A 72,089-nucleotide genomic window follows, 5' to 3' on the forward strand; every position below is an offset into this window, starting at 1 on the left:
TAGGGCTAACACAATCATAAACCGTGTGTGTGTGTGTTGAATTGATCAATATCATATCTAAATGGGTAACAAGAAAAACCACAAACTATCAAAATATAAAAGTATGAAGATTTAAAAAAAGAGTAGATTTTCCTCTTTAATTCTAAAATAGTTTGTAGGGAATAACCTGATGTTTTTTTCTTTTCAAGTTTAATTAGAAGCCTAGATTCTACAACTAGGATAAATAGTGCAAGTGCAAACTATCATTGTATACCTTCAAGGACTGTTTGCTGACATGAATAGGCAGATGATAAGGATTTAGATTGTATTTCTATAGTATCAAGTGGACACACACTAGATGATTGAAATTATAGGATAAATTCTAAATATTTGAGGCAATACTAGCATAAATCATATTACATATAAGATAGAAAAGAACATTTAAAAGCATTGAAATCACTTATTCTTTAATTCATTCAGTGATTCAGGAACAAAATGTGTATGCTTAGCATGTTCCAATGGAAATACAAAGGTAAACAGTTATTTTCTCAAAAATTGTATAAACTCTTTTAATTAGATTAATGTGTAGGAGAAAATATGGAATCATATACATCATAAAGTATCACTGAAAATTTATTTGCATGCGATTTATAGCATGAGTTTTTAAATCACCCACAATAAATAAAGAAAACACACATGATACATGTCTCAAGACACTAGAGATTTTAAGTATTCTATTTACGGATGCCTAAAAGGTATTTATATGAGATCATGGGTCCTAATTTGTAGTTCACAAAATAGGGTTACTACACTTATAAGAAATGGTTCAGGTAAGTTCTGCTTTCCTACAGTCATCTAGCATGGATTAAATGACATGTATTACAAGAAAGGGCATGCAAAAGGACAAGTAGTTTTCTTTTGTATCCTAAAAATTTCAGTTGTTATCATTTAAAAAATTACCAAGAAACATTACTTCAAACCAACTGCTGATGTACAAACATTATATAGTTTTCGTGATTGACTAGATAGCACTATTCTAAAGAGACTTTGTAAAGATAAAGTTTATAAAAGTAAAAAAAATAAAGTAAAAAAGTACAGAGTTTAAGCCCAAGAGGTCAAGATTAATGAAAATCATAAAAGATTTCAGCTATATCATTAGACAATCATGTGTTTCTTATTATGTTATTAATAGATGAACATTAATACTATTGTCAAATCAGTTTTTAAAATGATTTCTGAAGCAATATAATTATGCATATAAGGAAATTTTAAATTAGGCAAAATATGATTTAATTTTTTTATTTTTAAACTATGACTAAAATAGGTAATTTTCTAGGAAAAGTAATTGATCCAAATATAAAATTAGGATTTCTGTCAAAAACTATTCCCCAAAATAGGCATGGCCTTACATGATTTAGAGAATGGCTCCTTTAATGCTTAAACTTGAGAAAAATGAAAAGTTACTCAATTCATTTGATGACATTTCCAAATCTATAGATTCCAAACCTAACACACATATCCCCTCTCCAATGGATATAGCCAAATCTCACATATAAACACAGATGCCAAAATATTCGTGCCTCAAATTCATCACTATATCACAAGAATATTCTGTAAACAAGTACAGTAAATATAAACATAAAAGATGTTTCAATATTAGAATAATAATTTATTATATTAATAGTCAAAAGTTAAAAAACATGAGATTCTTTCAACAGATTAGTAAGCATTTCTTAATCAAATGTACTGTTTATTCTTCTAATAAGCTTATATATCTTTCTCAAAACTACCAGTTTCATACTTACTTTTAGAGTGAAAAACAGCATTGTCAAACAGCATTCTACACAGCTTCTCTGAGGGCCCTGCTGAGATCTAGCCTGGTTGCCCACAGAGTTGACCAACTCCAGAATGTTCCCTGAAATTGGCTTTTCCTTTAACCCCATTTCCCTCTCAACAGTCTTCTCATTTTCCCTGGATTACTTCCCAAAATAAATTACTACCTGCACAAAACCTTTTTTTCCTGGGACAGTCCAGACTGAGATATTTCTGACACCTAATAGGCCTGAAATATTTTAATTTTCTTTATATTTAAAAGATATTTTTCGCTGTGTAGAAAAGTGAAATTTTTCTCTTTAAATCTTTTCTCTTTAAATCTTTTTGGAAAATTTTTCAAAATGATTTTCAAGCACATTTAATTTGCCCTTCCTTTGTATCCACTCTGCTTAACATATTCCCTGAATGCTTTATTTGAAGAATTATATTTTGTGAATTGATTCTTCTTTTCAAATTCATATTCTAATTGATCCTTTGTCCTAATTATTATTTCTTGTTTCATGCTCGCAGTAATTCCCCTTCTATCTCTGCATATATAGATGCTCTTAGACTTCCAACGGGGTTATGCCTGGATAAACCCATCATAAGTTAAAAATATTCTAACTCAAAACATGTGATGGGTTTATCCGGACATAACCCCACTGGAAATTGAGAAACATACTGAATGCTTATCACTTTCACGCAACCATAAAGTTGAAAAATCATAACCATCATAAGTCAAGGACTATCAGTATTAATTAGGTTTGTTTATTTTATATTTATGGAGTGCAGTGTGATACTTTGACCTATGTATACATGATAAAAAGAGCCAATCAAGTTAATAACATATTCGTTACCTCACCAACTTATCTTTTTTGTGGCAAAGTTAAAAATATATTCCCTTTGAAATTATGAAGTATACAATATACAATATATTATTTTTATATATGTATTTGTTTTAATGTTCCATTTACTCCATTAGTTCTGCTTCCCCTAACTTAAGTTTATTGTCTTAGTCACAATCTTCGATGCAAAAGATAACCCACAATATTTTCCTATGATCTCATCTAATTCACTTTGGTATTATCTGAGTCTCTCCTATTGGGTGCGAATGGGGTAAAATTTCAGCATCATATATGTTAGGATGTACAGAACACACTCATGCAGCTTATGTATGAGTAGTTGAGTATACATGTAGGTCAAACACTTACTTTAGAAGTCTCTGCGTATCTCAACTTGTGGCTCAACTGGATCTGATTATAACTCTGGGCTTGAACTCCCCTAGGACAATAGGGGAGCAGAGAAATTCCAGTAGAATCTTCTATCCCAGATCTGTGCTAGTCTCTCCATCATCTACATAAGACCATATTTTCCTCCCTACATCATGTTGGGGCTCAGCAAACAATGCTTCAAAATATGCCACTTTGGACTCTAGGGAACAGTAAATCCTGGGAAGGGCTTTCTCTGAAGTTCCCCAATGTACCCCAGTGTACCTAATGGCCAAATCCTCCAGAAGATATTCCGTCATTGTGAATTCCTTCCCCAGCTAACTCATCAGCCGGAGGAAACTGATGCACAATGCAGGAGGGAAGACTAGAGTTGACGCTGCACTCAGAGCCCAGATGAGCTTTGTCATAACTATTGTCTATTCTTTGGTCCCATTCATCTGCCTTAAAAATCTTTTTTTTTTTCTTTCTTTAAAATTGCCCGCACTCCCTACTTTCCTTTCTCCTATAAAGAAAGGTATTTAAGCTTCAACTATCTGGTCCTTCTTTGAATTTCACACCTTGTGTGACTCCCATGTGCTTGCACTTTAAGAAATTTGTATACATTTTTTCTTGTTATTGTCAGTTTCTATTATAGATTTGAATTATCCAATCTTCGGGGGTGGAAAGAAAGTTCCTTTCACCCCTACAATCATTACTGTGTCCCAAAGCTCTCTCACACATTTTGTTTTTCTTACAGAGCCCTGTCAAATCCCTTTTCTTTCCTTCAGCATCTTCAAGGTTATGTAAGAAAAATACAGCCATCCTTACAATGAATGCAACTGTCAACAAGGTTATTATTATAATATCAAGCCCTCAGCTAGGGGGACATAGTAGACATTATTTGGTCATTCTGGAAATTAATGAGCAAAAACTAAGAATTCAATGTGAGTGTCAATAAGGGTTCTAAAACAAAAGCTAGACATTTTAGCATAATAGACTGGGACAGAAAGGACAAAAACTGCATAGGATACAAAAGAGAGGTTTCACACCACATTAGCTCAAGGGTAGAACCCAAACGAGCATAAAGAAACCACCAAATTCTTTTTCTTTTTGGCTATATAAAGTTCTATGATAACAAACTCTTTAGGTCAATATTATAGATATATACCTAGATTAGAAGGTGACAAACTGAGAATTGCATTCAAGAAGATTCTGGTGCCCAGAATTGGCAAAGTCAAGAGAACAATTTCTCTTAACAGATTTGGCCTGTGTTTGCTGCATTCTTTTCAGAAGGCTCCTTTGGTTGCAAGAAACTGAAGATCCTTCCAAGTACTTTAAGGAAAGGATAATTTTGTTTGTCTTTCCATAACTTGTATGGACCATGTGGTCCTATTCACATAGCATCTCTGATTCTCCTTGCATACCAAATATTTATTGATTGTTCGTGTACTATGTGTCAGGGCACTCTACTCATTACTAGTTTAGGGCAATGCACAAGATGAAGTCCCTGCTCTCATTCTTCTACCTCATGGAGTCTGGCTCCTCCTAATTTGCCTTGCATTTATCTCACAGTCATTCAGCTGATCAGCCAATATCTCTATATCTTTATTTCAAATTCCCAGTGGAAGACACATGATTCACTGACTCACTCAGGGTTATATTATAAATATTAGTATGGAAATTAGTGATTCTTGGACAAGGTGCAAGGCCATATCAAATAAGTCATGGACAGAAGTAGAGTGAGCCTGGCTACAGAAGGACGTTTCCCGTAGTAGAAGTTGTAGGTGAAACAGGCCCCATGGAAGAGGTTAAATGTAGGTAGGCGGCATAAACATGAATTGCACATCTACATTACAACACATTCTACTCTTAAAAAGTCCCCAAAGACTAAGGACATGACCTAAGTGTTGGGGCTCAGAAACCAATAACCCCAAGATAAATTTCTATGCCATTTCTCCTATTAATCTACCTTTCATCAGTTGATTTTCAGTGAACCTTCACAGAGCAAAGGAAATATTTCCCCTTGACCACTAAAGTTTGGCACTGTGAGAAGGAGAAGGATACCAAAGCTGCTCTTCTGGAAGGCAAAGTCAAGGGTGCCGAGGACCTGACAATGTGGCAGAAGGGTAAAAAATTCTTACCAGTTGGTCTCCCAGACTCTTTTTCTGTGGAATCTGGTCAAGTGGATGGTAAAAAAAAATCACCAATTGTCTTGTCTTTATTTCTAAAATGTGAATTAAGGGGAATAAAAGGACTTGAGTGACTAGTCTTGGGTGTAGTGACTGTTGTGTACTTTTTGTTATGTGTATTTTACTGTCTGATCCTTTTTCTCCCAGAAATATTCTTTTCCTTTGTATTTGTCTTTCTGTGTTGTCTTGTCATAAGGAGGGGTATCATGGGCTAGAACACATGCCTAAAATCCCTATACACCCATTGTTTAAGCTGATCCTACAGACTGGCCAGTTTTGTGGTTCTGACCACACTACCATTTACTTAGACAAATTTTGCTGTGGATGCCCAAAATAAAAACTAAGTGAGGTTCCCTTCTTGTCTTGGTTTATGTCCTTGAGAGCTTGACTTATAACCAACTGTGAGCACTCTTTCCTGGTCTTTGCAGTCTCTGCAATGTTAGGGCAAGATTTTCATCTTTTCTTTCTGAAAAGATTGGGAAGCCCCAGGCACAGAAGATTTGAAATAGCACACCTTTTGTTCTGAACATGTCAACTCTCAGGGGATTAGTTTGTCTTAGTAAGGAGGCCCATCCATAAGAGGCTTTTGTCATCACAATCCAGGTTGCCTGGTTAGGCTTCGGCAAGTCCAATACCAAGAGGGTCTATCCATCATCACAGATTAATGGCTCTGTGACTGATGTCCCACCATAAGTGTGTGGAATATTGGAGGCACCATATACAAAAACACAATCCTTAACCATCTTGGCAACAAGCTTCTTTTGTTAACTTAGGCTATTCCTTGGAGTGAATTTCTCTGGAGGGAAAATCACTGGGACCCCCCTCTTCTATGTCCTCTCTGGGAACTATCTCTTACTTATATGGTAAAAAACATAATTTAAGCCTGGAAAATTTCCTCCTGGGATTCCCATGAAGAGGCTTATTGTATTAAGTCACTATTGGAATAAAGTCAGCATTGGAAATTCTAATCATCAGTGGCCAAAAGATGGATTCTTTAAATTAGAAAGACTCCTAAATTAAAAATTTTTAAAAAATAGATTTTTAAGAGATCTCTCATTCTAAGCAATTGCCTTATTTGTATTTATAGGAAGAACAACTTTTTAAAAAATCACACATAATAGTTTCATGACTAGCCTTAGAAATTCTCTCAGCAAAATTAAGGATAAAAATCTAACTTAAAACAAAGTTAAAATCCTTTGTACACTCAAACTACCTGCTTTGAATTGCCTCCAGAATTTACCAATAAAGACATGTCTAGGATCCCCCAGGTCTGATTTCCAGTAAAGGAGGGGATGAGTCCCTGCAAATGTTACATACTTTAAGAAACACTTGTAAAAATTTGGCTTGATATTTCTATGACTCTTGACTTTGCAGATGGGTACCCATTTGTCATTGATCCTTTTCCCTCCAGGGACAGTTTTGATTTCCTGCCTTTTCCATCTGTGGGTGCACATGGGACTTGGGGTTCTTGGTTTGTAGAAAGCCAGCTGAGAACCTGAGACCCTAGAGAATACGGCTGCACAGAAATATGAGTTGTACCCCGTTTGTGGCTAGTGAAGCTTTCCTTTCTTTGAATTGTCTTTTGAGTGGTTCTGGCTGTTGTGAGGACTTCTTTGCACCTCTGTAAAGATGTTTTGTGTGTCCTTGGTTAATTCATAACCTTGGTTAAGGCTTATTGGTTATGGTGAGTCACTTGGAAAGGTACCTGTGGTTTAAAAGAAAGAAAAAAGTCCAAAAGTCAGAAATATTAGCTGTTTGTCCTGGCTGAAATCTGAAAAGAGATTTTAAAAGATTTTTTTAAAGAGCTCTATGTCAAAAGTCAGTTTAACTAAAAGCTGATATTCAGGATATTATTTTTTTTAAGCTGCCTTTCTGCTTTTCCTCTTTTGGATCCTATTTCTGGGAAGTTTTTTAGTCAACTGAAAATTCTTTTTAACGTTTGGTCCCTCTCTTTTCATCCTTTTTTGTTGACATGATTTTGCTGGGGAAAATGTAAAACTTCATTGGCCTTTTAGAAAGTTTAAAATCTCCCCAAATTGACTCCTATAAGAATCATTCTCCTATTTACTTCTACTCCTCCTTCCTCTTTGCCATTTTCCATACTACACAAAGGGATCTGGAGGGAACTTCTAATGCTCTGAGACCCTTCAAGAACAGAGAAAAAGATGCGACATTACTCCCGCTTGTTGATGCCACATTACTCCCGGGGCCTTCTGTCTTCTTCATAGAGTCTCAAAAGTAGTGAGCAGGTTCTCTTAGGTCTAAAGCTCTGCTCTCTTTTGTATTGCATTACTTGATCTCTTTGGCTTTTAGGGGTACCAGGCATTACTTTGTACTATGAGGGACCACAACCTTTGGGAATACTTTAGGATGTGGGAACATTTGCCACCAAGGGATAAGATTCCCATGAGGGATGGGCTGATCTCAGAATGGGCTGATCAGCATTGGGTAGTCCACCAGCCTCGTGGTAATGTCCTTACAGTGGGGCGCACTGGAGAAGCAGTGTATACCATGGTGCTGTGGTGTTTCCCTCTTTTGGGAGACCTAGGATTCAGCATTAAAAGTGGGATCTTTGATTTGGGGGGACCTAGATGCTCTGCCTTCTAGCTGTTCTTGCTTTTCATGTATTAGATCCTGGAAACTGCACATGCTTTATTGTTGGCTGTATTCATTGTTGGGCTCCATCCTAAGCTCAATGGTCCAGTTGAAAAACATAGACTGCATTAAAAGCTACCTGTTTAAATGAAATTGGTCTCCTTGTAAAGTCCTGTGGTGAATTCCTATGACTTTGTGTTACATTAGCATCCATTTTTAATCTTCCTCTAATACATTCAAACTCCTTCTGAAAAGAACTTAAATTTTCTCTCTGTGCTTTAAAATGTAAGTTTGATACCCTGTTTACTCTAAATCTCAATAAGAGCTTCAGCCATGTGGGACAGATAAACTTATGGCACTGGTTTGCTCAGCTGACAGGCATCCAGACTCTAGAAGGACTAGCTTATAGACTGTTCCAGATATTGACCCATATTTTTCTTCTGTTTCCATAGAGATGCCTTTTATTTAAAATTTTTTTGCTTACATAATATATAGAGGCCTGACTTTAAAAGTCCATCTGCAATATCATCTTCTAAAATGCTAAACAACTGTTTACTTGTACTGACCTATTCCCCAAATAAGAGACTGGTTTGATGCATTCCTTTGTCATTCAGCTATGGGATTGAGTTCTCTCTCCACAGCCACCAACTCAGCTTATTGTGTGTAAAATTTCTAGGGAAGTTTCAGACAGGGGAATATTAGGGCTCAGATAGCAACACCCCAAAATATGGTGCTGAACTGAAGAAGAAGCCTCAAGGCCTCTCCTACCTCCCCTCCCTCTAGTCTTTCAATCCTCTCTTTCTTCCAGAGCACAGGATGAAATTATTCTCCAAAGTTCTCATATCTGCCTGAAGTCTGGACCCACCAAAGAAGAAAACAATTAACTCTGGTCCCTTTGCTAAGTTCTCATTAACTGAACTCATATTTCAGGAAGAAAGATTGAAGTCTGTCAATACACCTTGACAGACTTTTGTCACAAACCACTGTCTGCTCTGCAGGACCAACAGACTTTGCCCCAGGCCATTGTATACTCTTCATCCCCATGGAATTCCCCTAAATACCACTTACTACCCCACTAAACTCACCCACACTTCCCCATCTTCTTTCTCCCTAAGAAGAAGGGTTTATAAGCACCTGTACGCCATTGGGTGATGGGGTAATCACTCTGTGATTTCCTCCCATGAATATTGATAAATTTGTATGCCTTTTCTCCTATTAATCTTCCTTTTGTCAGTTGATTTTCACTGAGCCTTCGGAGGGTGAAAGCAAAGGTTTTTTATTTTCTTTGCCATTACACAAGTATGCTATTTCCCTTAACAAGTGACTAGGGATTCATAACTCATGAATTCATCAACATCCTTGAACACATATATTTTGATTTAATCTAGGAAAACTACCATCACACAAAACAAAAGTGTCATTTTGATCATTTCAGGATTTTGTGATCTGGCCTTGGGAAGAGAGAAAATTAGAATAGTGTGTTCAAATATGTTTCTATGAATCACCACTGTAGAGTGTTTTATTCAAGAAAAATGATTAAAAGCAGAGTTTGCATTGGATTTTAGATCAACCAGTTATCAAGACTCAATATATAAAGAACAGTTTATGTCTATTTGATCAGAGCAGCCAAAAGAGCAAACACTGCTAAACTAATTTTAAAAGATAAGTTTTCTTATGAAGAGAAAGGCGACTTACTTTCCAATTGACTTATAACACAAAACCACCTCCTCTACCTTTTCCCCTTACTGCTATTAGCATACAAAGCCCATTATCAATTTTAAAATCCACATCACAGAGAATGACATGAATAAATAAAAATGCAAACAGCATAACACCATATTTTAAGATATTGCTTGATTTCCTATAAGATCTTCTTAAAAAATATTGTATGTTCATTTTAGAGTTCATCATTTCATTTATTTTTATACTAGGTTAAAATGAGAAAAAGAATGATCAGTTTAATGGTAGAAGAAAAAAATGTAAAGTATGCGTCAATTCATTAAACATTTTTAAGCACAAGCTTTTTATGTGGTTCAGAACTCAAAACTTTGGATCCACAAAGACAAATAAGGTACAGTTTTTCCTCAGATTCTCCTATGAATTTCTTCATCTGTCAACTTTTGTAATAGTTTCCTCACCATTAAGATCTAATCAATTCAATTTTCTTACGCAAAAATTAATCCCTTCAGGAAATAACACTAATTGGTTTTAGGAATTTTCTGTGTGAAATATTTAAGTTATTCCCTTAAACAGTTTAAGTTGCCAACAGAAAAAACTAGATGATTCTATTCTCATATGACTTGCTTATGAGTGAGCTTTTCATTCAGGGTACAAAACAGCATTGAGGTACTTGCAGTTAACTCTGGCTCTTTGAAGCATCACATGACAATATCTACACCCACCAATTAATTATCATCACTGTAGTTATAAACACCATTATAATTTTAACATTGTGAGGCTAGAAATCAGAGACAAGTATCCAGGTTAGGGGCAATAGTAGGAGCAAGGTGGTACAGCACAGACAGAGGTAAGAAGAAGAAAAAGAAGAAAAAAATATTAAGAACAATGAAGAGCCCAGTTGAAGAAGAAACAGTGTGGAGTAAAGATTCTAAACTTAAACAAAATGATCAAGGAAATCAGGACCAGTACCCAACTTACCTGGGCAAAGCAGTTGCCCAGTTGAAAAGGATGGCCTTCCAAAAATAACAAGAAAATACCTAATCCCACAACTTCCCTAGTAACAATTAAAGAGCACTCTTCTGAGTTCTCCCACTAACAGGCACTCTGCAGGAGTTCTGTTTTGCATAACTTCTGAAAAGAGCTAAATAAATGAAAAAGAGATATAAATCTCTCTCTTTCAAAATTATTGCTTTGTTGTTGTTGTTGTTGTTGTTGTTGTTTTTGAGAATCGCTTTGTAAGATACTGGGCTGTAAGGACAATGGACAGCCGCCAGCTTCTGTTTACTGCTTGTTTGCTAACCGCCAGGCATTATGAGTACATTATGGGATGCAGAGGAAAAAGACAAAGAACACTGAAACCAGAGTCTCTCAGCTAGGACCTGAACAGGTTAGAGCCTATCAGGGGCAGGAAGAAGTAAGAATCACTGTGGGGGCGGATGCATGATCAGTGTGTAAACAACTTAGTTATAAAAGGGTCACTAGCACACAAAGGAGGGTCCCTGCTGGAAGAGGAGGCCACTGTGCTGGCACTCTGGGGGCTCAGATGCTAGCTTGAGCTAGACAATAAAACTCCTTTTGATAATTACAGCCTGGGTGACTCTGTCTCTCTGTCCTGCGGCCCTGCTAATCTCGAATATGACAACTTTTACAGAATTCCTGAGCAACAGGAGGGTGTGAGCTCCAAGCCTCAGCCATATTTCAAGGACAGAGTCACATCTCCTATGATAATCCTCTCTCCAAGGAAAGGGAGGGGAAACCAACTCTGGGACTTTGGCATCCTGATCCCCCTCTTGTTATCAACTAACAGCCATCACTACTTTTTTTTATTTCCTCTCTCCCTTAAAATTAGCAAGCCACTTGGCCTCAGGGCTGGCATCTCCCTTCTCTTTCTTTGGAATGCCACACTGTCTTCCTGCTCTCTTTCCTCACACTCCCCTCTCCCCCATTTCCTTCTCTCTTTTGCTCTCTCACTTTCTATCCTCTAAGAAGATAAAATAAACTTTTTAGTTTTATATATATTAATCTTTGCTTGAGAAGTCTTTCTCCACCTGTGCTGTGAGCACCTACTAAGCTTTTCACCCTAACACAATAATCAAAATGAATATTGCAGCAGAGTTAGAAGAGCAGCAAGTGGGATTCCATGCTGAGTTGGAAAATGTTGATGTAAAAAATGCCTAAGTATCATTTGCCTGAGGCTAGAGTTGTTTTCAGGAACCTAGGAATAAATTTAAATATCCCCCACTGTGAGGCACAGAGAGGTGCAGAACCTGGAAAATTAGCACAACCTGACATTTGTGAATTTAAAGATACTCAGCATCAGGGCTATGTTTACGAATACTACTTGGAATACTTAGGTTTCTTCAATCCATGTGCCCTAAAATCCTTTAAAGGGAAACTAAAAGAGCAAAGAAACTTCCAAATAAATTAGACAGTCCCTTAAATAGAATTCACCAATTCAGAGGTTTCAAATTCAGCAAAACCTACTATATTATACATTCTCAATGGGGCATATCACCTCCAAGGGAGCAAAACTTGGTTCTTTGAGAATGAAAAAAATCTTACTCTTTTCTTTTCTTTTTTTTTTTTCTTTTCTTTTCTTTCCTTTTTTTTTTTTTTTTTTTTTTTTTTTGAGACAGAGTCTTACTCTGTTACCTGGGCTAGAGCACCCTAGCATTAGCCTAGCTCACAGCAACATCAAACTCCTGGGCTCAAGTAATCCTCCTGCCTCAGCCTCCTAAATAGTTGCAATTACAGGGGCATGCCACCACACCTAGCTAATTTTTTCTATTTTTAGTAAAGGTGGAGTATTGCTCTTGCTGAGCCTGGTCTCTGATCCCTGAGCTCAAGTTTTCTTGCTTTGGCCTCCCACAGTGCTAGGATTATAGGTATGAGCCACCCTGCATGGTGTTTTACTCTTCTTATGTATAAAACACAGATATGCATACAGTATATAAACACATATACAGTATAACCATGTTGTTAAAATTTTAGTGGATGGGAACAGTTAAGAAAAATAATGTTTTAAAAGCATCACTTTATGCAAGTGATAATAAAATAATAGATTAAGAGACACTGATATATGAATTGATTCCAGGGGTTTTATTTATGAATAAATTAAATAAGGTCATGTAATAAATTCATATATAATATATAACACTAAACACATAATTAGGAGCATCAAAAATAAATTAAGAGCTAACAGATTATTTTAAGTATCTTTTCATTAAATTATACAGTTAGACCTCTATTTACCAAAAAAAAAAAAATCCTGCTCTCGATATGATTTTTAATTTCATGCCATAATATCAACTTAAATAAGCACTATTTTCTCTTTATTCAGAAACAAAGTTTTAGTGTATAAACATGCTTCTCAAAAGAATTTAACATTTACACTGTTGAGAAGATAAACACCCTGGAATTAGGTGATATATCATTGTGGTTTCCCTGATTATTAGAGATCTTGAGCATTTTTTCATATGTTTATTGGCCATTAGTCTATCTTCTTTTGAAAAGCTTCTGTTTATGTCTTTTCCCATTTTTTAACGGGGTTGTCTGATTTTTTTTTCTTGCTGATTTGCTCGAGTTCTTTGTAGATCCTGGTTATTAGCTATTTATTGGATGTATAGCATGCAAATATTTTCTCACACTCTGTAGGTTGTCTATTTGCTCTATTGATTGTTTCCTTGGCTGTGCAGAAGCTTTTTAATTTAATCAAGTCTTCTTCATAAATTCTTTGCCTAGGCCAATATCTATAAGAGTTTTTCTAACCTCTTCTAGAATTCTTATAGTTTCATGCCTTCGTTTTAAGTCTGTTGTCCATTGTGAATTAATTTTTGTGAGTGGTGAGAGGTGTGTATCCTGTTTCAGTCTTCTACATGTGGCTACTAACTTCAGTGAGAATGGCTTTTATCAAAAAATCCCACAAGAGATGCTGGCGTGGATGCAGACACAAAGAAACACTTACACACCATTGGTGGGACTGCAAACTAGTACAACCTCTATGGAAAGTAATATGGAGATACCTCAAAGAACTAAAAGCAGACCTACTATTTGATCAAGCAATCATAGCACTGGGTATTTATATAAATGGAAAAAAAAAGATATTTTATAAAAAAGACACTAGCACTTGAATGTTTATAGCAGCACAATTCACAATCACAAAGATGTGGAAACAACCCAAGTGCCCATCAATACATGAGTGGATTAATAAAATGTGGTATGTGTATATCATGGAGTACTACTCAGCAACAAAAAAATGGTGAACTAATAATTTTTGCAACAACCTGGGTGGAACTGGAGACAATCTTTTTAAGTAAAGTATCACAAGAATGGAAAAACATACAACACATGTACTCACTACTAAATTGGAACTAATAGATCAACACCCATGTGCACATACGGTAGTAAAATTCAACAGAAATCAAGTGGGTGGCAGAGCAATAACTCAGAAAGGACTGATGACTTCTGTCTTGTTACTCTACCTGTACTAACTGGCCTTCTGTTAAAAATCACTAGAGGACAGTATATTTCTGGCTTACGTGCTCTATGAGTAGATGCCTAATAACAGTTTTTGTTAAGCTTCTCTTTATTCAATAGACTTTCTGAGCTGAATATCTATGCAAGCCAAAATTGATTTTATTGAAGGAAGCCTCACAAAGAAAGATTAAAGATTAATTGTCTTGCTAATTAAAAGAGTATGAAAATCAAAAAAAATGATGACATTTAAATTATCTTTATTTACTTCGAGTGTCAACTCTAAATGAAACCACTGCCCTGGGGAATAAAGTGAATTGTGTTAGTTAATTGTCCCTTTCTCTTATATGGAAGGAAAAAAGGAAGGAAGGAAGGCAGGAAGGGAGGTAGGAAGGAGAGAAGGTGGGAAGAGGCAGGAAGAAAAGAGTATATTTTCTAGAGGATGGTTGTAATCTGCAGATTGTGAATAGCTGAAAGCTCTTCTTTAAGAAATTCCTTAAATTAATTAAAGAACAATTTGATTAATTCTATATTTAGATACCAAATTTGATTCAAACCACAAGGTTAAAGAAAGAACATTCAAGTTTTTCCCACTTATAATGTATTCCCAACTTAGAAAATTCAACTGCTATTATTACAAAATTACTAATCAAACATGGATGTGTAGGGGCAGGAAGTGAGTGATCCCTTTTCTCCCTATTGTAAGAGTGATGGCTGATACTCTTAACAAAAGGTAGATTAACAAGAGAAAAGCATAACAAATTCATTAACAGGCAAAAGCAAGGAAAGTATAAAAAATAAGACAATTCAAATAAGGGCCAGCTAGAATGGTCGATGTTGAAAAATCCTCTTCATCGGAGAGGAGGGTCGCTGTGAATATACTGGCCTGAAAACCAGACAATGGATTGTAAATGATTCTCTCTGGACACTGAATGGGACCAAAGGACAAGCAATGACTTGTGGACAAGCTAGGGGAAAATAGGAAGCAGAAATACATTGCAAATAAAGGCTGTTGTATTATGCAGATATAGTGTTCCAAGGACTCTCAAAAAAGATGAAAAGTCTGTCTGGGTGACTCCCAGTTTCTTCTCTACTAGTTAATCTTTTCTGATCATTCAATGAGATTCCTAGGGAGGTGGTCTTAAGACAATTTCATTTCTCTTGGAAAGAAGCTTCTCCAGATGGATAACAAAATTCCAGAGGCCCGACAGGGTGGCTCATGCCTATAATCCTAGCACTCTGGGTGGTTGAGGCAGGTGGATGACTTGAACTCAGGAGTTTGAGACCAGCCTGACCCTGTCTTTACTAAAAATAGAAAAAATTATCCAGGTGTGGTGGCATGCACCTGTAGCCCCAGCTACTCAGGAGGCTGAGGCAAGAAAATGGCTTGAGCCCAGGAGTTAGAGGTTGCAGTGAGCTACAACGATGCCACTGAACTCTACCTGGGTCACAGAGTGAGACTGGATCTGAACCCCCCTAAAAAAGAAAAGAAAAGAAGAAAGAAAATTTTATAAAGAGTATCTCCAGATGCTTTGAGGGAAATAAAAGGATCAGAGAGACAGTAAGGTGGGGGAAAATCAGAGAGAAGCCTTGGTTCTAAGGCTTATGTCTGAGGCCTTTCAATTTTCTTTCATTCAAAGCACTCAGCATGCCAAAGAGCTGTATTTTAAGGTATTTTGTTCTGTTTTCCAACAGAAGGAAGTAAGAATATAGTTAAAATAGGACATCAGTTAATGAAAAGCAATGGTGTATTAATTTATTTAATCATGTTGTTCAAGTTGGGAGGAGTCTGGTATTAAATGCTAAGAATCTTTTACTTCAATTTTTCTCCAAACTACTTAAGACACTCTTCCTTAAATGAAAGTTGATATTCCTTAAGAGTCATCACCATAGAAGACTTAGTTATTTTTAAACAGGAAGAAAAGAGGAAAATAACCAATTAGAGCAGAAGTAGGGAAAGGAGTCATTTTAAAACAAGTGTCACTTCTACTGAGGCTCTCCTCTACCATCTATTAAGTTTGTTGACCACAAAATCACACAGTGCCCACATAGGAATTACTCAAACAAGAATTCTAGGTCAAAACTGGCCATGTTACAGAATTGGCTGCTTTATGAGATTTATTTTAGAAGCAGATTTTGCCAAATACTCTTACATTCCTAAATTCATATTATAACAGAAGAAATGTCTGGGAAAAATGTCAAAATGTTTTATGTCTCTTTAAAACATCCTTCACTCCTTTTGGATACGGAGGACCTGCATCCCTACCTCAGGCAGTGGTCAATAGGGGCAGGGTAATGTCATTTGTTCTTTGTGCCACAGGAGATGGCTCTAGGGTGATGCTCAGGAGATCATTTTAGCTGAAGATGGGATTAATCTCTGTGAAGGTAACAAGATCTCCCTAGTCAAAGATGGTATTGATCATAACCTTTAAAAGCTCTGTACTTCTGCTCAAAAATAGGACATTGGTACTTTGAGGTGGGAGTCTGCCAACCCCTCATTTGCTGGCAAAATTAATAAACTTCTCTTTTCTTTTCCTCAAATCACTTGTCCTCCTTTGGCCTTGGGGACAAATGCTGAACTTCCAATAACAATTCTACACACAGAATTCATTTTTAAAGTTTTAAACAGAAAAGCCAACCCAAATTTCACTTTATTTGTGATTCCTGTCACCCTGCTGGAAATGGGGGAAAGTACGGGGAAGAAAAAAAAAATAAGCACAAAAATGCAAGATTGAGAGATGTGCTTGGGTGTATTTGAAGATAGTATTTGTAGTGCTAAAGATCAAAACAATTGTCAGGTTAACCATGGTCAGAAGACTGATCTTTCAAAAACATGCGTGTAGTAAGTTGTGTATGTACCCCATAAAAACAGAAAGTCATTTCCCTCTCATAGCATGAATTGGTCTGTCCTTCCTGCAATTGACAGAACTTCAGAACTTCAGGGAAACAACATGGGTCATTTTCTTCTTTCGTTTTGTTTGTTTGTTTGTTTGTTTGTCACAAAATCTCTGCATGGTAAGAGTTTTCATCTTTACTATTTCTCCTGTTTTCTAAGAGGTTAAAAATAATGTGCCACTTCAATAACCACAAAATGGTAAATGATATTAATAATATAATACATATCTACTGTATAAATTAAGAAGAATAAATAAAATAAAATAGATTATAGTCCTCCTTACCATCCAAAAGCATCCACTGATCAATATTTTATACTTTCTTTTGGTCATCATTCTATTTATAGTCATACGTTGAAAAACACTTTGGTTTTGTACTATAGGTTCAATATTATAATTTCTTCAAATTTATTATTATAATATTATAATCTTGCTGATAGTTTCTCCCCAGAGGATGCAATGCAAGTATTTATATTAAGACAGTTGAAATTTCCACTTTTGTAGATCACAAATGATCAAATATCGTCAATTTCATATGGTTCAAAGGAATAGTTATAACCCAAGTTATAGCAGTAATGTGAGTTGCAAGTAAAAGAAAAGCAATAGCATTTTCTATGCCAACACATATTTTCATTTTTATGTTTATCCGCAGGAAAACCACACAAGATATTTAAAAAATGAAAACTAATTTAAAACAAATATTTAAAGCAATTAAGTATTTGTTTAATTTAAAACAAATAGACACTTAAATTTAAAACAAATAGACACTTAAATTATATGAGTAGATAAAATATCACGTTGTCCATTCCATTTATTTTCAGAGAATCATTGTTTTGGAGGGAACCTTGAGAGGTCGGATGTACCACAGCTGATGGAACCTCGTTCTAAGACCATTGTAGCCTTGTTCTGTGTCAAAAATAAAGTTCAAACGTGGGTCAGGAATGTGGCAAAACTCCAAACTACAATGAGGATGTGACTTTCAGTCATTGCATCGACTCAATGATTAAGTTCAACCACAAACCTTCTATACTCTGTAAAAAAACTGAATTCAACTAATAGGTAGAGATAACCAGAAACTTAATAAAATAATAATTAGCTAATCTCTTTAGCATAATATAAAGGTTGCCAGAAAGGCTCAAAATAGCTTTCCCACCATTGTCTGAATTTACCATTATTGAAGATTCATTCCTTTTTGTTAAGGTTTGCACTGTATAGTCCGTGGTATTTTTAAATGTAAGCATCACTGCGGGCAACACAATAAGACACAATCCAAGTGCTATCCCTTTTTCTTTTAAGAGGCACATGAGAACATCAGGAAAAAGTAGGCACAAAAAAGTTCAAAAAGGGGAGATATCCCACTGATGATAAATCCATTTTCTTCACAATTTTCCCCAAGGCACTGCTTGGCTTATGTTTCATCCAATAATAAATCATCTAACATTAACTTTCATATGTCCAGACAACATCCAAGTAATAATTGGATTCTATCCCAGAGAATTCTTTGAACAGAGCCTTCACAGTGTATTTTATGGAAATTTTGATTTAGTCCCTAACTGCAGATATTGGAAACCCCTACTGCAGATAGATACCTTTAACGGTACCTGCCCACCCATACCTTTTGGAACTGTCCCCATACATGCAGATGGGCCCTGCAATTGGTTTGCACTTTAGATTCTGCATACCACTCTAATTGAACCAAAGGCAGATACTGAAAAGGCCTAAACTGAAGCAATTAGAATCCTCCAGAAGTATGAAAATACAACTGAATGGAACTAGTTGGTCTCTTACAGGTGGAAGAACTAATTTAAACTCAGAAGGGGGTGCACTGACCATGATCTACTGTGTGTTGGGGAAAGTAAAGGGAGAGTGAGCAGAATGAGCCAATATACAGAGAGAAATACAAAGGAGAGACTGGGGTTTCCATGATACACTAAGACAGAGAACACTTGGTGGATTTCCAGCTTCTCATTCTAGTACTTCATCAATGGTGCTTGACTGTAGTTTGAGACTCTGGGTCCTGTGACTACTACTGATTCCTTATAGGAGGTTTACCTTATTTCTTAAGCTAATTTGAGGTTGTGGTTAATAATAACAGAAGCTACAACAACAATAAAACCAACAAAACAATATTAGCTAATTTTCATGGAGCACCTATAAATGTAAGGTAGTATTTTAAGTCTTGATTATCTGCTTTATCTTCACAATGACCTTATGTGATAGGCAATGATCACACTCAAGCTGGCATTTGGAAGAATCAGGGTATGAGCTCAAATAGCTTTCAATAGTGACCTAGTATTGAACTACACTAAAATGTATGCAGAGTTGCATGAAGCATGATATTAGACCATCTGGGTCAGATTCATCAGGAGTCAGTGAAACATGCACACATGTACACACACACACACACACACACACACACAAAACAGCCCCTAGGCCTAGTTGTGACACTAGAATCACAGCATCTAGAGGCTGCAGATTTTTTTCCTGTCATTCCCAAATAATTTTTATGTTCAATTTGAGAACCACTTCTCAATAATCTAAGCAGAGGACATGAATGAGGACTGCGGTGGCAGTATCCGTGTATGTGTGTGTCTCTCTCTACAAAGAGTAGTCATAGAAAGGGGAGGAAGGATTTCATTTGTTCCATTGGCACCATTTTTCCTGTTACCACAGAGCCTCAATTTCTGGGATTCAAAGTCTGGGAATGCAAGTATGGAAGGCTTTTATACTGCCTGGGAGCCAAAATTGGCCATATAGATTTTCAATATTACTCAGAAACATGAAAATCCAGTGTGTTCAAATTGAGACATCCTAACCTAGAAAAACAAGGGACTTTAGAATAACGATTTCCTAAATCATAACATTTCCTTCTGTATGTGGACATCACATGCATTTTATTTCTTGAGTAGAAATATATAATTGTGTTTTTATTCGTTTTTAAACTGCAGGGATTTTCCAACATGCCATCATTTGTGCAGATGGAACCATTCCATTCCTAAAGAGTGGGAAGTCTTTTCTGTCATATTTTATTGGTTCTTCTAGTCATTAAATTTGACAGACTATAACTCTCCTGGTTCCCATTAAGCAGATTGTGAATGACAAGATAATATTAAGCATTTTTTGGCACACAGATTGCAGTTGGGCAATCAATAGCACTGTCATTTTAGGAAAATTATTGCTGTAATTGAAGTGAGGATGATCATCAAGGAGGATTGTATGTTCTCTATATGTGGACGTAGCAAAAAAAAGCTAAAAATAAAAACTAGGACAGTTCACAGTTGCAAACATACTGATTAATAATAATGATGAAGGAAGGCAGGAAATAAATGGTTAGGGTTGAGACACTAAATGTGGACTTCCTGTTGGAGGGTATCTTCTCAGCAGTATAAGGCATGGGAACTATGAATGGCAGTACCCAATCTCACTGCCAAGTGCACCAGTCATTCATTAATGTAAAAGAAATGATTGTATGTTGTATTGTTTCTCTATTAATGAGTTGATTATATTTTTAGAAATCAGGCAAAATGTGTAGATGCTGATGTCACTGTACTTTGGCCTTGCTAAGGATGCCTATTGTGAACCAAATCGTTTCCTCCCTTGGCTGCAGGCCACTCTCTCTCCCCACTCACCTCCCCACTCCCTCCCCACATACAAACGCCAGGATCATAGGGAAAATATGCTTCTAAAAGTCTACATCTGATGTCTTGGTTGCTGACTAAATTAGGTTACCTACTATATAATTTAAAAGTCATCTGTATTTTTCTTTAATGGCTTCTGTTATGAATGTAATGAAAAAACTGTTTATAATCATTAACTTCATATTTGTGTTCTCTATTTGACAAAATCTCCATGAGAACAAGAATGAGAATTCTCCTTGGATTTTTTGCCTCAGCACCTACACACCCCAGCACCATGAACCAAACCAAGACACGTGAGAAATGTTAAAAATATGTGGGTGTGTATATGTGTACGTGTATGTGTGTGTGTGTATATATATATATATATATTTCAATAATGAATGTTTATCAACCAATTAACCTTGTGCCCATTGTTATTAAGTGCTTTTGACTGAAAGAATGTGTGATAGATAACCTTTTATTATTAGCTCACTTAACAGCTGAAGTAAAAAATCTAACGCACCACAGGAATTCTTTCTCTCCAACACAAAAATACACAGATCTAATTCCAGCCACCTCCACACAAAAGCCCATGGTATGTTTATTAGGATACAATGATCTATCTCCTTTAGTCTTTGACAGCCACATCTCAGTATTCCCAGGAAATCCCAAGACCTTTGTGTCTTTTGTCTGTTTGCTATTTTGCTTGTTTTAAATTACCCTTTTCTTTTGACGAAGTTGTAACTCTCTCCTTAACACCAGTGCTCTAATTATTTCAATGTAATTCCTATGCCTATGTTCCCCTACGGAATCACAATATCTCTAGAATGGAGACATTACCAGGCACTCTGGGGATCACTTACACATAGTCTCAGTGCCCTTGCTGAATGGTCAAGGCAGATTATTTAGAGTGGAAACTGTGTTTCCACTAGTATTTTCAATACTAATATTCTATCATGTTGTTTTCCTAGTTCATTTTATTTGCCAGTGTCCACATGATATGGGTTGAGTTCCATCTTTTCTTTCTCAGAAGCTTTGATTTCTATTAAGCATTATGTAGTTCCTTTAAGCACTCATGTCCAGCACACAAAGAGTTCACCTTGAGATGCTCTTTAGTTAAGAACAAACTTAAGAGCCAGAGGGCTGGACAATTGGTTTGAATTAAATGGTGTTAACTAGACATTTCAGTGGGATTGTACCATGGAAGAAGTAGGCAGTCAGAAAAAATAAATCTTTTTTGGTAACTACCTAAAATTTCATTGTATTCTACCAAGTGTATATAAATATTCTGTCAATGAACATAACAAAGTTAATAAGTCTATGAACATATTTCTTTAACTCATGGAATAGATTTTATTTGGGGAAAAACCTAAAAAAAAATCATCTTGCTACTCCCTGACAAATAAAGAGGAAGCATTATCCTCAAGTAACATAGAAAGAGAAAATAAGGAAGAAAAACAAAAATAAAAAGCATTTTGGAAAAGGTAAAGCATAAGGGATAAAGCAGTGAGGAAAACATACTAAAAAAATAAGAAATATACTACATTGCATGATTGACAGAAAACATAGAGAAATACAGAGCATAATCCCAATTTTATTAGAAAACCAAATCTCCCAAAACTTTGGCATAAGTTTAAAGTCATGGGGCATTTTAATTAAAAACTCAGTAAACACAGACAAGGGTGTATTTTCCCTTGAAGATCCAAGGACAAGTAGGAACTTATTTCTCTTTTTCTCTGGTTTTCAAGCCAGAAAGTGATGATTCCAAGACTTTCAGGGCTTGAAATAATCATAGGAGAGAGAAAAGATAATATATTACCTTTCATCTCTTTCTGCAAAGATGGAAACATAAGCTCTCTTCTTGGCACCACAGAATATATTACACAGATACGTGCACACCCTATACAAAATCCTTGGTAATAAACAGTTGTTTTCTAATCAATTCTGGTTGTGGAAAAATTTTTAGTTCTTTGTGGGGAAGAACAATTGTTTTATTTTACTGTGTTCCCAGAACATTTGACATATAGGAGGTAATTAGTATGTACTTATGAGATCGACTTATATAATCAAATTAAATAACATCCTTTTCCTATGACCTGGCAAAACTCATTCCCTCAGACTTTAAGAAATACGAAGTCAGTCATTGTCTAGTAACCAACATCAGATTTAGCTGTACTAGAGGAACATTTGTCTAGACTTCTCCCTTCAACACAAAAGTCAAGAGAATTTCTAAGATAAAATGTTGTGATTTCCTTTTGTTATGTAAGATTGTTTCAATTTTGGATAATTTGTGCCAGTGGACTTGAGTCCTAAGCAAACCCATGAACATCTGTGAGTTGGTATGACTTTCTCTGGAAATTACCTTATATGTCACATTATTTAAATAATAGAATTATTTTGCATCCAACATGTGCAGAAAACACCATGTTGCCGCATTAATAGACTTTATTTTAAATATAGACCTTGAGAGGTTTATATTTTTATTCTGTGTTTTCAGATAACAAAACTGAAACTCAGCATTTTCAAATTAGGCAGAGACTGCTGGTAGCATCTCCAGTGATTATGCCTTCCTTCTCTCTTATTTAGAAGAATGCTAATTTTGTTTATGTCGGCAAAGTTCCCACCTAAAAAGCATTTCTCAGACTCCTTTGCTGATAAAGGTAGCCATATAATGGTATTGCTGAACAATAAGATATAAGTGACTTTATTAGAAGGGCTTTCAGGGCAAGCACCTTATATAGGAAATGAACTTATACAATACCACATGTACCCTTTTTGCTATTGGCACATTTCCCTTCTTCCTGATGGAAATACAGATCTATGGACCAGAGCTCTCCAGTAGCCATCTTGAGCAGACTGATGAGAAAATGCAAGAATATCGGCCCTGGCATCCTTCAGAACTTGGACTGCCTACTTCTGAATTTCTTGCTTAGAGGGAGAAACTCAACACCTATCTTGTTTAAACCCTTGTTCCTAGGATTATATGTTACATGCAGTTAAATAACTTTTTTATCCAGTAACAAGCCCAAGGCTTTGTAGCTATAAAATAGTGTAACGTCTTCTGATCCCATATTCAATAAAGATTGCTAAGAGAATAGATTCTTAACATTGAATCAGGTAGACAAGGTAACGTTTAAGTGCTAACTTCCAGGGTTGGAATTATCCTCTAGGCCCATCTGTATCCTGAGATGCAAAAATAGCTTCTTTACTGCATCCTTCACTGTTCTTATGCATTCAAGTATTATTGAGAGATTGCTATCAACAAACACTGTGTTTTCCAGAGACCAAGGACAGAATATGGAACTGCTACCAAGAAGTTTACATTCTAATCTGATGGATATTTCAAAAAATAATTAATCAAAGAATTATTATAATTGTGTTAAATGGTATAAAAGTGTGTTACTATGACAGCACAAAATGGAGAGCCCTATTCCAGGCTGCAGGGTCAGAGAAGGGTTTAGGGAGAACGTGTCATATGTGCTGACTTCTGAAGGATAGGTGAAGATTAGCCAAGCAACTGGGAGCATGGGAAGGGAGGTAAGTTTCAAGCATAAGAAACAGTGTGCACAAAGGTCCTCAGGGTTAATAAAGGTTGGGAGAAATGGTTCACATTTAGGCTGGAGAAATAGGCCTAAAATGTAGATCCTTTTAGGCTGTGCTGATATTTGGGACGTTATCACAGAAGCAATAGAAACCAAGGAAGACTTGTAAATGGGAAAGGGATATAACCAAATAAATCTTAAAATTAAAGGGAACAATATCCTAAGGTATTTCAAAACATGATTTGGAGTTGGAAAAGAGAATTATTAGTTAAGATATTATTATTGCATTAATTCAGGTAAAAGATATTTGTGAATTAGAATACAGTGATTATGGAGGAGTTAGAAAGAAGTGGGTAGATTTGATTAGCATTTAGAAGGTAGCTGCTTCTGGATGTAATGGCTGACTGGATAGCAGAGTGGTAAGAATGAAGATTTAAAAATGCCTTTCTTATCTCTGACATGAACAACTGTACAGATACTGTCATAAATTACCATGAAGAATGTGAGAGAAGGAAAGATTTTTGAGAGAATAAGCATTAATACAGTTTGTTGAGTTTAAGGTATGTGTAACCCATCCATGATACTCAGTAGACGGTTGAGTACAATAGACTAAGCTCAAGAGAAGTCTAGGATGGTATACTAATGTTGGGTGTTTGGCCAGCATATAAATGACAACTTTGTATATGTTTATTGCCACACTTCTTTTGCTTTATATTAGATCTTTATATTACGAATAAGTAGCTTTATGTTAATGAGAATTAGGTAGATCATTGTATTAATAACTTCATCCATCCTACTTGCCTTACTTAAATTCCTTTCTTTACAATTCCATAAGAGTTAGTCAGAAAGCTAACTTTTTCAGAAAGCTCCATCATTGACCACTGTATCTGCCTCATATAATCTTTTGCAATAGAACACCAACAATTTACTGAGCACATAAATGTCCCATACACTATTATATTCTTTGCATATATAATTTCTAATAGTTTCAACAATTTTATGAAAAACTATGTTTAAATGCATTTTGGAAGTAAAAGAACTGAGATTCAGAGAGGCTGCATTGAACAAGGTTACTCCAGTGCTAAGTGGGGGGTTTATCTTCAATCCTGAGTCTATCAGATTGACTTCCAGATTGTCGCTAAGTATTCCCATTAAGGACCTGATAAATAAATGTTTTGTAGAGAAGGGAAAACAAATCTTTTTTCTCTACCACCCTAGCTTCTCCAGCTGGGGACTTGCAATTGAACCAACAAAAAATAGATTAATAAGAGAAAAACAGTTTGTTAACATTTTTAGCCTGTAAAAGGCAATATAAGCTTGGTTATAAGTAATTCAAAGGGGTATTTAAAAGTTGAACTTATATGGCATCTTAACAAAGATCAATATTTGTCCAGAAGTGACAAGACAAAAAACAGGGTTTTAGGCTTCTAGCAGCTGAAAATTGTGGGAAGGTAAATATATGAAGGAAACAAATGGAAAATAAGGACGATCTTAGCAAGATTTGTTTGTGCCTTGTCTACCTCATTGCCAAATTTCTGTCTTTTTCTAGACCATAGAACGTGCCCCAAAGAGGGGATTTATGGCAGTCCTCATTTCTCAGGAGCTTCTACTTTTAGTCATAGTCATATAAAGGAAGCTCTGAGAAGGTTTCTTTCTGCATCTGTTGATTTTCATTGGCCTCCAGCTCAAAATAATCTTTATGCCAAAGTAGCGCATTTGGGGCGGGGAAGGCATATTCTGATCTTCTAGCTTCGTGGTAGTTATGAGAAAAGTACCAGCTTTTTCTAAATTAGCCCCAGATACTGCATGCAAATCTTGCAGAAGTATTTCAGAGAAGAGTTATATTTAGAAACAAGATATGGGTTATGTTCAGAATGCAACCACATACCAGATTTTACTTCTATTCCCTTTATTTACTTTTGTAAGAGAAATGAATGATAGAGGCTACATTTCATCACTTTATAAACTAATATGTCAAAATAGCCCTAAAAAGTCCATTTGTTTTAATAAAGATCTCAGTATGATGTTAATTTAAAATAGCTATAATGAATGATAATTTAATTTCTGCAGAAATAGTAAAATGCTCTATCCCCTATGGGATAGCCAGGTCCTGATTCTGTGCTCACTGGTTTCAAGAATTTGGAACATTAATGAGCTAGATGGATGAGGTGGGGAGAAACATTGCTCAGATTTCATTCTGACTTTCCTCCATCTGTTTCCCAATCATTTCACTTTTTTTCTTTTCAAAATCTTACTTTTTCATATTTTTCTCATTTTGTGCAAATGATGAGGCTTAAGATGAATTTAATCCTTTCTTAGTAGATTCTTTAAGTACATAATATACATAACGATGTGAACTATATATTCTTAAAAGCATTCTAAGTAGTATAAAGTAGAAATGAAAATATCTTCATACATTTCAAACATATTCACTTTAACTTTCAAATATGTGTCTTACAAATTATTTTAAGTAGTAAAATAGGTCTTCAAATGAGTATTTCAATATTTTTCTCTCACATGCTTATGTTAAAATAAAATTTCTTTAAAAATGAAATCTACTAGTTCCCTTAATATAAAAATAATAAATCTGGAAGATTCATAAAGATATTAAGAAAGAAATTTTTCTATATTTTTCCATGCTATTCACATTTCATGATTATGATTATAAAGATACCATATACATGATATAAATGATTATAAGATACATTTTGTGTTTCGATAGCCTAATATGAATAATTTCTTTTTGCTTGTAAAAACTACCAAATAATATTATGAATTAGCTTTGGGACTTTTTATCAGTTTAACACACTTCGTGGGAAATTCACAATATATGATGAACTTGAAATTAGGTGAACTATAGCTAGACTCGTGCCCACAGCATTGAAGCAGTGATTCCAGGAGAACCTCTGGCAGAGCTGCAAACCTTAAGTCCATTGTCCTCCCAACAGTCAGCCCCAGATGCCTCCAGAGGTTCATGGCCTCTTACCCCCTTACACTTCAAGGCAGCGTCTCTTATGGGCAGCCTACCCTGGAACCATTCAGGGAAGGTAGCTCTACGAGAGCATAGAAGGGTGTGGTGTGATGCCAGGTTAACAGCAGACAACCTAGCACGTTATCTTACAGAATAGTTAAAAAGACTGGAGAACTTTCACGTCTTGCTTTAAGGATGCTCATTGAAACTCATTGTTATTTCTTCCTGCCCATAGGTCTGTCAGGTGCCCTGAAGTTCAAAAAGAACTGACATTTACCTTTGGATTCTACCAAAAGCATGGTGAAGAGTAATCACAAATGGTTCAGTACTAAACTTTTTATTTTTCTGTCTACATTTAGTCTCTAGGTGCTCCAGTGCAGATTTGTGGCTTGAATTATCATTTGTACGCTAACAACTCCCAAATCTAAATTTCCATCCTAGACTTCTCTCCTTATATCATGAAGATATTTCCAGTATTCAACCAATCCTCCTCACTTCTATGGCTACCACTTTAATCCAAGCTAAACACGATAAATTAACTAGCCTGCTTTAACTAGATTCCCAGATTTTGCCTTTAGTCTCTTATTCTCAACAAAGCAGTCTTTTTAAAATGATGTATTATATCACCCCTCTGCCCAGAACACTTTGGTGGCTTCCCTTCTTGCTCAAAGTAAAAGTTCACATTCATTGCAAAGTCCTAAAAGGTCCTTGGACATTTGGCACTTCTTATCTTTCTGACTGTACTTTCTGTTACCCTCTCCGACACTTTCTTCACTCCAGCCTCATTGGCCACCTAGCTCTTTCTTTGCTACAGCAAGCAACTTCCTGCATCAGGTCCTTTGAACCTGCTCTTGCCTCTACTTTGAGTACTTCACTCAGGATTTTAATCAAATGTCAGCTTCTCAATTAGGTCTTCCTTGCCTTCTCTATATAATATAATATCTTGCACAAGCCTCCCTCCCTCCTTTTATTTGCTTAAATTACTCCTTGGCAAATGTCACCATAGATGTTGTATTTATTTGGTTTTATCCATCCTCCCACTAGACTTTAAGCTACATGAAGGAGAGAAGTTTGTTTGATTCACTGCTATATCCAAAGAAGAAAGAACAGATCCCAGCATTTTATAAACACTGAGTAAGTAATTGGTGAATGAATAATTGAATAAAAGCTGAGTAGTGTATGAAAATGATGACAGACAGATGTGATTGGCAAGCAAATGTTTGGGCTTACTCATAAGTAAGAGTATTGTAATATCCAAGAAAGAAGATGCCCACTGAACAGTGGAGCTCATTTATCTAAAGTGAGTATCAGCAACTCTTATTTAATTTGGTATGTTGTCAGTAGTTTCTATTTTATTTAATTTTATCTTAATATAATACACTGGCAGGTTGTGGACTAGCCTTACTTCATAAAACAGTATAGTAACTCCAGGCTCTGTAGAAAAGTGAGAAATGTGTGCCATTTTTTGACTTTCAAAATAAGCATTATCAAAACATTTACTTCTTTTGTGATATAATGAGACTTACTTTGCCCTGGTATTTGACTGGTTTTCTGATCACATCTTTCAACATTCTCCAGTGACAATTTCCACCTGGATTTCCTTCCTTCTTCCTCCTCAACTTTGCATATTGTCTTTCCTCTGTCTGAATGCTTTTCCAGTTATCGATTTGATTATACTATTTTCTCTGCATTTGGGACTCATTTCAAGTGCCATTCCCTGGCCAACCCTTTCCTGACTCACAGAGGTAAAGGTGGTCCTTCTGGTTTGCACCACGAGCACAGTTACTGAAGGAAGAAACTGCATGCATCATATAAATCTCTCCAGTGCCCTTCACGTTGCCTTACCTAGAGTGCGTACTTATTAAACATTTTCTAAATGAATGAATGCATGCACACAGGGAAAACAAACTGGCATCCAAAGCTAAATAGGAGTTGCTAAGTTTGCACAATTAGTGTTTATATTCCAGAGACATAAAGTTCTGCACTGGGTGGGGGGAAAGCATTAATTTTTCTAATGTCGCATACTTTGAACTCTAAGGGACAAAAATTATTTAATTTCCTAATGCAAAAATGTAGTTTTGTGAAATTAAACTAGAAATTTCCTCACTCAGGTAATATGCTTTATTTTTAGCCAATGACTATGTTTATAATATATTTTAATATCTATAAATTTCTTTTCCATAAAATCTTAAGGTTCTGGTAAAATTCAGTCACAATTTATGTGCGTATAGGGCTTTTGATTTTTTTAAAAATGAGATTGAATTCGTATAGCTTAAAATATTATGAAACAGCTCTCATTCCTAACTCCATTGACTTCCTGCAACCCTACTCCCTCCCCACTCTCATTGGCAGGTAAACTTGTCTTCCCTGCCAAGTGAGTCACTTGAGATGGGAACATTATTTTATTAGAACCTACCTGGGTCAAGAAATATGAAAAAAATATAAGAAAGAAAGAAAAAAGTTGCCATGCCATATGAATACACAGAAAAGCATAAGTTTTTAAATTAATAGTTTAGGGAACAAAGTCTCCAAATAATGAAAAAAAAATTGCTGGATCTCAATCTTACTAATTTTAGAAATTAAAATATGCTGCCAAAATGGTCACTTCTCTAAAATTTGTATGAAATTCATGGAGCCAGAAAGCTAAACATGAGTCTAGTGTTGAGGGAAACCAAAATGTACCACCCCAAAATATGCTTCTTTGTCATATTTTGAGATGGCTATTCAGAGGGGTTGCACACACAGGAATAGCTCTGAAAAACTGTCTTTTTGCGGGAGAGATTTGCATCTGTAAAGAAAATCTACATTGATGAAATAAACAGCATGTACAAACAGGCTTTCTCTGACTGTTCTATCCCACCTTGCAATCTGTCTTAGCTGGACCTAGGAAAAGATTAACTAGTAGAAAAAAGGAGATCAAAAGGCTGACACTTTTAAGGGTCTGACAGAGAAACTGACCATGGGCTACCATCTGTTCTTTCTGAGGGCTGGTACCCAGGAGGCTTCATCTGCAACACAAGACATCCTTTTCTCCCCATGCCTCTCCTCCCTTCTTTCCACAACCTCTCATCATACTCCAAGCCTCTATTCCTTTCTCTGGGTGTGAACACTTCAGTCACTGGGCTCTTCTTTGAGTTTCATATTTTGTATGACTTCTGGGCACATATGTGTGTGCGATAAATTTGTATTTCTTTTGTTCATTTGTCTATAGTCACTTTATTTTATAAACTCAAATATCAAACCTACAGAGGTAAAGGTTGAACTTTCCTATAGTGGTTTTAAAATGGATCCATAGATTCTTTGAAACTCCTTTCCTTGAATGTTGGAGCTTAGGTCCTTCTAGCCCCTTTAGTGTAGGATAGACTTAGTGATTCACTTCCAGCAAATATAATTGTAAAATGATAGTATATCACTTCCAAGATTCATTTGTAAAAGGGTTGTGGCTTCCATCTTATACATATTCGATCTCTCTGCCTCTTTCTTTCCCTGCCTTCACCTTGCTCTTTCTCATCACTCGCTCTAGGGAAACCAGCTACCATGTCATGATATTAATTAAGCAATCTGGGAAGGTAGCAGCTAGCTGGGTTCCATGTCCTGTGGACACTCAAATTGCCCAATGGTAAGGTTTACATGGCAAGGAATCAAAGCCTTGAGGTGACAGCCATATGAGTGGGCCATTTTTGAACAGAATCCATCAATTTAGCCAAGACTTCAGATGTCTTCAGTCCTTGCTGATGACTACAACTTCAACTAAACCTGTATATTAGGTTTTTACTGCTATGTAATAAACTATTACATACTAAGTGGCTTGAAACAACATATAATTGTTATCTTATGGTTTCCATGAATCGGGAAACCAGACACAACTTAAGGAGGTCTTCAGCTGAGGGTTTCACAAGGCTAAATCAAGGCTAAGTTTCATTGCTTTCATGATCTCAGACTGTTGATAGAATTCGTTTCTTTGCAGTTGTAGAATTCATGGTGGCTTACATCTTCAAGGCCATTCATCCAAAAAGGTCAGGGCTATAAAGCATAATCTCCATTTGATTAACTTAAAGACAACAGATTAGAAGCTTTGATTACATCTGCAAAATTCCCTTTAGTTCTATTGATTAAAAATTTGTATTGATTAGAAAAGGGTTACATAAAGTTGTAGAAACGAGGAGGCAGGAATCATGGCAGCCAACTCAGAATTCTGCCCCCTACAGGTCCTAAATCAAAACCACCAACCTAAGCTCTCTCTAAATTTCTTACCCACATGAGATAATAAATGTTTGTTGTATTAAGTTACTAAGTTTTAGAGTATTTTGTTATACAGAAATAGATAACTCATACAGTGAGGTTATACTTGAATGAATTATACTTAGGGAAGGAATATAGAATGTTATTCCTCTTTGCCTCTTGGTTCAGAAAGCCCAGTTTTACTAAAAGTAGATGTTGAAGGAGTACTATATTGAGTAAGGGTATGATCTTTGGATTTTGTGTAAAGTCCTTACAGGAAAAATAGCAGAAAGGTGGCTCGGAATCATGAAATATAATTTCAATACTCAAAGAATAATTTAAGAAATTGATACTTATAGAACTGGCACTAATTCTTATATCAGACCTCTTCACTTAAAATTACTGAAGCCTCAGTATAATACCATTTTTGAGGTCAAAGTGGGAATTTAGAGGCAGAATCATCTTACAGCCAAATCAAATAAAAAAAATTCTCACTAACATATCAGTAATTACAATGTTTTATTTAAAAAATTATGAAAAAAATATATTTTCATTGGAAAGGAATGCACATTAAACATTACTCTATAACAAATGGGGTTAAAATGATTTCCACACTGGTGCATAATGTAACCCTTCATTATTAGTAGTATGCTAGTAATTAAGAGTAGTAGCACTGATACACAGTTATGTAAAAAGATTACTTCATTATACATGAAACTGATAGTTAATGAAAATAACTGTAACCTTTATAATTCTCCAAGAGATTTTCTGTGTAACCTCTTTTCGCCAATATATAACTGATCTTGGGGATAAACATTTTCATTGTGTGTAAACTAATTATGTATAATTCAAAAATTATTAATTTTCTGTAGATCATCTTGCTTCCAAATACTTGTTTATTTAATCTGCTACTTATATAATTTGTTTATCATAATAGAATAGTTGCTTTAATAAAATAATCAGTTTAAAAGAATAACATTTTAATCAAAATTGTTACTGCCTTTGTACTGGGGGAAAAACTCAAAAAGCTAGAGAAGACAGCTCCACTTCAATGAGATCATTTGCATCCATCAAATAAATGATGAAATTTATTCATTGTTTTAGAAGTGATGACAGATGAAGAACTAAATATAGCTAAAGGAATATGGATAGTGAATTTATTATGATTTGTCTTTATTATTTTGGTGAATTTCTAGTATCAAAGTGATAGCTTATTCAGATATAAGTATGAATATAATTTTAAAGCCAAATAACAAGTGACTTTAGACTTTTTGCCTTTTTTTGCTTATTATACATTACCATTTTTGCAACACTGAGAGTAATGAAGAGTCTGTCCTATGTGCAACCCCAAATCTTATCTTTATAGCCAGCAGCACAAATTCCCAAGTAGAAATGATGAAAACAAGAGAGCAGGAGGAAACAGTAAGCAATCAAAATTCTTTTCTTGATGAGAAAGAGGCCTTTGATGTCTAACTGGTGATAAGGCAATTTATGAATATATAGATTCCAAAAAGCAATTTTATAATATTGCCCTAAAAATAAAATTCTAGAAACAGGGTTTAGGACCATGATGCCTGGTGGAATAAGCAATGGAAAAGTACCCCTATATCCATTATTAATTTAATATTCATGCGTTCCCTGTGAGTGACTAATGTCAGGAGACAAAATTAATACCTTTTGTGGATGAGAAACTGAGTCTCAGAAACATTAATCTGTTGGTACAGAGTTGCATAGATATTACATGATAAACCTAAGAATGAAATTCAAATCTTATGACTAATCTTCTAAAGTTTTTCCTACTAGGAAATGTTTTCTCCACTTATCTATCAAAGATATCTTTCAAATTGTATCTTCTTGAACTAATAAGGGTCAAAGAATCTTAATTTTAAGATAAGAGTGTTAGAATTTTATAATTCTCAGAAATATAGAAACCAGTCCAAAAAGGTAAATTGACTTAGCCCAGGTCCTGCAGCTGACCCTGAAAAATAACTTTGAATGGTAGGCTTTACCACTTTACTAATAAGAATTAGTCCCAATTGTATGACATCAAAGAGCACTGGAATTGTAAGACTTCATCTCATGCAGTTTCTGTCGCCTAGTGCAACTCAGGGATTTTTAGCTACATTACTCTTAAACCGGGGTGCTCATATCTCCAAACCATTGTCTGAGGAAGTGTATGAAACTGTAGGACACACTGAACACATCTATCCAGAATGTTCACTTGACTTCCTACTGAGCACTATACCACAGGCTTCTTACACTAAAACAATTGCAAACATATCAGACACTGCAAAAATCAAATGAATTATTAAAATAAAAGACTTCAAAGATACCTCTCACACTGGTGGTTTCTTGGATCCTACTGCCAAGCTCTCTGAGTGTTTATTTACTTTCCTCTGAAGTTGGGGTAATTTGGAAAAAGTTAGGCAAGCATTGATTTAGGACACAGAGCCCCTTCCTTTCTTTTCATCTCTTTCCATAATACGATCCTCTAGAGTGAACCCAAACTTCAAGTCACACTCTTTTCTAAAATCCCAAGTCATAAGAATATCATAATTAGTCTACAATTTAAGAGTTCTTTATACATCTGAAAACATATATTCTATGCCTTCTGATTTTACCAGAAGACATCTTCAAAAGCTTGATAAAGGAGCACTATGTGCTTTAATCACTGCTTATATTATAAATTATTACAATATTGTCAGTTTCATACTGACTTCTCATCAATTAGTTGACTTATTCCTCTTGTTCCTTTTCATATACCTCCAGGGACTGCATGTTGGGTTTACCTTAGAACTTCCCTTTTTATGTTCCATCTAACCAGTAATCCCTCTACTTTCCCTACCCAGCCAATCCCTCTTTTCCCTACAACAGGATCTATAATACTCTCCAGTAAAAACAAAGATGATATTTTACTTTGACTAGAGATAGAAATTGAATGGAAGGATAAGTTGAATTTAGTAGCATTTCTGATTCTCTTCAAGTATCAGAAGTGAAATACTTTTGCCATTCACACTGAGCTGTTACTGAATTTTTACTATCTGTTCTTCCTTGCCCTCACCTCTAGGCTTCTAAAATAATAAAAAGGAGTATATCTTACCTGTTTGTCTTAAAATGTTAGACAATTTGTATTAACATTTGCAAATGTCTTTTAGGGTATTAAGGAAATATATTTTTCTTTTCTTAATAAGTTTTATTCTGAGGGCAGTTTTAGATTTACAAAGATAGTAAAGATAGTGTGAATAATTCCCTTATAGCTGCTCTTTATCCCCTCACAGTTTTCCCCATTAACATCTTACATTAGCAAGAAACATTTGTACAATTGATGAGCCAATATTGATACATGATAATTAACTAAAGTCCACAGTGTACATTTGGCTTCACTCTTTGTGTTACAGTAGTAAGGGTTTTAACAAATGCATAGTGTCATAATCCACCATTACAATATCATACAGTATATTTTCACAGGCCTAAAATTCACTGTGCACCACCTGTTCAAACCTTTTCTTTCTCCCTGAATTCCTGGAAACCACTGATCTTTTTACTGTTCCTGTAATTTCGCTTTTTCTAGAATATTATACACTTAGAATCATGTAGTGTATAGCCTTGTCAGACTAGCTTTCTCACTAAGCAATGTGCATGTAAGGTTTCTAGATGTCTTTTTGCGGCTTGACAGTACATATTATTTTATTGTTGAATGATGTTTTATTGTATAGATATAATAAATTTTGTTTATCCAGTCACCAATTGAAGGATAACTTGGTTGTTTCTATTAATAGTTTGGAACAATTATGAATAAGGCTGTTATAAACATTTGTGTGCAGGTTTTGGGGTGAGCCTACATTTTCAAATTATTTGGGAAAACGCCTAGAAATGTGATTGCTAGACCATATGGTAAGGCTATGTTTAGCTTTCAAAAAAACTGACAAACTGTTTTCCAAAGTGGCTGTACCATTTTTTATTCCCACAAGCAATGAAATAGAGTTCCTGTAACTCCATGCTCTCATCAGCATTTGGTATTGTCAGCTTTTTGTATTTTAGCCATTTTAATAGATGTCAAATGCTTTCTAATTATTTCATTTCATAGTATTTGTTTCTCTTCAAAGTCAATATCCTGTTGAAATACTAAGATTTATTCTTGCTAAATTAAAAGTCAAACTTAAGCTGTATAGGTGTCTGATTTTTTAAAAATGTACTTAAAATCTAAAAATATCCTCAATAAATTTGGTGATAAATTTGAATGATATAGCAATGAGATCCAACAAAAATCCTTCTAGCTTACAATATTATGCAGCCTGGGCTTAGATGAGACAATTAATGAATGACATCATTTTGAAAAGAAATGTTTATTTTATGAACAGTGAGCCAATTCCAGCCTGAGCATAAGAAATGAAAGGAATAAATGCATATAATTTAAGCTTTTTAGAATCAATTTCAAAGGCACAAAATTTATTTTTGCTGAGATGCAAGTGAGACTTCCAGACACCTGTAAAGCACTTGATTTATTTTCAATAAGGAAAAGGTGATAGGTAATTTGCTAATAGATTTCTTCATAAATTTCTTCATAAGGAAAGGCTGAGAGATGAGAGAATCTCCCTTTTAATGATACAGGCATTTCATGAGTAAAAGCCTACTATATGGGTTCACATTATACTACAAAGAAGGAAACAGAGCTTGATGAGGGACCATGGAGAGCAAAGACATAATCAGTAACTGTGTATTCTCCTTAGAGGGACAGGATGACAACTTGGAAAGAGAGCAGATTTTATAGACTGACAGACTTGGATGGAAAGAGATTTGCTGGCTGGTTTATAGCAGATGCTCAAGAGTTCTGAGGCTTCAAAGTGGTCACCGTGTATTGCAGGTTTGGGTTTCCAGGAAGCAAATTCATAAAGACTTATAGACAGAAATAAGCAGGCAGGATGCTTATTAAGAATTGACTTTGAGATCAGTAGCCATTAAAGAAAAGGGAAAACACAGGATTGGGAAGAAGAATCAGCAGGGCTGCCAGACCAAGCCAACAGCACCAGCCAACACCATGGGGAGTTTTAAAGCTGAAATCACACCGCTTGGGGATAAGAGGACCAGAACTTGACATTTTTGCCTAGATCAGTTGTTGAAGGGGGACCATCCCTGGAAGGTCATGACCTTGGAAAAAGTGGTTCTCTACAACTGAAATATAATAATTCTAGAAGAGTCTTGTAACTGAAGGCTATCTTCTGACAGTACTCCAAGTTGTTAGGGGGATCCTTGTGCTTTACAGGTGTCTGGAGTCTCTCTTGCATATGTGTGTTCACCACAGTCTACCCCTCACACAACTATGATTCCTTTCTTCATATACATTCACAGAGAAGCTACTTCAGAATTTCAGGGGGTCTCTTTTCCTGGAAGAAACTTATAAAAAGAAGTTTAGTGGGATCTACTCTAGATCTGGCCACTTTACCTAGTCTTTAGGCTGCAACCGATAATCCTCCTCTTTCTATTTCACTATCCACTTTAAGTTCCTTTCACTCATGCTGCTGGCTCAGTGGCTTACCTAGTGATATGACTCAGACAGCCTCAATTCTTAGGGGCCTAAGTTCTTTGTAGAGCTCAACCATGACTTTCTCAAACCAAAAGAGTTACACTAGTCTCTTTATCACCACAATTAAGTAAGAAAATACCAAAAGTGCTTTCAAGTAAATCCCAGATGCCAAATATATTCTTCCCTGCTCCCACAGAGTAATATTAGTCCAATCTTCCCCCAATAATCAGGTCAACTACCCAGGCCAAATTGCTTGTGAATCCCTAGACATAAGGGGCCTAAAATATACAAGCAGAAGCTGTTGCTTACAGTTCAACAAGCTTATCACTGTGTCCTTTGGCTGAAGTGGTCCTCATTTTGGGATAGGAACTCTTTACTCCCCAGAGCCCAGACTTGTGGAAATGTGATAATCAAATTCCCACATTGTGTCATTAGGACGGATGATAATTGAATTCACTCCTGCATCTAATCTTTGATTTCCAAACCCATGTGCTCCTCTTGTGGGCACAATGTCTTATTAAATGTTTTAATTTAAGGTATATACAGCAAACTGGAGGATGGTGCCCCATCCTCAAAGTATTGACAATGAGCTGACACATACACCCTTTAATTGGCCATTCAAACACTATCAGGCCAGCGGTATCTGGGAGATACAGTATGTGATATAAACAGCAAATCCTATGGTAAGAAGCCTGCTATTTTGCTGTAAAGTAGGTCCCTGGTTGGGAAACAATGTTATGTGGGATCCATCAATGCTGGTAGATGAAACATTCTCTGGCTAAGACCATGAAGAAAGGAAAGGCAAACTCATGCACAGGATATGTGTCTACTCCTGTTTAAATGGATCTATGTTCCCTCTAGGTTAGAAGGGACTCAATATAATCAAATTTTCACCAAGTATCCAGTTAGGCTCCTCCAGAAATGGTTCCATATTGGGATCTCAACATTAATCTTTGTTGCTGGCAATTTGGATATTTGGAATTGGTAAATGCTATATTAGCTTTGATAAATGGGAGCCTCCCCCCCCCATTCTTGTGAGCTCATGAATAGTCTCCATCTCTGCTACTGAGACCACTGCTTTCATGCACCCAATATGCTAGGTGGATAGCCAGGTATTGTGCCAAAATCTTCCCATTGGGATAATCTACCTCCCTGAAACTGTCTTTAAAGACCACTTCTGAGTAAGATCAACGCAGCTGTTGTTTATTTTTAGGCATAACTTGTCCCCACATATTATCTGACCCAGCTGTAAACCAAAACTCTGGTTTATCCTTCTATCAGCTAGTAATAGATCATCATAATGCAATAAATATAAGTCTAGAGATGATGCTAAAACAACAGCAGTGGATGACATGAGTCTGGCTGATCATTTCTGGGCTCAAACATTTTCTTGGGCTCTCTGGTCCTGCTAATAAGTGACCTTGATGTACCACTTCCAGCTATGATGGCTTATTGCTGGGTCCATCAGTGGGCTAGACAGAATCTGTTAGTAATTGGCAGTTCTGATGCATAGTCACTTAATGTCTCATGATCAAATGTAAAAGTTAAACTGAAATACAGGCTCAAAAGCAACAGATAACTTCATCAGGAGGTCTGGAGCTGCACAGGCTCATCAGTCATTATGTGTTAGGCTGATGTGTCTGGTCCTCTACTCCTCTGTGCTAATCAGTCATTGGAAGTGAGCTAGAAAAGCATGGCTTTGAGTGAGGTAACTCTGTACAGCTGAGGCAAATTTTAAAGGAGTTGACAGCTGAAAATGTCTGACAGCACTCCCAGCAGCTGGAAGAATCTGGCCAGCACATCTCCATCTCCATGTCGCCATGGAAAGGAGACAACTCTGGGTTGGTGGGAAAGGAGAAATAACTGGAATTGTCTCTAATTGTATGAATGTCATTACAGATCTCCCAATTGCCATTGTAACCTGTTCCAAATTAGTTATATGAGAAAAAAGGTAATATTATCAGGAAGTTGAATCCGTGATGTGTCACAAAGTGTAGATATCTCCTGCAAATACAGACTAATTTATGACTGTGGTAGCACTATAGAACAGTGGAGAAAATATCTTCTTTTTATTTTAAATATTTGTTTTTTTATATTTTAGAGTTTTAAAAAATTACACATAGTAAAATTTACTTTGTGCATTTGACAGAGAGTTGTATATCTACCACCATGAGTACAAAACAGTTGCATTGTCCCACAATATTCCCTAACACTGCCCATTGTAGTCAATCTCTTGGTTCACACTTTTCCTGGCAATGAATGACCTGTTCTCTATCTGTATAGATTCACCTTTGTGGTATAAATGGCAATGTTTTTATATTTACCAGAAAATCATATATAATAAATAAAGCCATACAGTATGTTGCCTTTTGTTCCTGACTTCTTTCCCTTAGCAAAATGCTTTTAAGATTCATCCATGTTTCTGAATCTATCAATAATGCATTCTCTTTTATTGATAAGTAGTTTTATATCATGTAAATGTAATTTATATTGCATAAATATCTTTTTACCCATTATCATTTCAAGGACAATTGTGTAGTTTCAAGTTTTTGGATTTATGAATAAAACTTGTATAAACGTTCACATGCATGTTTTTATGTGACCATAAGCTTTCATTTCTTTTGGGGAAAAAACTATCTTTTTAAAATTTTTATTTCAGGGTATTATAAGGCTACAAACATTTCAGTTACATTTTATGTCTTAGCCTCACCCAAGAGAGGGTTAGAGGCATGCGCTTCCCCTCTACAATGCTCACCATGTCCTTTAGTTATGAGTTTATCACTCCCCAACCCCCTAATCCCTGGAGAATATTACTACTATGTGAGCACCATAGTGTAAATCAATTAGTGCCAATTTGATGACAAGTACAAGTGGAACTTATTCTTCCAATCTTGTGATACATCACTTTGGATAATGGGCTCAAGCTCAATCCAGGAAAATATAAGAGGTATATCCTTCTAATAAATGATGGTAGATCAATTAAATCTCCATAAGGAAAAAAAACTAAATTTTTACAACATACACAAAAAACAAGTAGCAATGGATTATAAATTTGTAGTAAAATACTTTTAAGTAGGAAGCAAAATTAAGTAAGCATAAAAAAATTTATTAGTATTTTCATACATTTTAATAAACTTTGTTAAATTTAATAAATGTAATACTTTTAAAATATATTAAAATGAAAAAAAATTGGTTATCAAAGATATTAAAAGAGTGAAAAATACAAGTCCCAGAGTGACTTGCAATCTATATATAACATATATAACTGACAGAGATTTCACATTAAAACTTCATTTATTTTTGTACACATATGAAAATGCAGTCTAAAGAGGGAAAATAGACAAAAGATATGACCAGGTAACCTAGAAAAGATGATACCCTATAGTAAACAAACTAATGGAAATGTGCTCAATCTCTTAGTCATAAAGACAATGCAAATTAGAGCCACAATTAAATACTACAATACCACTCCACATGTTTCAGAATAGTTAAATTAAAGAACTGATAATACAAAATGTAGGTGAAGATCTGAAACAACTTTGTACCTCCACTATCACTACTTATTTACAATCTACAAAAATGAGTACAGATGTACAACAGAAGAACGTGTCAGAATTATTTATAATAGCTCCAAGTTGGAAACTTTCCCTAAGAGCATCAACCACAAAATGAAACAATGTGACTCTGGTACATTCAATCAGCAGATACTCCACAGCATGAAAATGAAGGAATAATAAAATCAACTGTCACAAACATGATATCAAGCAAAATAAAAGCTCTTACCAAAAGCTCTGCACTTGTCCTTGAGGCCACATCAGAAGAACAAGAACAAGTGGTTTGAGAAGAAGGAAAGAGAAGTTTATTAATTTGCCCACAAAGGAAGAAAAAATGGTTAGACCTTTTTGTCTCAAAATCCAAATTTCCTGATCATAAGCAGAAATACAGAGCTTTTAAAGGGAGGGTCCCTCAGTTCTAGGCTACTGTTGTTAACTATTCTAATTGGCAATCTCTGCCAAGGACAAAGCCTGTCACCTCTGCCAGCAGCCCACCCAGGAGACTGGTGCCAGGGACTGGGATGGCTGATACCCTAGACCCCTCCACATGATTTTCCATGTCTTTGTATCATCCTTAGAGACTCACTGAGGCCTTTCATCTTATTTAGTCTCAGACCTCAGGAAGAATGAGGAAGGGGAGAAAATGGACAAGAGAAGAGTAGAAAATATAAATAATAGGGTCTGTTTAGTAAATGGTCTCTATGTGTCAGGCATTTGGTGCTTTATAAGTAGGTGATTTAATCCCACAACACACCACTTTGCAGATAAGGAAACTGAGGCTAAAAAAATTAAGGAATTTTCCCAAGACTACAAAGCTTAATAAAGGTTTTACTTCTCTGAACTTTAATGCATATTCTGACTATACTTTTTATCCAGCATTTGCTACTTTTGCCTACAGACCTATTATTTTTTCTATATGTTTCTTGTTTCATAAAATCACTTATTAGCCTCTTTAAAGCATAGATTAGTTTTTCATTTTAATTTAGATCTATAGTTGCTAACACAAAGCCCTGGACATAGCAGGTACTCAGGAAATGTTTGTTGGTATTGACCTAAGAACTCAGAATTAATGAGAACATTAAAGAAATTATATATATATATATATATATATATATATATAAAATGTGACTGAGTATGAGATGCAAAATTTGAAATTATTGTTCAAACTTGGTGGATTTAATAGGAAAATAGGTCTCTCTGCCACAGGGCTGTATGATATAGAAGAATATATTATCTTTAAATAAAATGTGTACTGAAATTTTTAAGGACTTTGAAATTAAGGACCAAGCCCTACCACTTTCTAGCTATGAAATCTTGAACAAGTTCTCAGCTTCTCAGAGATTTTGTTTTCTCGTCTCAAAAAGAAATAACATCTACCTGAAAGAGCTGTTAAGAAATAATGGCATGGGCAGATTTAAGACTCTAATAATATGATATCATTTACATTAGCTATTTGATAATAATATATGATATAGGTAATAGAATATAAGATCATATAATGTAATAATATGCATAGTATCATACAGTTAGTTAATATATATAATATCATACAGTATATAATATGCATAATATCATAGCCACATGCTATGTAGCTACATTATATATTATATTGTCATTTTATAATCTTTATTAATTTTTTTGTCAAAGCCAAGAGTGAACTCTCAATATATATTAGGCCTTATTTTTTTAGACAGAGAAAATGCTGTTATTGTCACTCTGGTAAAGTTGCTGCATCTTTCCTCTGTTTTCCTTATCTTCTGTTTGGTTTTTCCCTTCTTGCCTGTTAACCTCTGTTCTCTGTTACATATGTCCTGTCAGAACTATGATATATTAATCAGCTCCTGGGGGGAAGTTTTTGCTAGGGTTTTTCTTCCTTCTGACTTTCCAAGCTGCTGTGAATACCTCTTCTTCAGCCTTGTCCTGTTCTTGCTATAGACCTGGACAAAAGATATTTGAGCACAAGTGGCAAATTTTGAGGTTGGCATGGTATATATTAGTTCATCTTCAGGTCCCTACAGCAGCATAGGCTAAAAGATCTACATTTAATACATGATTTAAAAATCCTTCTTCATTGGAATTGAACTTTATCATAGAACAAACCCACCTGTATTATTTTTATGCCCTTTTAAGAAGCTCTTTGTGTTGTGAACAAATATTCTCTGAAAAGAAATTTGGAGGTAAAAGACTTTATTCCAGTGAACAGCTTGCAAACTGGTAAAAGCATCCACTGGGTGTAAAATTGAAGATGTGGTTCAGAGACCAAAGGGAGAACTCTGGGATTTTACAGCAAAAGTATCTACCTTAGTTTCCAGTCAGACCCACTTATGCAAATAAGGACTGAAATTTGTTTAGTTATGATTGGTTGAAGGAGATGAGTTCTGATTTGTCAATACAGCTGAGCCCTGATTGGCCAGGTCAGGTGAGCTTTAATTGGTTGGTTTCTAAGTTCAAAACCAGAAGTCTCTGTCAGATGTTTCTTTTGAACAGCTGGAGATGGGGGTCAGGATCAGTTTATTTTGGCCAGACAATAGGAATTGGTTTGGCTAGATTACCAAATGGGAGATCCTGTGATACTTTTTTACAACATCTTTCTGGGAACACGGGATACATGACTGCTCACTCACCTAGCCATGGCCATCTGGTTCTGTTTTAACTTTAGGCACCTCTCTTAGCCATGGGGAGTCCATTGTGTCTCTTGGACTGAGGAATACCTTAATAATGTCTAACATAATTATGTCTTCCTGAAGGCAAAATCCTAAAAAAAGATAATCTTTCACTGATACTTCTTAAGTAACAAAAGATTACTTTAAAAAATGTATTATTAAAAGCAATAATATTTGTGATTTTTAAAAGTTCAAACAAGATAGATAAATGTGAAACGAAAATTAAAATGCTCCCATGAGTCCACCTTTATCATTGCTAGAAATCATCACTATTAACTATAACTATAACTAGAAATCATCACTATTATATTCTTATATATCCTTTCAGAAAATAAATATTTAAATGTACACATACCATAGTCTTACATACTCATACTCCCCCATGCACTTTTATTCATGTACTAACATTTGTACATATATTTATTCTTTTTAAAATACATATATATTGTTCTGAAACTTAAATATCTGAAATGTAATTATGATAACCATAAGTATAATAATTGTATATCTGATAGTTGGCCATATAAGCACCCATAAAATTGACTTTATTTATATTCATCGCTTTTATAGTATTCCATTGAATGGACATTCCATAACTTATTATAGAATTATTCTATTTATAAACACTTTGATCCTTCTCACTTTTTTGTGGTTATAAACAGTGCTTCTGTGAATGGTGGTTTTGTTTCTTTTATTGCAAACTTGAGTTGACATTAACATATTTATAAGTTGCATGTTTGGGTTAAAGTAAAAAGTATTTATATTCCATATTTCCCCAAAGTTTGACTGGTTTACACTGCCGACAAAAGTTTGTGAGAGTTTCAATCTTATATTTGGGAAAAAAAAGGTACTGTGATATTATGAAATATAGATTTGGTATTAGTCCCTCTTTCCTGGCACACAACTCCTAAAATCCTTGGAATCTCTAGGACAATGAGTGTCTTTTGTATGCTAATGAAATGACTGGTGGCTAGGGACCCCTAGAAAGCTCCAGGATGTGGGTTAGTTACCAGAAAGATCTCTGGGGAGAAGGTTCAATCATTCAGCAATGACAAACAATTTAATCAGTCATGTCTGCGTAATAAAGTCTCCATAAATACTGTAAAAGACAAGGTTTGGTGACCTTCCACATAACTGAAAACATGGAAATTCCTGGAGTCTGGCTTACCTAGAGAGAGCATGTAAGCTTCTTCCATATTTCGCCTATGCATCTCTTCCATCTGACTTTTCATCTATATCCTTTGTAATATCATTTATAATTCTTTATATTCTTTAAGATAGCAATGTCATATGGTAACCAAAAAAGAAGAAAAAAACTAAAAGCCAAGGTGTTATTTCCTTTCTCTCTTACATACCATTCAACACAATACTACTGACACCAGACAAAACCAAGCAATTCTGCAGTGGACACCAGGAGAGAGCCTTCTAATTCAATTTAATTCTGATACTACCTGGAGATAGAGTCAGATCACGCAGGTTGAGGGCTCAGGCCCACAAGACTGTCCCCCATTTCAGATGTCCATGTAAGCCTCAGGTTGTGACCTGTGCCTCTGACTGACTGGCTACAAATTGGGGTTCCCACAACCCCTTTCTTAGGTTTGATTAATATTCCTGACTGGCTCACAGAACTTGGGGAAACACTCTACTTACCTATACTGGTTTATTATATTTTAAAAATAGAAAATAGCTAAATTTAATCCATTGACATATCAAATATCATGTAGCCTTTGGAAAACTCTAAGATACTCTACTGAGATAATGAGAGTGAAAAGGGCAAATAATGTCTTAGTATTATTACAAAATAAGTTTTTGACCTTATGTACCTGAAAAGGTCTTGGGAATCCCCAGACCACATTTTCAGAATCCTTTTATTGGAGCAAGAATTTCTATCTATGGCAATGAATGGGAATATCCTGTTTGCCTTTTATGCCCTTTGAGCCTAGGTGCTGAGGCTTCATAAATCAACTAATCACTAACAATGTTATAACAGAGGGAGAATTTATTTAATGAGCAAGAAAACCAAAGTATCAAGAACTGATTAATTAAAACATTTTCTTTTTGTCTTCAGCTTGATAGTTTTGTCCAAACAAATCCTTTGCTATGGAAAATTTACTCTAAAAAATTTTAAGCACTAAGAATATTCAAAGTTGAAGCTAATTATTCATATTTCATTATTTAGTTTTTGTATCTTCAATTATAATTATGTGTAGTGCTTAAATCTGATATTGAGTGTGCATGGGCTCAATTTGTTATATTGTTAATTCTTTTCTACTGAAACTACTCACATTAATCCTCTCCCCCAAAATCCCAAATAACCCATCTTAACAATCTAGTATAGAATCTTCTTGTTTTCACAGTCTCATAGTAATACAGCTCCCATACATTTAATAGCAGAAATAGTTTTTTCACAAAAAAATGCGATCATAATACACACATTTTTCTGCATCTTCCTTTTTTTACTCAACCCATGAGGAATACCAACAAGGGAATTAGTTCAAAAATTCATTATTTTTAGGAAGTTACATAACATAACATTTCAAAATTTATTCAACCAGTCATTCTGCTTTTAAGGACATTCACACTATTGGTAGTTTTTAAAATTATTATCATAATTATTATTATTATTTTACAACCTTGCCACTAAAAACAATACTAAAATATGTATCTTTAATGATACATACTTACATGCTAGCACTTTTAATAGAACAAAAAGTTAGAGCCACAGAGTGGAATTTCTGGGCTGGTGCATTTATAATTTTTTAAAAATTTTTTATGTAGAAGTTGCAGATAGTTTTTCAGAAGCGCTTTAGTGATTTATATTTCTATCAGCAATGTATGAGAATATCCTTATAAGTATTTATAATACTTTCTAAAAAAATTTTAAAGTCTGCCTAGTCTAAAATAATACTTCATTATATGACCCATGAGTTTTAACATCTTTTCATACATTGTTGAAATTTAGACATGCTCTTCTTCAAATTGTCTACTCAAATTCTTTGCATACTCTTCTATTAGCTAATCTAACCAGATGTTCATATGAGACATTTCCTGCTTATAATTTTGGCTGGGACTGCAAGACTGAGAACAGTAGGCACTAGCCCCTTGTTCCAAATCAAAATACCAATTCTTCTATTCAGGATTTTTAAAAAGGGGAAATCAAAAACTGGTTCAATAAACATTAGCCCGTTATCCCCATCCAGGATATATAAGGGGGCTAAGAATGCATTTAAAGTAAGAAAACTAATAATAAACGACATCACGAGTGTTCTGTTGGAGAAAAGAAAGTATTTCTCTTCCCTTAAAACAAATGAGGAAACTTGGATAATGGCATGGAGGGATTTGAGGGATACAGGAACTGGGATGTAACTCACACCTAAAAGGTCTAAAGCAGAGAGGTTGGCAAGAATGGCATGCCCCTACTGGGCAGAGCAGAGAGCAATGGAATGGCTGCCCTGCTGGAACTGGGCAGAGCAGGGTACACATGCATTTCCTATAAGCTAGTTGAGATCCCTGTGTTGGAAAGCCATACATGAGGCACTTTAAAAGGGGGAGTGGTGGTGAAGAGACCTGAACTTTTGATGGGCCATGAGGAGACACAGTCAGAGTTAGGAAACCGGGACTATCTAAGGTGTGACAACACCAGTGACAGACAGGTCTTGAAATGACCCACAAAACACCCCTCAAGAGAAAAAGTCACTGTCTGAACACCTGCCTCTCCCAGCAGTGCAACACAAGATACAAGTGCATGATTTTTATTGCCCCTTAACTCTATCCCTAGCCTGTGCTCCAATTCTGGAGGATCTTAAAGCAGCTTAATGAATAGGGGAAGGAGGAAACAGCCAAGGGGGGGTACATAGGCAAGTTAGGGAAATAGAGAGGAAGATGGTCACACCCCCACCTAGATTTCTTTGGAAGTATTTTAGTAATATTTTTAATTTCTGACTTCTTAGAATGGTTACTAAGTTATTTTACTTTCAATTTTTCTTCCCTAGTTGTAGAAAGTGAAATTTGGGTGGAAAATATAGCTTCTATTAATATTTTGAAATATTTCCTTTTCATTTGTCCCCTTATGCTTTTTAGTCATTATTAATGAGATTGGGTTTATAGTATATGCACTCTTTAAAGCTGCTTTTATTCTTATATATTTTCCTTGATTATTCTTATAAAAATGTTTATCAAGTAGATTATTATGATTATAAGCAACATTTTAAGGATATTCAATTTGCTCATAATTTTTCAATGTTAAATCTAAGTCTCAGGAACATCTTATACATTAATTTTATTTAAACCTGATTATTTCTTGAGATAAAATTCTGGAGTCAAAGTTTCAAGTCATGGTAAAAAAGTATTTATATCATGATGTTCACTTTCTAATTTCCCTTTAAATAGACTGCAATAATTTAGATTACTACTAGATCCTAAGCTTCATGAAAGCAAGGACTATGGCCCCCATAGCTGAAAATTTTACCTTTATATCTTTAATTTATTTTTCTGGCATTTTTGCTCTAGCGAGGACTTCCAAAATACGACTGAATACAAATTATAAGAGTGATTTCTTTGTCTTTCTTCTGATTTTAAATGTTTCAAACATTTCAACATATCATTGAGACATATATCTTTCAAGCATGTATGGTTGAGAGGGGTTTTATAGACAACTATCATAATGCCTGATCCATAATAATCAGAATTTACTGATACTCAGTAAATATTTTCAGAATAATGAACTAGAATATGAATATGCCCAGGATCACTTATTCTTATTAATACTAGTTACTATTATTTTATTCTTAAATATTTGAAATTTAGAAAGGCAAAACTCTTTCTGTTTTTAATTGGTATTTCTTTGATCATTATAGATGTTAAATTTTATTAAATAGAAAGTTATTTGTTAACATATGATATATTTCAAAATGAAATGTTCAACTTTTTTGCCCAAATTCTTTTTGTGTATTTTTTTTCTTACTGATGTAAAAGAACAGACATTCAGATCATATTGATGACATATCTGTACCACATGGTACAATTTCCCTCCTACACTCATTTTGTCTTTTCCCTCTTAATTTTCTTTAAGATATTTTAGTATAACTCAGAAATTTTAAATATGAAAATATATCAATATTTTCTTTTCTTCCTTTGCCTTTATACTTAGAAAGGCTTTCCCTTATTCTCATTATCTGATACATTAAAGGGAAGTATTCAAATATGTTTTCAACAGCTTTTTTCAATTTTAAGGTAATTATTTAAAGATTTGGTCCACCCAAGATGAATATTGTTGAACTGTTGTAAGTATGATATAGAAAACTATTGCATATTTTTTCTCAAGACACATCAATTGAACAAATTTTATTTATTATGTCATTTGCTTTCCACTCTTGGAAAAATGTACATTTACAACATAATAAAGGGGGAAGAAGGTTCCTCTAAATAGATAATGAAAAATAATTTAATAAAATGCATTATTCAGAAAAAATTAAAAATCTTACTACAGTAAAAGTAAAAGGAAATCTAATAAGTGATATATACAAAAGTAATACCTCAAATATCATTCATTCTAAATGGAGAAATATTAAAAGCAATTTCTTTAAATCAGAAAAAACAAAATCTTGCTCACTCTTTCAATTACTATTCACTCATAGTAAGATTCCTAACCATTGCAAGAAGGAAGGAAGAAAGAAAGAACGAACGAATGAACGAATGAACGAGGGAAGGCCGGGGGGAGGGAAGGAAAAGGAAGGGGAAGGGAGAAAAAAAGAAGAAGAAAGTAAGAAAGAGAAAGAAAGAAAGAAAGAAAGAAAGAAAGAAAGAAAGAAAGAAAGAAAGAAAGAAAGAAAGAAAGAAAGAAAGAAAGAAAGAAAGAAAGAAAGAAAGAAAGAAAGAAAGAAAGAAAGAAGAAAGAAAATAAATCTGTCATCTGAAAGTGATGTAATTGTATAATAAAAAAATACAAAAATTACACAAAATAATACCACAATTTGGCAAATTAGGTGGATATAAGATGAACAAATAAAACTTATTGCATTTCAGTATAACCTCACAATCATTTGGCAGTTATAACTTAAAATTTACCATGTACAATAATAACAAAACAATAAGATACAATAGCTACAAACAATGAAATATCAAGGTCTGATGATTAATTTTATGTGTTCATTTGACTGGGCAACAGTGTGTCCAGCTATGTGGTTAAATGTTATTTCTGGATGTGTTGGTGAGAGTATTTCTAGATGAGATTTGTATTTGAATCAGTAGAGTGAGTAAAACAGATTCTTCTCCCCAGTGTGTGGACATTATCCCATCGATTAAAGGCCTGAATTAAAATAAAAAGTCAGAGGAAGGGAGAATTATCTTTCTTTCTCTCTTTCTCTCTCTTTCTTTCTTTCTTTCTTTCTTTCTTTCTTTCTTTCTTTCTTTCTTTCTTTCTTTCTTTCTTTCTTTCTTCTTTCTTTCTTTCTTTCTTTCTTTCTTTCTTTCTTTCTTTCTTTCTTTCTTTCTTTCTTCCTTTCTTTCTTTCTTTCTCTCTCTCTCTCTCTTTCTTTCTTCTCTCTCTCTCTCTCTCTCTCTCTCTCTCTCTCTCTCTCTCTCTCTCTCTCTCTCTCTCTCTCTCCTCTTCCTCTCTTTCCCCTCAATCCCCTATCTTAACTCACTTGTCTTCTGCTAGAGCTGGGATATTGGTCTTCTCCTGACCTCAGACTGGAACTTATTCCACTAGTTCTCCTGGGTCTCCAGTTACTAACTATAGATCATGGGAATTCTCACCTTTTAAAATCAAGCGAGTCAATTTCTTATATTAATAATAAATCAACCTTCTCCCCTTTACATACACACTGAAACACACACAGACACCAGAATATACATTTTGTTCCTCTGAAAAATGGTAATACATGAGGAATACATTTTTTAAAAGAAATGCCAAAGTTTTATGCAGAATAATAAAAATTTACTATAAAAATGTTAAAGACAAGCTAAGTAAAATGTAGGGATACACCATGTTAATATATTGGAAGACAGCTATCAATGTCAATTCTCCCCAAATTAATGATCAATTTGAAGAAAATTAAAATTTTAAAAATCCCAAGAAAGATATTTTAATGGAACTCAATAAACAACTTATAAAATTTATGTAAAGTAGCAAAGGGACAAGAATAGCAAAGATACTTCAAAAGAAAATTAAGGAGAGGAAATAAAAGACTTACTATAAAGTTATAGTAATTAAAGCAGTGTGGTATTAGAGTATGGATAGACAAAGAAACAAATAAAAAAGAAAAAAGAGCTCAGAAAGACCCCATTTATATATGAAACATTGACATATACAGAGATGGCATGGCAGATCAGAGGAAAAAGAAAGAACTGTTTAATAACAAAGCTGGAAAAATTAGTTCCATATGAGTATAAAAAATGAAATCAGATCCCTATGTCATAACTCACACAGAATCAATTCTAGAGGGATAAAGAACCTAATCTTTGTGATAAGCACTTACATTACATATGTGTACCAGAAAAGTATATAGGAATATTCATAGCTTCCTGGCAGCCCTGCTCTTAACATAAAAGAAAAAAAATTGGTAACAATCCAAGGTCCATTAACTAGACAGTGAGCAAATAAACTGTGCTCTTTTTCACACAGTAGAAATTATACAACAGTAAAAATGTACTATAGCTACATACAGTATTAATAATATAAAGTGAAAAGACAGATCCAGAAACTACATATGGCATATCTTTATTATATAGTTCAAAAGCAAGCTAACAATGCTAAGACATGCATTATATGTACCAATTTTTAAAAAAATAACAATTGAGAGAATGACACAAAATATATTATTGTGTTTTCATCTGAGAAGTGAAAGGGAGATAGGTGAGGATGATTTAGATAGATGTAAGACTTTGTACTGTTCTTATTCTTGGCTTGAGTGATAATTTCATAAGTTTTTATTATATTATGAATAAATAAATCTATTAATTGGTTAGGCAAGATGTTAAAATGAAAGAAGATTATATGTGGAATTAGTGGTGACAGCATGTACAATCCAGATCCAAAAAGTAAGGGAAAACTTCTATGTTTATCATAAACTAAACTGGAATCTTTAATGAGATGCCCTCTATTATTTTTCTATATTAGTTATCTATTCTTATGTAAGAACTATTGTATTTCATTTATAATGCTTTATTATATGTTTTATTATGTATCCAGTAGACAAGTCCACCTTCATTAATCTTATTCAATACAAGCAGTTCTTATTTTGCATAGTAAGTGTTAACTATAAAACATGCATATTGGAACTGTGCTCTCACTTTGCCTAGTGCTTCATTTACTATGAAACTTACAAAAGGAAGTACATAAAATAGATGAGTTTCAGTTAACAACATGCCACACAAAGTGGGTATTAGTCGTTATTTTCAAGTCCTCATTCATACATTCTGCTAGATAAATTTAGAAATATGTCAAATTAAAAAAAAGGAATTTTTTATTAGATTTGTATACAACTTACAGGTTGATTGGGGGAATATTAGCCATATTTGTAATATTGTATCGAAACCATTATAACAAAAACATTTAGTAAATTTGCAAACTATAAAAAAATACATAACAGAATATTGGAGGCTATATCAGATATAACATTCTGTTAGATATCATTAGAAATTAAACCTCATTAGTCCACAAAAGCTCTTTCTGTACTCATGGGCCATCTTCTAACCATCATAATTTGATCAAAAGTGTTTTACCTATCTTGGAATGTTCTAGGGTACAGAGATATATTTCCAGTAAGAGATCTTGATTTGTATGGGACTATATGAGAAAATATTCATAGAAAAGTAAGTCCAGTAGAGTATATAAGAGCAACAGAATCTGAGTTTGAAAAGAGAAATAATATTTTCAAGGACAACATGAGATTAGTAAAGTATAAAATTAGGCCTCACCATCCTTTAACTTTGCCCCTTGGGAGGTCCGCTAACTTTATGAAAGAAAATAGCTTAAAATAAATGAAAAAGCTACTAGAGACCCAATATACATGCTATGAGAACATTTAAGAAAGCTAGTCATATAAAGAAAAACCTTTGTTTTCCTAATTGCTAGTGGGGAAAAGCATCACAAATGAAGGCTATCCATGGGAACATTGGCGATTACATGAACAACTACCCTTGGGCAACAGTGGTCATGGATAACCAGAGGAACGGACGCTAGAACTGAAGGATTCAAGAACTGCAAAAAATACTTCTATTTATGTCAGAATTTTGCTCCTTCGAGGACTCCAAGGAGAATAACTCAGAAATATTGCAAAATGATATAAAAACCTGGACTTCCCTTGAGCAAAAAAGTATTAATTTAGAGATTTAGAATTTGGGGTATTGCTATAAATGTAGAAGTGGCCCGGGAACATAAATCCACTGCTTTACTAGATGTGATAGGATAGTACTAAGCCTTATTGACAAAGGTGTTTTTATTCCCCTGCCTTCTTTGTTTGACTCCATGATCCCCAGTCAAGGAGGCATTCTATTGTCTTGTCTCAAAGTAACTGGAAACAAGGCAGAAGAAAGGGGAAAAAAAGCATAGTATACTTTTTTGACTTTGGAATTTTTAAAATCCACTCTCTGAGGAGAAATAGGACACAAATACAGGTGCCAGGCAAAAGATGGGAAAATACAGATTATTTAATAGACTCCTACCACCTCCATTCTCCGACTCTCAAATCATTAAAGCATTCTCAGACAAGGGGGAGGAAAGATAGTTGAAAGGGTAGCAAGCAGTGAGTCCCTGTAAAAAAACAAAGGGAGACTTTTTTTTTCTTGTAGGAACTTAAAGCATTAGAAACACTGTACCTTTCCTCAGTCAATACCAAGGAAGCAGTGACAAACTATATTAGAAATTTCTGTGGAGCGTGAAGAGGCAGACAAGTCAATACAGCCCTGAAGAGTGGCAGAGCACCCTGGAAATGCAGACGCTAATCATTCTAGCATGTCAAAGAGACAAACCAGAGGTGATCTCTATAGACTGAGGTATCATCATGATCCCATCCCCATATGTTTTTTGCGGAGAACAATTTTGGCAATTCATATCAAAAGCACAAAAGATGTATGTATCCTTTGACTCAGCAATTTCATCTCTAGAATTGTTGCTAAGAAATTACTAAGCAAGAGTTCACATTCTAGAAATACCATGGACTAAAAAACCATAAAACCTCTCCCACTTTAAACACCAAAAATATGCTTGATAAAATGTTGAAATTAAATGCACAATACTTGTGAGAAAGAAAGGAAAAATGCCTCATATCATAAATGAAGAGGGAATTGAAACAGAATGAGAAAAGTTTTGAGCTGATGCTGTGGCTTACTGCAGGCAGAAAGGATAAAGAATTTTTGTCTGTGTTGTATAGCATCTAGGATATGATATAGGGAGAAGGAACTGAGACTAGCATCAATCCAGAGTCCTCAAAGGAGTATGCCCTCTGTGACAGAGAAAACTAGAAAAATATCCACTGGCACAAAGAGGTGGAAAGAAATCTCATCTGCATTGTTGTGGGCTCTAGAAGGAAAAAATTATCCTCAGAAGATCCATAGTTTTGTCCCTCATGTTGATTTGAGATTCAAATTTTCACTACCTATGTGATATGAAAACCATCAATTCATGAAATTCCCATAAAATTTGATAATGACATAAGGCTCCTGGCAGAGCACAATGAAACCTGTAAGATTTTCTGACAGTGGGGAGAAATCAAGCTTTTCTAATATGTGATCTAACAATAAAAAATTAAAAGCATATGAGGAAAGACTATGTCATGAGTGAGTTAAAAAATACAGCAAATATCTGATTTATAACCCCATGAACCTATTATAATGTCAAGATCATCTAAATAAAAATATAAAATTAATTAAAATTTAAAAGAGAAAATTGAAACCTAAGGAAAGAACAAGATATTATAAAGTACATCTCTGAAAATAAAATATATCTTATAAAAATGAAGTGCCATTGAAATATATATGTGTATGTATATATAGACACATTAATAGGTAGACATAGATATTTGACAGGTAAGGATGAATAGATAGATAGATAGATAGATAGATAGATAGATAGATAGATAAAGTTAAACTGCAGTTAGCTCAGCAGAACAGAAAATAATTGAAATGGAAGAAAGCTAAGGATATTATACAGGGTGTAACAGAAGAAATTAACATATAAAAATATGAGATATATTTAAATAGAATAAAAATATCTAACATCTATATAAATAATAGATCCAGAGGAAATAACAGAAAGATGGAGAAAATAAATAATTAAAATTATAATAAATCAGAATTATCCAGAATTTATATTAGATACATAATGAAGTAGGAAAACAGAAAAGAGAAACAAAGAGGAGAGAAAGAACAAAAGTGAGAGCAAGACAGAGAGAATAGAGACAAAGCAAGAGCTACAGAAAGAGAAAACGTTCAAAGCTGTGAGATAGTAAAGATATATTATCTATAAATAAATGGAAATTGCTCTTAGAGGAAAGCTCTTATTGGCTCTCTGGTAAATGGCTTCCAGCTATCTAGTTTCATAAAGAACAAGAACTTAAAAGTTAGAAAGTTTGTAACTCAAAAAATAGAAATTACACACAAGGCAAATGAAAGCTAAGGTGGCTATATTATTAATAATATCAAACAAAACAGATGTTATGGTCAAATTAAAGAAAAATAATTTTTGTCAAAGAATTATAATAATAAAAGGGACAATTCACTACTTAATAATTCTGAACACATGAATAACTAACAACCTCAATATATAAGAAATATATTTTAGCAAATATATATAGAAAAATTCTGTAAAACATAAGCAAAAATTATGAGAATTTCTAGAAGAAAATAGCATTCCTCTTAAGTTATTAATAGATAATGCAGATAAAAAAGCCAAAAAGCAATATAATTAAAAGATAGCATCTAATAAAATACACATAAAGTCTTGTTCCCAACATTAGCACATATAGATTCTTCTCAAGTACCCATCTAAGAGCTATAAAACTTGATAATATAAAACTGCAGAGGAAATATCAATGAATGTCAATTAATTGATATCACATAAACATATTCTCTGAGCATAATAAAAGAAATTAGAAATATATTCATAAATTGAAAATTAAAAATACACTTCTAAATAATTTATGGATAAAAAAAGAAAAATGTTTCAACATTTTACTGGACGTTGTAGGATATAAGTATAAATGACAATTGCATTTCCAGATACTAGCAAAAATCAGAAACTGATATTTTTTAAAAAACATATTTTACAATAGTATTAAAAACATGAAATACATAGAGACACATCTGCCAAAAGATGTCCAAGACCTAAAAACTTAAAACTACAAAACATTGCTGAGAAAAAATTAAAGACCTAAATAAATGAAAAGGCATACTGTATTTGTGGATTGGAAAACCCAATTTATTAAGATGTCAGATGTGTAAATCAATTTGATCTATATTGACCTGTAGATCAATTTGTTTTTGTTTTTGACAAAAATTGACAAGCTGATTCTAAAATTTCTATGAAAATGCAAAGGACCTGTAATAAGTAAAACCACTTTGAAAAATTACAAATTGGAGCTAATATGCTACCTGAAAATTAAGACTATATAAATATTTTGGCAAGGATGTAAAGAAAAAAACTCTCATGCATTGCTTGTAGGAATAAAATATGGTAGAGACACTGGGAACAAATTTGGTGATTTCCTTAATAGGTAAACATATACTTACTATATGACCCATCCATTGCACTCCAAGGTATATATGCAAGAATATTAAAAGTACATATCCACACAAAGACTTATACATACATATTCATAGAACTTCTACTTATAAAATCCTAAACCTGGGAACAACTTGAATATCCACAACAGAAGAATAAAGGAACAAATAAATGATGGTGCATCCATTTAATACAACACTACTCAGCAATAAAATAATAAAATATTGATGCATGCAACAACATGAATACATCTCAAAATAATTATGCTAAATTAAAGAAACCCAAAGAGATTCTGTTTATACAACATTCTAGAAAATGCAAACTAATCTATAGTCATCTATAACAAGCAGTGGTTGCCAGGGATGGGGAGAAGAAAGGAAGAAGGATGGAAGGTGTGAAAGATAAAGAGGACAGAGAAAATTTCAGAGGAGTGATACATGTTCTTCATCTTGATTGTGCTGATGATTTCAATGGCATGTGTGTGTGTATATATATTTATATATATCTCAAAACTTTAAAAGTATACACTTCAAAGATGTTCCATTTATTGTAAGTCAGTTTTGCCTCAATAAGTTGCTAAATTTAAAACATTAATGACAACTTGATAAATCATAATACAGCAAATATACTACTCAGAAATTTATAATTTTGAAAGTATGTAATAAAATGAGAAAGATTAAAAATCAATGAGCTAAGAATCTATTGAAAACGTTTGAAAAATAAACAACATGAACTCTAAAGGAAAAGGAATAAAGGGTAGGATATAAATTCAAAGGAAGTGGGAGAAAAAATATAGAGTCTCATAATACTAAGTTTTACTAAAGCAGTGGGCAGCAGGAATTCTTACACATTTCTTTTGAAAGTGTTCATTGGTGTCATGATTCAGGGACAAAAATTGTTGAAGTGAATTTTAATATGTGTATAATCTCTTTAATTTCTCTTCTATGTGTTTAACCTACAGAGATTTTGCACTGCACATAGGGATGCATATACACAGATACACTTGTACAGGTACAAATAATGCAATATTGTAATAGTAAAAAAATGTAATTGATTTCAAATATGAGTAGAAAAATGAAAGTTCATTTCCCCAGTTTATGTTTTTGCCTGCTTTTTCAAAAATCAGTGGCAACATGAGGTTGCTTTTACATCTGGGGTTTTCTGTTCTGATTCATTGGTCTTTGTCTTTGTTCTTGTGCCACTACCATGCTATTTTCATTGCCATAGTCTTGTAGTACAGCTTACAGTCTGATAAATTGATTCCTCCCAATTTGTTCTTTTTGCTTAAGCTTGCTTTTTCTATAAGAGTCTTTTCTAGTTCCATACAAAGAGTAGAATTATTTTTTCTAGATCTGTGAAAATGATGTTGGTATTTTAGTGGGGATTGCATTGAATTTGTAAATCACTATGGGTTGTATAGACATTTTAAACATATTGATTCTACCTATCCAAGAGCATGACATATTTTTCCATTTGTTTATATCATCTGTGATTTTCTTCCTCAGTGTTTCATAGTTTTCCCTGTAGAGATCTTTCACCTGCTTGGTTAAATTTATTCTTTAAGTATTTTATTTTCTTTGTTGCTATTGTGAAAGGTATTGAGTCTTTGATTTGGTTCTCAGCTTGACTATTGTTGGCATATAGGAATGATACTGTCTTGTGTACATTGACTTTGTAACCTGAGAATTTGCCAGATTTGTCAAAATTTTTTGGGTTTTCTAAATATAAGATCATATCATCAGCAAAGAGAAATAGTTTGACCTCTTCTTTCCCCATTTGGATTCTCTTGATTTCCTTCTCTTGTCTCATTGCTCTCGCTAGGACTTCCAGCACTATGTTGAAGAAAAATGGTGACAGTGGGCAAACTTGTCTGGTTACAGTTCTGAGTGGGAATGCTCTCAATTTTCCCCATTTAGTTTTGGTGCAGGAAAAATTGGATAGCCACATATAGAAGACTGAAACAGGATGTGCACCTCTCACAGCTCACAAAAATTGATTCATGACGGATAATAGACTTAAACCTAAGGCATGAAGCTATAAGAATTCTAGATAATAATGTTGAAAAAACTCTTATAGATATTGGCCTAGGCAAAAAATTTATGAAGAAGACCCCAAAAGCAATCACAACAACAACAAAAGTAAATATATGGGACCTGCTCAAATTGAAAAGCTTCTGCACAACCAAGGACACAATCCATAGAGCAAATAGACAATCTACGGAACAGGAGAAAATATTTGCAAGCTATACATCTAATAAAGGTATAATAAGCAGAATCTACAAAGAACTCAAGTGAATCAGAAAGAAAAAAATCAAACAATCCCATTAAAAAGTAGGCAAAAGACTTATTTTCAAAAGAAGACAGACTAATGGCCAATAAACTTATGTAAAAATTCTCATCATCTCTGATCATCAGAGAAATGCAAATCAATACCACAATAAGGTATCACTGAACTCCAGTGAGTATCACTTTTATCAAAAGGTCCCAAAAGAACAAATGCTGGCATCAATGTGGAGAGAAGGGAACACTTATACACTATTGGTGAGACTGCAAACTAGTACAACCTCTATGGGAAGTGGTATGGAGATATCTCAAAGAACTAAAAGTAAACCTATCATTTGATCCAACAATCCCACTATTGGATATTTCCTCAAAAGAAAAAAAAATCATTTTATCAAAAAGACATTTGCACTCCAATGTTCATAACAGCACAATTCGGAATTGCAAATATGTGGAATCAACCCAAGTGTTCATCAATGCATGAGTGGATCAATAAAATGTGGTGTATATATATATATATATATATATATATATATATATATACCATGGAGTACTACTCAGCCAAAAGAAAATGGTGAACTAATATCTCGGGTAACAACGTAGATGGAACTGGACACCATTCTGCTAAGTGAAGTATAGCAAGAATGGAAAAACAAACACAACATGTACTCACTATTAAATTGGAACTAATCAATCAATACTTATGTGCACATATGAAAGTAAAAGTCAACAGAAATCAAGCAGGTGGGAGAGGGGAGAAGGGAATGGGTAAAGGGAATGGGCACACTTATAACTTTGACTCAAACTGTACAAAAGCAATTCATGTAATCAAAACATTTGTAACCCCATAATATTCTGAAATTTTAAAGAAATGAAAGTTCAATCATAAAACAAAATATTGTATGTTAGTTATAACTAATGATATAAATGTATCAACATGGATAAATCTCTATAAAATAATGTTAGGTTAAAAAATCAACGTACAACAAAAGGGTATATATACAATATACCTAATTAATCGTGTTTGCTTTTTGTGGATGATTAATGTTCATGACAAATGTTCAGGGGCATTAATAAGAATGGTACATTCTATTTTAAGAACAGTAGATACACAGGGGTAAGTAGGGAGGGGAGACTATACCTAAATTCATTAAATTTTATTTCTGTTTATTTTTTAAATGTAGAATGTGAATCAAATATGACAAAATAGGTATATATAGGTGTTATATTTTTGCATATTCCTGTTTGATTCAAAATTTCAAAAATAATTCAAAATTTAAAGTTTAAAAATATTTAAAAGATTTGTATAGATGTAGAACTGCTAGAATATTCATTGAACATTGATTTTTATTTTAAAAGAAACTAAAAGCAACATAGATGTCTGACCATATGTAAATTATTCAATATGCTATGATATGTTAATAGAGTTGGATAATAAACATAACACTTAAATAATAATAACATTGAAAAGTTTAAAAAAGTAGATTAAGAGAAATGAGTACTATATTATTCTCTCTTCATGATATACATGTATATATGCATATCTACACACACAACACAGCCACATAAAAATATGTATAGAAGGAAAGTGATCTAGTTTGCCCAGGACTGAGGGCTTTTTCAGGACACATGACTTTCAGTGCTAAAACCAGGAAAGTTCCAAGTAACTGTGACAGTTGGTCAACCTATCTAGAAAGTGCTATACAAATAAAAAAATGAAGATAAGCAAAGTAAATTTTTGACTCAAAAATATGGCACAGGATGCAGTTGGATTTCCCCTACTATGTGTGGGCAAACTAGCTATAATTTCCGAGAGTTGAAGATATAAAAGAGCTAGATTCTGATGTTATCTGATAATAACAGACAGAGTTTCTCATCTATTTAGGATAACTGGACAGGTCAGAGAATAGTAGAGCTGGAAAAGACACATCTCAACTCCTCTCTTTAGAGATTAAAGAACTAAAACTCAAGGTGTGTAAGGCAGTGGTTTACAATCAGTGTTACTCGTTCCTCAAGAAACATTTCACAATGTGTGGAGACATTTTTAGTTGTCACAGTTGAGGGTGGTACTGGCATCTAGTGGGTAGAGGCCAGTGATGCTTCTAAGCATCCTAGAATACAGTGGGCAGTTCTTCACAACAAAGAATTACCTAGCCCAAAATGTCAATAGTACTAAGGTTGAGAAACCCTGGTTTAAGGCAGTTCCCCACCGATAAATGCAACTACATATTGATAAAGGCATTTCCATTGTCCCAACCTGCTCAGCATTCTTGTCACTATGTAAGTTTCAAGGGCTCCTCTGTAAGTGTTAAGCATGAAATGGACCTTTCAATTATTTCATTTTTTTCTATATACCCTTATATGTACCACTTCCAACTTATACTTTTCCATGCTTTTGAGTATATTTGTAACGCTCTCCTGAGTCAATCCATTCTAGACATACATCTTTAAAAACACAGCCATCCATCAAGTCTAAAAAAATAAAACCTCATCTGAAAAACAAATTGGCTGCAATTATAACTTCATCTGGTCCCTTGATATATATCTGTAATGCTGATTTAGTACTTCTGATAAGTGTTTCTCCAAATGCATCTCTTTAGCAGCATTAGAAATAATGGCCAAAAGAAATGAGTTTTTCCAGTTGCAGTAACCATAGTTGGACAGTATTTTAAATCAAATTGATTGCTAGGATATGTGTAATGTCCAAATGTTTGATTGGTATATTTCTCTGCTATGTTCCTTATGAAAAATGTAGTAACACAGAGTCATGCCATTAAACAAGGTTGTTGTGTTTCCTTTCTTTTTATTTTCTTTCTTTTCTCTCTTTTCCTATCCCTTTCCTTTTCTTTTATTTATTTATTTTTTTTAGTGTTTTCTGAAGCTGCAGTTAATACAGAGAAGTAATTAAGCAGCTGTTAGGAAAAGCTGCCTGGGATAGTCGATGTATCTAATGCTATAGGAATATTCCCCCATTGGAGATCTGTATCTATACATATTTATGTGTGTTTAGGCTTTATGTCAATAGCATGTTTTAATATCTCAGTTATCTTTCTGGTAAGAGCTGGATCAACCTCTTAAGATAAAAGAATAACCTGGAGAGATCAAGAATATGACCTTGAAATGTTTTTGTTCATGCATCAGGACTCAGTTCATGCATAAGTATGCTAAGGGAGTAATCAAGGTAGCTGTTTCTGTCTTCCCTGACTGCTGGGTGTTATTACCCAAATCAAGCACATTAAACACATTGTGGAGGAGATAGGAAAAGAAATGAGATTTTTAAGCAGATTTTTAAAAGGTATTTTTAACTTAGCAGTTTGTCTGACAGGGAATCATTTTTCTTTTGAAGAGCAATGGATGGTCAATATCAGTTCTTTTGCCAGAATTTAAGCTTAAAAGAGCGTATCCTACAATAGGCACTTGACTTTGAAAACAATTTTATTTTTGAAAAATAAAAATCATTCTATAATACAATGAAACCTTTTCTACCCTATAGATAAGATTGCTCTATTCAGATACTATTGTGATGTTAAAGCATTCCAAGGACTGCTGGAATATAGGCCAGAAATGCAAGTATGTGAGTAGGTAATAAAAAACTCTTGGCTGAAGTAATGGAGAAACTAATGAGAAAATAGTGTAACTCATGAGTTTAGCAAAATAAAAACCTTTAATCTTATCTAGGTACTCAGAAATTATTTGGCACAATCTCAGGTTAATCATTCAAGTTAATCATGTTTACAGGAAGATGAAGTTTTAAGTACAAAAATTTTTTTTCCTCTTAAGAAAATGCAAGATAAGGAAACAATCTTTCTTTTGTGCTGCAGTGGAATGATTGGAATAAGGAAATGTGAATACCCACTGAAAAAGAATAGGGCCTTATTTTCTGGAAATAAACAAAAATGGTGCCACTGGTTGTTCCAAAGTTTGTTTCTCTTAATGTCTTGAGACTTGAACATGTACCAGAAAAACTTGACTGTGGCCTAAGATTCTGGCTAGCATTCAACTCTTTCTCACTATTGTGAAATCTCATGAGAGAGTGGAAACTACTTGTATTAAATTTGTTCCCACTTTACAATCATAGGAACATTAATTAACAGCTGATTTCATAACTATGCATTGTCTTAAGAAGGCAGATTCTTTTTTTTCTATCAAGGAGCATTCAAACAGTCACAAAATACATATAATACAAAATAACATGTTTATAATAGTATGAACAATTTTTACTCAACTAAATCTTGTTTTTAGTTTCAAGCAACCTATAAGAACATTGATGAATATATACAGAATTAATGAATTATTAATATTAATCTTTTTTTCATATACTACCTTGCATATTTCATAAAATTTTCAGAAATCCATTATTGACCTTCATAATCTTTGCTTTAGGCAAGATGGATATTAGGCCTGCTTATGGGTGAAAAAAGTGAGGTTCAGAGCTTTTGCATGTTCTGTATAAGGCTTTAAAGTTAGCAAGTGATTGGGCTAATAATGGAATGGATGTCTTATGTACTAAAGGAAGGAATCTGCCTGTCTATTGAAAATGCCACTGTCTTTGGAGACAGATATTATTTAGAGCTTCTACAACTTTCATCCACAATTCAGAAATTTAATAAAAAAATTATGCATCATGATAAAAAGATAACTTATACATAGGAAATCAAGAAAACAATAGGCAAAAGAAAGAGACCAAAAGGGGGTTTAGACAGTTTATAGTTATTTAAAATAACTATAAAATATTCAAACAGAAAAACATTAAGAATTTCAGCAAAGAATTAAAATCCATTTAAAAAAAGACAATTCTAGAACTGTGCTATTTAATACAGTAAATACTAGCCACTTGTGGCTGAATTAATTAAATTAATTCAAACTAAATAAAATGTAAAACTCAATTCCTTAGTCACACTAGCTGGATTTCAAGTACTCAATAACCAGATGTGGTTGGTGACTACCATGTTAAACAGTGCATACTGTAGTACATTTCTATCACCCCAGAAAGTTTTGTTGGGCAGCAGTGTTCTAGAAATGTAAATTAAAATAGTTGTAATTAAGAAAGTAGTAAATGGGTTTAATGTCACACTAAATACAGCAGAACAGCAGATTAGTAAACTGGAAAAGAAGTAATTTGAAAGCATCCAAATTTGTAATAGCAGAGTGAAAAGCTCAACAGATCCTTTCTCCAAGAAAACAGCTATTTAGCTGGAGGAAATCATTGATATTTAAACGACAATAATAAAAAACAACACTTTAAAGTCTCTGGGTATTTTCCTAAGGGCATACAGAAAATAGAGAACATTCACTCAAGAAAATATGCTAAATCTCAGTAAGAGCAACGAGAGTCTGTGGCATTTGAGCCTTTGCTTGCTTACCCTCCAGAAAATCCCTACCACTTCAGACTTATGGAAGCCCTACTCCTGGTACATGCAACCAAGAATTCTGGACTTCCTCTCTCCCTAGTTCTAAGTAAGTGTATAGGTATACTTTCACTGGTGTTGTTGATAAACCTCAAAAAACCCTGAAACTCTTCCCCCACCTAGGCCCTACATACAGGGAAGAACCTTTGCTTCAGCCACAGCAATCTGGGAATACAGACACCTTGACTGTCCCTATTCGAGCTCATTTATAGGATAGAGGTTCAAAGCTTGATGGGCAATCCAGGAAGGCAAGGGCTACCCTCACTCCAAGTGTTCACACTCTGAGAGAAGTGGGCCTCAGTTCCAGTTCCCAGCTCCTGTGCAGTGGATCAGAGATTTACCCAGGGGAAGAGACAGGCTGTAAGGGGACTGGCTTTATTTAGAATAGTGCATCAAGAATTCCATGCCTATAATGGAATTTATAGGCATGGAATTCTTGCCCTCTCAAGAGTGATCAGAGAAAGAAATCCAAGCTACTGACTAAACATGTGAAAAGAAATGTAAACTTCCTGAACTGTGAAAGCAGCCTCAAGCCAGGCATAAAATTCAGTGGTAAAGCATAAAAATTTAACTGATTAAGGTGCCTAAGCGCAATCTTTGACCAATAAATAGCTTATGCTGACACAGGGTTGGTAGCTGCCAAAATACAAAAACAAGGGGGAAAAAATCTGAGCAAAGATATTTGAGACTGCATACTACACAGGAAAATAGGTTTCACAAAATTATGACAATAAATTCATTAAACAAATAAACAAATTAACAAGCAAAAACAACAATAACAACACTCCTAGGGGATTTGTAAACAGTGCTGTTCCTATATATTATCTAAAATATACACTGTTCAATAAAAAAAATCACAAAATACATATGCCACATTTTATTAGTGAAACAGAAATTATGACTTATATATACTAAGAAAACAAAAAGCTAAAAATAAAACTGCTTCTGAGCAAGGCCAAGAGTTAGATTTAACAAAGACTTCAGATAGCAATTGTATAATAACTATTTTCAAAGAACTAAAGAAAATTATGTATAAACAATGAAAGAAAACATTATAAAAATGCTTCATCAAATAAAAATATAAGCAAAGAGAAAATATAAAAAAGAACCAAATGAAAATTCTGAAATTGAAAATTACAATAAATAAAATAAAAAATTTATTACAGAGCTCAGTAGTAGATTTGAGTTGGCAAGAAAATTATCAGTGAATAATTGAATAACTTGAATATAAATCAATACAAATTAAACAATCTGAAAAACAGAGAAAAGAGAGAGAAAACAAAATAGAGCCACAGAGAAATGTGAAAGGCCATAAAATGCACCCTTAAATATGTAATGAGAGTATCAGAAGGAAAAGTGAAAATAAAAAAGGGGCAGAAAAAATATTTGAAGAAATAATGGTTGAAAAACTCCCCAAATTTGATTTAAAAACATTAATGTAAATATCTAAGAAACTTTTAAAAGCACCAAATAGCAAAAACCCATACCAGATGCACCATAGTCAAAACTTTAAAAAATAAAGAGAAAATCCTGAAAGCAGTAAGAGAAAAATGATTCATCACATACATATGTGAAACCTCAATATGATTAACAGCTGACTTCTCATCAGAAATAATGGAAGCTAGAAGGCAGTGGCATGTCATATGCAAAGTGCTGAAATTAAACAAAACTGTATTTCAAAAGTGAAGGTCAAACAAAGACATTCCTAGACAAGTAAAAGATGGAAAAATGTGTTGTTAACAGATCTACCTTATAATAAATACTAAAAGAAATTCTTCAGGTTGAAATTAACTAACACCAGATGGTAATTTAAACACACATATGCTAGTAAAGGTAATTAGGTAGATAATAAGAAAAGACAACATAATTACATAATTATTTTCCTTTTTTTCCTTAACTTATCTAAAAAGCCATTGTAGAGACTTTTGATTTTAGCTCTGATATGGAAAGAGCATGGAATTTTTGACACCTGTTTTTACAACAAAATAAAAGTTGAACAAACTGAAAATCAAAGATTTTTCTTGAACCTACCAGAGAAATGATTTTACAGGGAAAACCACCACTCCAAAATTTGGAGAAGCAAGCAAATTAAGAGAGCAGGCAAATTAAGAAGAGATCCATTACCTGGTACAGAGAACATCGAGCCATAAACTGACCTATTCTGCATGAAATGTTAAAAATTCTTCAGGGAAAGAAAAATTGATATGGGTAAAAAATTAAGATTTACCTCAAGAAAGAAAGATCATTGGAGAAATATATACAGGTAAAATAAAAATATTCTCTTTTATATTTTTAATTGATCTGAAAGATAACTGAAGTAATGATGGGTAAAAGTATTAAAGAATTAATAACATATGGATAAGTAAAATGAATGTCAGCAAGGTCATAAATGATGGCATGGAAGAATTGGTAATGCTCAGTTACAAGGTGTTTTTACTAAATGTGAATCACAATAGTGTTATTTGAAGGTAAACATACATTATTTACAAATGTATATTTCAAACTCCTGGGCAAACACTAAAAACATAAAAGAAGGTATAATTAATATGCTAACAGAAGAGATAACATTCAATTATGTAAAATTCTCAGTTAAAAGTAGAGAAGGCAGAAAAAGGGGGGTAGGGAGAAACAATAAAAAAATGCAATAAGTAAAAAGAGTTATAAACATTGTAGATATTAATCCACCTATAGTAATTGGCATAAATACACCAATAAATGAAAAAGATTTTCAAAGTGGATAAAACAAAACCCAATTGTATGTTGTTTATAAAAAAAAAAAACAACTTTACATGGAAAGATGCAGATATGTTAAAAAGTAAGGGATGAAGAAAGATATACAATGCTCAAATTTGATAAAAACAGAGCTGGAGCAGGTGTACAAATTTCAGGAAGCAGACTTTTAAACAAGTAACAATTTTAAGAACAAAGAGGAAGGTTATATAATGATAATAAATAAATTATCCAAGAAGATATAATAATCCTATACATAAAAATAACATCAGAAAGAAAGAACAAGGTTGGAGGAGTCACATTTCTCAATTTCAAAACTTAGTACAAAGCTAAAGTAATCGAGAAAGTGTAGGACTGGCATAAGAATAGACAAATTGATCAATAGAGCAGAATTGAGAGTTAGAAATAAACCCACATACTTACAGTCAAATCATATTCTACAAGGGAGCCAAGACAACTTAGTGGAAGAAAAACAAATCTTTTCATAAACTCCTGCTGGAACAAGTGATATCCACATGCAAAACAATGAAATTAAACCTCCACCTCTCACACTGCTCAGAAACTGAAGCCAAAATTTATCACAGACCTAAAGAGAAGGCCCAAACTATAAAACTCTCAAGGGAAAACATTGAAGTAACTACTCATAACCTTAGATTAGGCATGGTTTTTTAAAATGACTCTGAAAATAAAAGCTATAAAAATAATTAGAATAATTGGAATTCATCAAAATTAAAAACTGTTGTGCTTCATAAGACACCATCAAGAAATTGTAAAGAAACTTCAAAGAACAGTGGAACGTATCTGAAAATGACATATGTGATAGAGACTTGTATCCAGAATATAAAAAATGCTCACAAATCAACAAAAAGGAAACCCCAAATATTTAATAACTCAGTTTAAAAATGGGCAAAGTATTTGCATTGCCATTTCTACTATATATTCTATGGTTCCATTTATGGGATGTTCCATATATAAAATGGCCAGACCAAAACTAAATCTATAGAGATAGACACTTGATAGATATTTCCTCAGGCTAGAAGTAGGAGGGAATGAAGAATCACTGATAATATTCAGGAAGTTTCATTGTTCAGTGGCAAAATATTCTACACTTTGATTGTGATGATATTTGCATCATTCTGCAGACATACTTAAAATCATAGAATTGCACACTTTTAAGTTGGTGAATGTTATGATATGTCAATTATATCTCAATAAAGATCTTTTCAAAAGATAACATACAAATTATCTCACAAAGAAAATAAAAAGATAGGAAAAACATTTATAAGTACTGTATATTATGACCACTGTACTTAATTTGTACTTTCTTGTATTCTCATTTTTTTACTCCTTTTTTAACTCAATAGTTATTCAGATAAATTTTTTGGTTTAAAAAATTGCTATTGATTTGAAGTTTTAAACATTGAAAATGCTTTTTATATTATTTGTATGTAGAGATGTTCTAAGAAATCTGTTTTTAACTATATGACGACTGTTTTTTATGTTCTTTGGATGAATAAAATGAAAGCTCATTTTCTATCCAGTACAAAATATTAAATAAATATGTTAAATCACAGTATTACTTACATTATTTAAACCTTGCTTTTAAAAAGCTTTTGTTTACATGACCTAGAAAAGACTGAGAAGAATACAGACCTTCTGTACAACCAAATTGGATTCTATTTAAACTCTGATTAAATAGGATGTGATTACCACATCCTCAACTTTTGTGTTACCGAATATTTTAGTTTTATTTTGCTTGTTGATAGCTTTACATGTTAGACATAATTTATTTGCCTTAATATGGTCAAATTTGCTTTTATTTGCTCATATATTTACTAATTTATTTGTTCAATATGTATTTATTTAAAAAGATTTAGGGGATACAAGTGTTGTTTGTTACATGAATGAATTGTATGGTAGTGAAATCAGGGATTTTAGTGTACCCAGCACCAGAATAGTATACATTGCACCTGATAAGTAGTTTTTGATCCCTCATCCCCCTCCCATTCTTCCTCATTCCCCCTTTCTTAGTTTCAATGTCCTTTATACCACTCTGTATGATGCTGTTTACCCATAGTTTAGCTTCCACCTATAAGTTAGAACATTTAGTATTTGTTTTTCCACATCTGAGATGCTTCACTTAGGATAATGTTCTCCAGTTCCATTAAAGCTGCTGCAAAAGACATTATTTTATTCCTTTTTATGGCTAAGTAGTACTCTATGGTGTAGATGTACCACATTTTCTTTATCCATTCCTCAGTTGATGGGCACTTAGTTTGTTTCCATTTCTTTGCAATTGTGCCTTATACTGCAATAAATGTTGGAGTGTAGATGTCTAACTTCTTTTCATTTGCGAAGATACCCAATACTGGGATTGCTAGATCGAATGGTAGGTCTGGTTTTAGTTTTTTGAGGAATCTGCATACTGTTTGCCATAGAGGTTGTACTAAATTACATTGCCACAACAGTGTATAAGTGTTCCCTTTTCACCACATCCATGCCAGCATTTATTGCTTTTTTACTCTTTAATAATGGCTATTCTGATGTGGATAAAGTGGTATCCTATTGTGGTTTTAGTTTGCATTTCCCTTATAATTAGTGATGTTGAACATTTTTCATTTTTTTTCTTGGTAATTTATCTTCTTTTGAAAAAATTCTCTTCATGCCTTTTTCCTGCTTTTTAATGATTTTTTTTCTTGTTGATTTGTTTGCATTCTTTATACATTCTGGACATTAGTCCTTGGTCAGATGAATAGTTTGCAAAAATTTTGCCATTCTATAGGTTGTCTATATATTCTATTGATTAGTTTATTTGCTGTGAAGAAATATTATAGTTTAATTAAGTCCCATTTATTTATTTTTGTTGCTCCTATATTTGCTTTTGGGGTCTTAGTCAAAAGACCCCAAAATTCTTTTCCTAGGCAAAGATGTAGAAGAGTTTGTTTCTATGTTTTATTCTAGAATTTTTATGGTTTCAATTCTTACATTTAAACCTTAATTTATCTTGAGTTAATTTTTGTATATGGAGAGAGGTAGTCATCTAGTATCATTCTTCTGCATACAGTACCATTTTTCCCAGCACCATTTATTGAATAGTGTTTCATTTACCCAGGGATGTTTTTGTCTGCCCTGACCCAGAGAAGTTGGTTGTAGGTATATGACTTTATTCCTGGATTCTTTGATCTGTTCCATTTATATATTTGTCAACTTTTATACCAATATCATACTGTTTTGGTTGCTATTGCCTTGTAATACAATTTGACTTCAGGTAATGTGATGACTCCAGATTTGTTCTTTTTGTTTAGGATACCTTGGACTATTTGGGCTCTGTTTTGATTCTATATGAAATTTAGGATTGTTTTCTAATTCTGTAAAAAATGGCATTGTTATTTTGGTGGGAATTCCATTGAATATGTAAATCACTTTGGGAAGCATGGGCAACTCAACAATATTGATTCTTCCAATCCATGAGCATAGGATGCATTTCCACTTGTTTATTTAATGTCTTATTCTTTTCATCATGGTTTTATAGTTCTTCTTGTGGAGATCTTTCACATATTTGGTTAGGTATACACTTAGGTATTTTATTTTCTTTGCAGCCATTGTAAATGTATTTAGTTCTTGATTTGATGCTGAGCTTGACTGTTATTAAAGTATAGGAATGCTACTGATTTATGTACATTGATTTTGTAATCTGAGACTTTAATACATTTAGTTAACATTTCTAATAGCCTTTTGGGGGAGTTTTTATGTTTTTCTAGCTACAAGACCATATCAGCAGCAAACAAGGATAGGTTCACCTCCTCTTTTCCAATTTGGAAGCCCTTTATTTTTTTCCCTTGCCTGGTTGCTCTGGCTAGGACTTCCAGTATTATGCTGAATACAAGTGGTGACAATGTCTTGCTCCAGTTCTTAGGGGGAATATTTTCAACTTTTCCCTATTCAGTATGATGTTGGCTGTGGGTTTATCATATATGGCTTTTATTATTTTGAGGTACTTTCCTTCTATACCTAGTTTGTTGAGGGTTTTTATTATGAAAGGATGCTGTATTTTATCAAATATTTAATCTGCATCTATTGAGATGATCATATGCCTTTTGTTTTTAGTTTTGTTTAAGTGGTGTATCACATTTATTCGTGTATTTCGAACCATCCTTGCATCACTGGGATGAAACCCACTTGATCATGGTTAACTATCTTTTTGATGTACTATTAGATTTGGTTTGCTAGTAATATTAATATGTTGAGGATATTTTCTTTGTAGAATGAGTTATGTAGGATTCCTTCCTTCTCAATAATATGGAATAGTCTCAGTAGGATAGGTCTCAGTTCTCCTTTGTATGTCTGGTAGAATTTGGTCGTGAATCCATCTGATCCTGGGATTATTTTTGGTTTTGGTTGGGAGATTATTTATTACTGTTTCAATCTCACTATTTATTATTGGTCTGTTTAAAATTTCTATTTTCTCCTCAGACAATGTTAGGAGGTTGTATGTTTCCAAAAATTTATCAATTTCCTCTAGGTTTTCTAGTTTGTGTGCATAGAAGTTTTCATGGTAGTCTCAGATGATATTTTGTATTTTTGTGGTATCAATTGTAATGTCTCCTTTTTTCTTTCTGCTTGAGCTTATTTGAATCCTTTCCCTTCTATTCCTGTTCAATATAGCTATTGGTCTATCAAATTTATTTATCTTTCAATACAGAATAGCTGAGCAACTGATGCACCAGGAGAGGCCTGAGCTGGGGACAAGAATCTCCAAGTGTGATGACCTTGAGCTCAGAGACTATGATGAGTTAGAAAAATTTCAGAAATATTTGCCATTACAACAATCCAAAGTTAACTAAGTTCTCAGAGGCCACAAGATGCATGCAGACTAAGGGATTAACAGTTTTTTCTAGCTTTTGGACTCAAACTGAAACCTGCTTGCCTTTAGACTGGAGCAACAATTTTAGCTCTCCTGGGTCTCCAGCTTGCTACTACACATCTTGAGACTTCTCTGCCTCTGTAATCACATAAGCCAATTTTTTATTTATATAGATAGATCTTCTTTTGGTTCGGTTTCTTTGGAGAACTCTGACTGATACACGGTTACAGTTTTTGCTACATAAGCCTCACACTCACATATATAATCCTTCAAATATAAAGACAGGGCAAGGAAGGAAGAAGGTAGAAGTCAATAAACATAAGCTGTGCCCGTAGTTCAGCGTTTGAGGAAAGAGGTTAATCATTCTCTTCCCCATAGAGGACTTGAGAAGGGTGCTTGCCTTCTTCTCACCCTAAGCCAAGTAAGGTGACAGGTCTATGACAGTCACACAAACAGTGGGGCCTGAAAGAATGGGAAAGTGACAGCCCATTCTTCACCTGGCTGCTTGCTACCCTGTATTCCTTGTAGGCCTCTGCAATACCTTCAGCAAGGTACCTGAGAGGTGAGGTGACCTGTGTTCCCTGGTCTAGGGTATATGTCAACAGGAAAACTGGTCCAGAGATTTCTGAAGAAAGAAAACTACTAGAGAAGCCAATGCCAACAAGACCCAAAGGGAACTCAGTAAATAATTATCTCATGACAGTTTTTCTTAGCCCTCAAAAATGTGCTGATGACTTCCTGCTGCTGTCTGTTGATCCAAGTGAAGGAGCAGAAGGGTTACAAGAGGAGAAAGGATGGATCATCAAGGCAGCCTCTGGACTAATAATAGACATCCCACTGGAAGTGCTGAAAGGAAGTTAGATTGCCATTGTCTCAAGGAGTCCTCATCCATAGTTGGAAGTAGGATTAACTAAACACTGTCTCAGGAAAATTATGCTCACCACCAATTCAGGGGTGAACACAACAGCAGAGGACACAGGAACAAATAGAATCAGATTAAGTCAGAGCAAGACCCAGGGCACCTTCTCACAACTAGGACACAGGCCATTTCCAGAAAATAATCTATCCTTTCTGAGTCTCTTCCCAGTCCTGCCCCCAACACCACGGGGCTAGAATTTGAAAGGGAAGTGTGCCCAGAGCCACATCTGTCTGCCTCTTTGCCCCC

Source organism: Microcebus murinus, chromosome 10 (assembly GCF_040939455.1).
Source record: "Microcebus murinus isolate Inina chromosome 10, M.murinus_Inina_mat1.0, whole genome shotgun sequence".
Lineage (NCBI taxonomy): Eukaryota > Metazoa > Chordata > Mammalia > Primates > Cheirogaleidae > Microcebus > Microcebus murinus.